Below are 72089 nucleotides of genomic sequence, written 5' to 3'. Positions count from 1 at the left end.
ATCAGCATTACTTTTCAAAAAAAAAAAAAAATCAACATCGAACAATTTTCAAATGAAAATTAAATAGCCACATTTAATTATTCAGATTCTCAATGATCAATATGCATGATAAGGATACATTGTTCTTAAATTGTGTTTATTCACTAGCAAGTATTAACTATAGAGTGGGTTCCAATTACCTCAATTCATGGAAGTAAGTTTCAGCATGATTTTGAACAAATTTTGAGTTGTTTTTATTTTGGTTCTCAAGAGAGGTTCTAGAGGGTTATTTAGGCTCTTTGAAAACGCTTAGCCTAGCCAATTTGATTACAACAATTACATGACTTGTAGATTGCAGTTCTTCATTATGAAATAAACGATAGTATTGGACGACCTATTATAGCTACTAAGCAAATTGCTAAATGATTATACGACTTGCCATATTGCATAGCTATATGACTACACGACTTGTCATATTGCTTATCTTTGCACTTATTCATTGCTTGCATCCTTCTTATCTTCATTTGCTGCATATCTTGATTAGCAATTACACCTCTCTCTCTCTCTCTCAAGATGAAGCATAGATGTTAGCAACATGAAACTGAGACCCTAAACCCTATTGGAAACCGAGAGCTTTGGTTAATATATTAGCAACATGATGGTGGGATAAGACATGGAAGGTACAAATGATGCCATCTTGAATCTGGTCTCAAATTAGATGACAATCAATTTTGATATGTTTGGTTTGCTCGTGAAAGCGATAATATGAGAACATGAGTGTAGTTTGAGAGTGATCAATATTAAAATCTTGAAGTAAGGAGAATAACAAAGTTATTTTGCACAATGTTGATACCATGGCCCTATATTAAAAACTAATCAAAGTTTATCAATACGGTTTGGGATAATTGTAATGCTTGAATTGGAATTAACTTTGATTGTTGAAGTGGTATGATAGGCGTTTGGGTGGGGTCGAGGTAAATCTACAAAATGACATATTCTTAAAGAGAAAGGGAAATTTCTTTTTCTCTGGTTTGGTTATTTGCTTACCCTTCTGGTTTGCATTTGGGAGTTGTTTGGATGTTGATTAATAAACCAATCCAAAAAAAAAAAAAAAAGGAGAAAAAGGGCTGAAGCATTTATATCCCTTTTGGTTAGTAGAGCGTAGAGGAGGCCCAACCTGTCGAGGATTTGCTGAATCATGCACCAACCTTGGGGAAAGAATTTATGAACCTGCTACATTATTAGATAAATATATTATTTCCAAATTACAAAGAGGAAAGTGTGTGAGAATGAGAAATTCGTTAATTGCATATCTGATGATATCACTCTCTAAAATATATAAATAGAAGTAAATCAATCTAAAAAACTAAAGAGATCAATTTATGGAAGTAATCGAATCCGAGGGCCAAGAAAGCGCCACCTGGGATAAGATTCCTCGTCTGTCTCTCACCAAATCCCAGCCTAATTCGAACCTTCGGACCAGGCTGGGCTTGTTCCGTTGTTCGTCAGCTCTGATTCTCTAAAATCCTCTTCGAGCACTTGTAATCCCCTACTCTCTACTCCATTTCCTACCATACACTTCCATCCTCTCAAACCACGCCACCTGTCAAATATAGATAAATGGGCATTTTGGTAATCCAACAACGTAAATCTCCCCTCAAAATACCCAAAATACCCCTAATTCACAAACACGTGTCGTCAGAAAGAAAGCCCAAAACGAGTCCACGTGTAGACGAGAGCTTACTGTATAACTACCCACACTTTTTCCTAAAACCCCTTTTTAATTAAAAAAATTACAATAACGGCAAGAAAAGTAGCAAAAGACAAAATAAAAAGAAGTTGTACACACTCACACAGAGAGATAGAAAAAGTGCAAAAGAGAGAGAGAGAGAGTCTACTATTGTAATCAGTAAAGTACCATAATTATAGGTCCTTTATTTGACCTTTATCCCAAATCAACGGCTATGATCTAATCATAACTTCATATATCCCTCGTGATTTTCAGCTTCCAATTCCGATCACAGTGAATCGGACGATCGCTAATTTTTCGTTTCTACTCGAAGAGTACCACAGTTTAAAATTTCCTCAACTCACTCTGTCACACTCTTAACAGACCTCTTGTCTCTCTTTTCTCTCTTTTTCTGTCTCTGTCTCTTTCTCTCTCTGACTCCAATTCTCTTTCATTCTTTTCCTTTATCGTTTTCTCGCTGTAGATCTCTCTCTTTCTGTGTATCTCCGGCGAGAATCAGATCCGCCCGATGTGTGGACTTTGACTTTTCGTTGTGATCTGATACGCAGCCTTTGTGAGAGAGAGGATGGGGCAGTGCTACGGCAAGACTAATTTAACGGTCGAGAATGATGCTTCAACAAATAATACTACTACAATTGTCGCCAGCTCTAACGATCAGCCACAAACGCCGTTAGCGTCGAGCAGCGCGAGTAACGGCGCCGTAAAGAGCACGCCGGGCCGGCCGTCGAACCTGAGCCAGAGTCCGTGGCCGAGTCCGTACCCGCACGGCGTGTCCGCGAGTCCGCTTCCCGGAGGAGTGTCTCCGTCGCCGGCGAGGGGATCGGCGACGCCGAGGAGGTTCTTCCGGAGGCCGTTTCCGCCTCCGTCTCCGGCGAAGCACATAAAGGCGTCGCTGGCGAAGAGGCTCGGGCACGGAGCGAAGCCGAAGGAGGGACCGATCCCGGAGGATCGAGGAGCGGAGCCGGAGCAAGCTCTGGATAAGAGCTTCGGGTACAGTAAGAATTTCGGGGCGAAGTTTGAGCTTGGGAGAGAGGTAGGGCGAGGGCATTTCGGTCATACTTGCTCCGCCAGAGGCAAAAAAGGCGACCTTAAAGATCGCCCCGTTGCTGTCAAAATCATATCCAAAGCCAAGGTACAATTCACATTCACTATACGGTGTCGTTTTGATTACATTACTATATCTATGTATGTATGTATTTGTGGACTCTGAATTACAATTACATTTCTATATCATAGAAATAAAAAAGCTGGTATTTACTGCTATTTTTAGAGGAAAAATATATCATTCTGTTAAAAATAACTATAATGGGAATATATATATATATATATATATATGCAAATAATGCGTTATATTGAAAGGAAGAGAGAGAGGGATATATATATATATATATATATATAAATTAAGCCCTAACCACTTTTGGGCATTGGAGCAGGTGGTAAAGGAATTGAATTGTACATGGGATTTGGCAGAAGATAAATGGGGGAGGAAAAAGACAAAAAGAATATGGGATTTCATTGGATGGCTTTTCATTGTTTATAAATTAACAACTCCCATTAATTCGATGAGAATTGGAAGTTTATAGCTTTGTCTTTTTGTTGTTTAAGAAGATAATATTAATTAGAGAACTTTAGAGTAATGAAAATGCATCGGTTGCGATTTATTTTTATCTGATCATGATGCTGTATATCTGAACGGGGAATATGAGGTATTCCCGCAAGAGCCTTGTAGGGCAGTGGCATTGCTTGGTTTCTTTTATAAGATTAATCAAAGTTTGAATCCTCCTCCCCCAATTGTAGAAATGTTGCCATATGTCTTACAATATGTGGCATTGTTTTTTATTTTTCAATAGTTGGGGGAGGGGGGATTTGAACCCTGGTTATCTCAGTTGGAATCATGAAGATGTGCCGGTTGAGCTACATGGCTCTTGGCCACTATGTGACGTTGTTATCCCTAGAGCAAATATGGTTAGAATATGTGCGTCCTTAATTAGCTGCTGCATTACTGTACTTTGCATTCCTTATTATTGCATAACTATCAGATTTCGAGAAGGGAGATGAGATCAGTCAACAATTTTACTTGCCTGATGCAGTTCTTTGAGATATGAACTTTGAAGTTAACTTGCTTTGGTTCAACATATAGATTTACAATACCCATAATTGTTTTGTAGTTTTCTTTTCTTGTCTTTCTCTTTCAGAGCTGGGGTCAAATGTCTTTCATGAACACTTTCTGAAACATTATTTAAGCCCAATGAGCTCTCAGGTGACTTAGTTGGTTCACATGATCTGATCATGTGTGCCCCCCCCCCCCCCCTCTTTTAATTTTTCAACCTCCCCACATTTTTCATGGGTAGAAGGTACTGTTTGAATTAGAACTCATAGGCCTGGCAGTGCAAATGCTAAATACATGTGATTTCTATGTAAGACAGGGAGTCTTAAACCTAACAACTGTCCCAGGCAATTCTTGCCTCTGACGAGTGACAAATATGGATGGTACTGTTATCATGGGAAATCTTCTTCTTGATTTAGAATAATGTGATATGTATACTCCCTGTTGAGTATGAAAAAGTAGCTTTAGTGGATGTCTTGTTGTCAATTGTGGTAAACATGGGTAATGATCCTTACGTTTTTATCTATCTAAAGAACTGCTTCTTTGGTCCCACTTGAAAAAATATCATAAATGATGATTATTACGAGTACCATTTATACGTTTATCTCACTAAATTATGTGGTCATACCCAATTTCTTCCAAACCATTAAATTTAAGAAATTAACCCTCTAAACTATTTGATTAGTTGCAATGTCCTCTCACTATTATTCATAGTTAAAATTCATCTAATTTCCATCATATTTAGCTGTAATATTCACATGCTTATCACATGATCATAAAAAAAAAAGCTCATGATCATATCGTAATATGATTACATGAATTTTAAGGTTTAGTGGAAATTGGAGAAATTTTAATGGTAGGGGAAAATTGCAACTGGCCTTTATTTTAGGGTGGTTAATTGTTCAAATTTAAAGTTTAGGAGGACATTGCAACTGACCTTTACCCTATGTTTGGGTGAAAGAATTGATACTCTCATAAAATTTCATAAATGATGAGATTTACTTTCCCATCATTTAAAATCATAATAATTAGTAATTCCTTGGTTTGGATATACAAGGAAATTTCATTCACACTAGTTACAGATTATTAATTAAATGCAATATAGTTTATCGTTGTCAACCATTAGAAGCTCAACTCAATATCGTTGCCTCATTTAAATCCCAAAATATGAAAATACTATCATTTTGCTAAGACCCTGAAACAAATGATGAGGATGGGACAAATACTCTAGTGGCTAAGGGTTGTAACCTTTTCTTAGTTTGCCTTGCTTCTTTGGATTGCGATGATCTTCGTCTGATGAATTGGCCTGGTGTGAACGGCCATGATTGAGCCAGGTCAATGATGAGAAATGGTGGTCTTGTGGCTTTCGCTCTCTCAAGAAACTCTGTGAGTGGTCCAAGATTGTAGCTGGCCCAAAATGGAAAACCATCTGCTGGTTCAATTGAAATCGGAGCAGTGGCGTTGGTGGTGGTAGTAGTTGTAGCAGATACAGGAAATTCTAATACAACCCCTTGAGCTATGTGTTGAACTTTGACAAGGGCTCAGGGCAGAAATGTATTTTGGATAGAGATGATGATTACACCATGTTTCATAATTTCTCATCCTGGTATGCTTTGGTACTGGGTCAATTGCCGATGTTGGGTTATGGAACAGAGTTTATGACTTATGTGTTTTAATTTAGTTGTTGCAGAAAATTTAGAAATAATGCCTTGAAATAGATGGAATTTTTATCAATATGTCTTGGAAATAAGGCATGTCACTGTAGTTAAAATGATTAGTCATAAGTAGGCAACAACACAGCTTATATTCTTGAGTTACTTTTCTCCAATATGTATGTAATTTATGAAAAGTCATACATACTTTGTGTTTCATTTCTTATGATCATGGCTTGTGCATTTTAATAGTTTCATGTTGTCATAATTGCCATGGATTAACATCTAAATTAACCAGAAATAATGTCTTCATTTTTCTTTTTGAAAATTTATAATTGCATATAACTAGTCTCAAGATCTCTCATTCTCCTTCACCTCTTCTTGTAATACCCTGCTAATAATGAAAAGGAATTATGCTCTCCACCTCTATCTCATTAATTCTTGCAATGAATCTCTGTCCATAAAATTTTATTTAACTTCTAAACACCTCCCCTGCCCAGTGTGGAATTCAAATCATATAATCTATGTTAGGTCTTCTTATCAATCAAATCCTAAAATCCTCAACTAGTCTCAAGTGCATTTTCACATTTATTATTGTCCATCCTTCTTTTCACTCTCACACATGCTTGTGTCTGCACAATTATTATTGCCATCTTTTAAAGTATACTCATATCCTAAAACATCTCATAAATTCTTGTAATGAATTTCTTTTTCCATACCTTAGTTTGTTGAATGGTTCAAGGTTCTTGCCTCTTCCTCACATAGTTAAGAAGTAATATATTATTATGTCTCTTATATGCTTTATGTAATTAAATCTAAGAACTGAGCCATATTTTCCTATCATTGTCTCTATAACCATCTTATACTTACCTGTGATTGTCGGTACTGCAATTTAATATGAAAAGGGCAATGTTGAAAATTCACCGTATTTGTATTATAATAAGATTTGTTCGGCAGATGACTACGGCAATATCAATTGAAGATGTTCGTAGAGAGGTGAAGATATTGAAAGCTTTATCGGGCCATCAGCATCTGGTCAAATTTCACGATGCATGTGAGGATGCAAATAACGTGTACATAGTCATGGAGTATGTCTTTTTCTTGTTTCTGTTCTACTTTTAATGCAGAATATGTTCAGAATTTCTTAAATTGTGTCTTCAATCTTATTCTCTGTCTTTCTATGTATATATAAATAGCCCACAATTTTTAATTAGACAGAAATTATATTCTCTCCTGTCTTTTAGTTTTAAACTATTTTAGCTTCTTACATCTGATATGATTTAACTTTTCATGCTTCCTACATGAAGGACATCTTGATTAGGTTAATCATATTTATCAAATGTATTTATAAATTTAGTTGTGTTATTATTTTCCCTTTTGAAAAAAAAAAAAAAAAGCTGAATTGATTGATTGTTATCAATTACTTGACTGCTAGTGATTGACAACATTGTCAAACTTTTCTTAATTTTTGGATCTGACACCTGTGAAATCTTGATTTCAGATTGTGTGAAGGTGGGGAACTTCTAGACAGAATTTTATCAAGGTAAAAATATTTTTCTTTCATAAAAGTCAGTTGTTTTGATAGATAAGTTAAGTTGCAGTTAATACGGTAATTAAGCATTTGATTGAAAAATTATAATTTGGATTCAAGACTATTCTCCTTTATTATAGGGGAGGAAGGTATGCAGAGGAAGATGCAAAATTCATAGTTGTGCAAATTCTAAGTGTAGTTGCATTTTGTCATCTTCAAGGCGTTGTGCACCGTGACTTAAAGCCAGAGGTTTTTCTTTTCAGATTCATACCTAATTATTTTCCTCATGACTCTTAGCATTTTTTCCTTTCAGATTATAATGGTAGTTTGTTTGCCTCTGCTCTTTTGTGTGTGTGTGTTTAGTTCATTCAATTCCTTGTTGATTATTACTGATATATCTTCATCTTGCTTGCTTAACAGAATTTCCTTTTCACTTCTAGAAGTGAAGATGCTGACATGAAGCTTATTGATTTTGGTCTTTCTGACTTTATAAGGACGGGTAATATTTTACTTAGATAACCCCCCCCCCCCAAAAGAAAAGAAAAAGAAAAAAAGAAAGCCACAAAATAATTACTGAAATCATTCATCTTTGGTGTTTTATAATAAGCAATTAATATGCTGTTTACTAAATACTAATAATTAAGGCTACCTACAGGCTTGTTTATAATTTTAATTTTCAGGGGATTCACATTCTTTTATCCCTAACTGTTTAATAAGATTTTTTTTTGGTTGAATAATTGTTTGATAAACTGGATAAATTGATTTGATTTCCAGTGGATGTCTACCCATGGAAAAAAGAGGGCACTTTTTGAAGAGAGACTGAAAGTGCTAATTTTTGCATAAGATTGTTGTTTGCAAATGCTATAATATTGTAAGAAACACCCTCACGATCACATGCACACACACAAGCGTAGGTCTGAAATAACCAAAGCAATAATATTTGAAATATAATTTTTTGAAGCATTGAATTTATATTTAAAGCGGTGCAATTTTTAAACAACTAAGGTAGAATAGTAAGCATCTCCTTGTTTTAATTTATTTTTCCCATGTATGGGTGTTATATGCAGATGAAAGACTTAATGATATTGTTGGAAGTGCCTACTATGTTGCACCCGAAGTCCTACATAGGTCTTATAGTCTGGAAGCAGATATATGGAGCATTGGGGTTATAACCTACATCTTATTATGTGGAAGCCGGCCTTTTTGGGCACGGACAGAATCTGGAATTTTCCGTGCAGTGCTAAGAGCAGACCCAAACTTTGAGGATTCACCCTGGCCCTCTGTGTCTGCAGAGGCTAAGGACTTTGTGAAAAGGCTCCTGAACAAGGATTACAGAAAAAGAATGACTGCAGTTCAAGCTCTCAGTAAGTTGTTAGTTTCTTGATGCTATTTATGAAAGTCCAGGATGTATTATCTAAGAAGCATGGACACCAGACACTGACATAGACACGATGCAACAGGGGACACAGCGACATCAATTCTTGAAAAATTAGGACATGGCACGGTGGGGATATGACAATTAATAATTAATATATATCTTTAGGTATATTTTATTTATTTATAGGCATATTTTTTGTTTATTTTTAGTTTCTAAATAAATAAAAAATATCAAAATCTTAAAGAACATTTCCAAAAAATCAAAGGATTATTATTTTTAAATAAATAAATAAAAAATAATAATTTTCCTCCCAATACATTGAGGACACACATGAAGAAATGTCTTTGGCGTGTCTAATACATGTCTGGCACAGACACTCCAGTGATTTTGGGGTGTCCATACTTAGCAGGATATTGATAAACTCTATCTTAAATGTTGTGTTTCATGTTCTATGAATAGGTATGGAATTATTTTATGTGAAAAGCAATTGATTTTAGATTGGCATGGATCAATAACATTTTTTTTGTATTAAAAATATTAAAATATGTTTTTTCTTTGTGGAAGACTGATTAAAATCCCTACCCATGTGTGTAATAAAAAAGAGTTGGGGGGGGGGGGGGGGGGGGGGGACCCGAAGAAAAAGGAGGAAGAACAACAAACTGTAGGACTTTGGGTGCTTCAATGGTATTTCTGCTTAGTGTGCAACAAGTTGTGCTAGATGGCAGTGGAAAAACAGCTGTTGCAATATTACTCCTACTTAAATTGCTGAATGCTTGACACCCTGTGATATGCAATTCATGTAAAAATATTAAAATATGTTTTTTCTTTTTGGAAGATTGATTAAAATCCCTCCCCGTGTGAGAAAAAAGGGGGGGTGGGGGGGAGGTGTGGGACCCAAAGAAAAAGAAAGAATAATTACAACAAATGGTAGGACTTGGGGGTGCTTCAGTGGTATTTCTGCTTAGTGTGCAATGAGGTGTGCTAGATGGCAGTGGAAAAACAGCTGTTGCAATATTACTCCCACATAAATTGCTGAATGTTTGACACCCTGTGATATATGTGGTTCCATGTATTGGCTATTACTATCTTATATTGTGTACTCCTTGCCATGTCAGATCTTGGCTTTGCTACACTGTATTATTTGATAATGATATTGGATGGGTTATTCAATCTTCTAACTGTTAAACCTACTTTTTCAATTGCAGCTCATCCTTGGTTGCGGAATGATAGTCGTCCAATACCATTAGATATATTGATCTATAAGTTAGTCAAGTCGTACCTTCACGCTACACCTTTCAAACGTGCAGCACTAAAGGTACTATTCTTAGCATTTCCATATACATGCATGTCAGATATTTTCTTTCCTAGTTTTTCTTTTATAAGTTTTTCATATCAGTATGTAAATCTGAGAGTTACCACATTCCCTTACCAATCCTATGTACGCTGCAAATTACATCATGTGTCCCAAATTGTGGAACTTATGCATACCAGTTCCCCAAAATTGGCCATCCCAATGTATTGCGTTAATTCATCATTGCTAAATAAAGAAATATTTGGCTAAAACTTTAATAAAGAAAATATAATATATGGGGAAGAGAGAGAGAGAGAGGACTTGTTATTGATTAATTTATGTGTTTATATGTGCATATAGATATAGGTAGACATACATACGTATAAGAACATGTGTACATGGATAACAGATGTGGACATATGTCTGTCTGTGTGTACAGTAATACAATATTTGTTGAATATTAATTGGCATGCTGATAGATGTCATATCAAAGAGATTCTCTTAGCTCATTGTGGAATTGTCATATTAGATAATTATCTTTGATAATAAGAAATGTAATTAGATTTTATTGCTTTTTCTTTTGGGTTGAGATTGAAAACTTTTATTAGATTTTGTCACTCCTTTTGTAAATGCAAAATGTGTGCTCCCTTAAAAAAATCAGAGAGAATTCTCAGGGATTAATCATGAGACGTATACATAAGTCAAAAAGCCTCAATTGTATCAGACTGTCACACAGGATTTTTGAGGAGCATGAAATGTTTGAAGACAGTTTTCCAATTCTGTAGTAGAATCCAACTAATGCTTGTGTTGGTTCCCTGATTATTGCAGGCTCTCTCAAAAGCTTTGACAGAGGATGAGCTGGTGTATCTCCGAATTCAATTCAAGCTCTTAGAACCAAATAAAGATGGGCGTGTCTCTCTTGAAAATTTCAAAACGGTTATTTACTCCTTCTATCTTTTTAATTTGACTTTCCAATCTAGAATTGGTTACCATTCCAAAGTGGGAATCATTTCTTCATTTTGTTGGCATGGCTTGGCCATTTACTTGAAGAATTTCTAATTTTTGTATTAATAGTTTTTACTTGTCTTCTATGTGCTTTATGTACAAAATCTTATTTATGGTTAAACAAAAATACTTGCAGGCTCTTGTGCGAAATGCAACAGATGCCATGAGAGAGTCTAGAGTTATTGATATTATAAATGCAGTAAGTCATATTTTTTGATTTTAATATAATACTTTTCAGTTGTTAAGTATCTATGCTATAGATATTGACATATCATACAGCTACTGGCATATCTATGGTTCCTAAATAAATAACCGCACTTTTGAGAGATCTTTTGATCTTTTGAAATCTTTGCTAGTTGGGACTTTGTTTGAGTGGTCTTGGATTTGGGGTTTATGTATTTCCATTTCTGATTTGCTACAATCTATTAATTCTTCTCTTTGATTTGTTTGTAATTGTTTCAAGTACAATTTGTTCACCATCGTGAATATGATGTACTTTTTTCAATAAAACTTTTATTACCTCACAAAACAATAATAATAATAATAAATAGTTCTAATTTTTTCAATAGGTCATACTCAATTTCACACACAACTAATGTGTCAAGTTGTGATTAGTACATAATAACTGAAGTGTCAATGGTGGATCCAAGTGAAAGTGATGTTGCTCCCATCATCAGTTGACAACTCAGTAGGGTGTGAAATTGAGCATGTCCATTGGATTGTTGATTGTTTTTTCTTTGCTTTCCATATGCGTGTGCAGATACATACTATCAAACCTCATGCATCAGTAATTTGGTAGAGGTGAACCTCAGACCAATGGTTCCTGAGCCACAGCCTTATGTTTTGTACCATGACAACTAAAAGCCTTAAGCTCCTTATGGAAATCTTTCTGCTAGGTTAAGAATTATATTCTCAAGAAACTTATCTTCGATTTTGAAATAAATCTGGGCGAGAAATTATCTGATCTCAACATGCATATATATAGCAAGTTGTTCCACTTAGAGACTTGAGATTTAAGCATAACATGTGAAGGTTGTGTAAAACTGGCCAGCCAATAGACAAAAAAGAATCAACTAATTCAGTTATGATGTGAGTAGACTTATAATACAGAACCCTAGGAACTGGGGCCAGGCCATCTTTTGTTTATGGTCAACATGTTGGCAAAATTTATCTATCAACAGTTAATTTTTTTGATCTGGTTCAATTCTGGAAACTTTTTTTGTTTGTTTGTTTGTTGCATCTGTTTTTCTTCCCCCTTTTTCTTTTATTTTTTTCCCTTTTAAGAATTGACAATGACCACATTCATATTTTTCTGCTTAATTCTTTTCTCAGATGGAATCACTTGGTTATAGAAAGATGGACTTCGAAGAGTTTTGCGCTGCTGCAATCAGTACACATCAATTGGAGGCCCTTGATGGGTGGGAACAGATTGCCTCCACTGCTTTTGAGCATTTTGAACAGGAGGGTAATCGCGTCATATCGGTGGAAGAATTGGCAAGGGTATGAACTATTATGGCTCTTGGAGCATCTTCCTAGTCATTGGTTCTTTCTTTCTTATGTGTGTAAAAATGTGATTTGGCTCATATCTGGTACGTTTTACTGCAGGAATTGAATCTTGGCCCGACAGCTTATTCTATACTCAAAGATTGGATTCGAAACTCAGATGGAAAACTAAGTTTACTTGGATATACAAAATTTTTGCATGGTGTAACACTGCGTAGTTCAAACACAAGACACCATTAATTTTTTAGCTTTTGAGATATAGTTTAAATTCATGGGATTTAGAGGGTTTGCAGGATTTTTTTTTTTTTCTTCCTTTGGGAATGGGGTAAAGAAAATGTGTATAAGTGAATATTAGTTGAGCCAGCTCTGGGATTGCAGTCGTATTTATATTGAAGTATTTCTGCTTGCTCATACCCCCCCTTTTTTTTTTTCTTTTTTTTTCTTTTTTCGTGGGTTCGAGCTCAGATTGTGACTATTCATTAATTTTTGAAATCAAAAAGGTTTATACTCATGAAAATGAACTGTTTATAGATTTTGTAAGTTTGAATATATGTTGGTTGTAAAATGAAACTAATAATACGATTTTGTTACCAATTAACCTGTGGAAAGGATTTGCTAATGATGTTTCCAGTTGGATTAGATCTTCTATAAATTGTCTCCAAAAGGGAAGCAAACCACATTCTTAACCAGTAATGCCCCCCTTTAATGTTTGCGACTTGAAGCTTCTTGATGCTCGCTGAACTCAACAATGGCCATAATTTAAATACATGCAGCTGTTCCTGCTTGCTAAAGCCTTGCTCCACATGCAGTGGGCTTGTGTTGGGCTGCTGATTTTTTAGTTCAGGTCTAACCCTAGGTATACACAAGTAGGTAATTAGACATGCTTATTGCTAATTATCCCTGCTCTCTGGTAATCTGATAATGTAATGATACCCAAAGCTGAAAGGAAGAGAAATACATAATGAAATTTTAATGGGCAACTGAGGCAAAGGACTAGTCCACTATGCTCTGTAAGTCCAGTTAATTAGCAATTACCCTACAGGTGTTGATGTGAAAATGTATACTAACTACTAAGCAGTCTAACAAGGTAATGATACTTGGTATAATTATTGGGTAGGCACAGATTCTTGTGAAGTAAAATGGCATTGACGTACGTTGACTTCTTTTGAGTTCTCTGTTCTATAGTCATGCTCATCATCTTTCGGTTCTTCAAGGACTTGTAGTGTAGGCCCTCCCTTGTTCGTTATACCAGTTTCAACAACTTGTCTTTTATTTATTTTTCAATGCATTTGTTATAAGTCAAACAAATTTGGCTGCCTAGTCAGTGTTTTGTTTTGTTTTTTTTTTTTTTTTTTTCTAATTGCAGTATGTCCTTTGTCCTGCCGTGCTAAAAGGAAGGAGCTAACACTTGAGGACAAGTGGGGCCAAACACAACATAATGAATGTTTCCGCAATCACTGCGACATTGTGGCATGGATTCAATTTTGATGTCTGATATATTGAAATCTCTCTCCAATGATCGAGCCAGATTTGGTCAATGCTAATGTGCTAATTGCTCACAAGTGGTGAAGGAAGGAAAACTTGCACATATAAGGTGTATGAATCTTGGCTTCTTTGCTTTTCCCAGAATTAGTTCGATCGGGCTGTCATAATTGTGAGTTGAAATTAAAATATTCAACCACGTTCACTAGTAGAGAACACTAGACGAAAAGAATTGGCAATTTGCTTCAATTATTGATCAAAGTCAACTTGCCCCCCATATTTTTATTAAAGCATGTCAACTAATTGACCTTAGCGTAGGCTGGCTCTGCTTGACCTTAATGCTAACTGCAAATTTGGATTGTCAAATTATTCAAACAAAAGCTGGAGCTGGACTGCGATATATTCGAATCTTTTTTAATCATTATAAGAAAATGGGGTTTCTTGCCAAATGAGAAGCTGTTTGATCCACAATTTAAAAGGAAAAAGGACAGAAGAGAAGAGGAAAGGAGAAACTATTAGGGGGAACTATCAACATAAAAAAATGGCACACTTGTAATGTAAACAAAATTTAATGAAATTCAACGAGATAACATAAGCCAAAAAAAAAAAAATCAACGGTAAGTGAGACTGAGACAGCGCAACTCAAATCTTGTTCTTTCTTTGATTTATATGTAATATGTTTCACCCAAAAAAAAAAAAATTCTCAAGTCACAGAACTTTGGATTTTACTACTTATTATTTAAGAGGTTTTTTAAATTGTTTAACCACCGAGATCTGTCCCCATCATGGTTAGTAACTTAGATTTTGATCATTATTAAAATAATTGTTAAATTATTAAAATATTCGATATTGAATAATGTACTAAGTAACAAAACTTTTTACTTGTTATTTACTTATTTTATTTTACTTTTACCTTCCACAAATGTGTAATGGTTTCATGTTAAACTGAAGTTGGAAAAATCGTGTGAAGAAAAACCTAGCGATAAGAATCATAAACTTGCAGAAAAAGAAATCAACCATAAAAGTTCATTTCTGATATGTACAACACCGTGTAACAGTAAGTTATATTATATGGTACTATTACATGTTTTGTTCACACTAAAAATATAAAAAATACTACTAATCATACTTTGCCATTCCCCCCCACTTTGGACCAGCTCGTGCTTGCTAGTTTTACCCAAGGTCTTTCCGAATTGGTCCATATTCTGATTTTCTTAAAAAAAAAAAAAAAAAAAAAAAAAAAAAGTCCATACTCCATATTCTGAAAGTAACAAGGGTCAAATCTTAGTGTCTTTAATGGATATATATATTGTTGGATATTCTTATAAAAAATATTATATTTATTTTAATACTCATTTATGTGAAGTGAGGAAATCAATTAATTGCTAAATTTTGAAATTTAAATATAATTTAAAATTTGAATAGTTATTGTCAATGGTTTTAATCAGGAAACTTATGAACATTAATGTGATATTAATACCATAATTACCAACATATTTGATTTTATTACAAATATATACTTTCCATTCTAAATGTTTTGTATTCAAACGTTCTTATCTGAATATAACATAATAACATCATATATGGAAAATATTTCAGTACTTAAATGTACAGCTATTGATGAATTATTTTACTATTTGGTTTAAGAAAAGTCAAAACAAATAGCAATATTTATGCATATTTTGAAATTGTATTAAACGGATTGGCATTTAATCTTTAGCCACCTTTATGGGACATTTAATTTCATAGCATCATGCTCCTTTCTTTTTGTTCTCAACGTACAAAGTCTGGCAAAGACAACCTCTTGAGTCTTGATATCTAGTCTATATTATATTATATTATATTATATATATAAAGCCATTGATTATATATATATATATATATATATTAATTTCAATAACTTTATGACCATTTAATTGTAGGTTCCAGTTAGCTCAACTGATAAAGTCTCTGATGGTTGAATAAGAGATCTGAGATTCAATCCCCGTTTACACCAAAAACCGATTGGTGTCTTGGTTTGATGATAAAGAGCATCATCAAAAGCAGACGCCATAGGTTGAAACTCTCTTAAAAAAAAAAAAAAATTGATATCAAACCCTTTTGATTCTTTGGCTAAGGACAAGTTATAGGTCTGGCTCTATATATATATATATGGAAAGAAATAAAAATTGATAGACACATTATTTTTGAACTACAAGGCTACAAACTTTCAAAAAACAATTTTTATTCTAAACATTTACCATCTATTGCTTCTTATCATTCACAAAAATATTTTACCTTTACTAAATTTTTTGGGAAAAAGAAAGTACCATAGAGAGCTTATATCCTACGAGCAGTGTAGGCTCGCAAGGATAATCAGCAAAGATGACTGGGCTGTTGTATCCTGGGGACAACGTGTAGAAACTATTTGTCTAACTACATCAGATATACTGTAGACGGTACGATTTGTCTCAAGACAATGACTTGGTTCACACCTTATCTCTGCCACCTCTTTTGGTAAAATCAAATTGTGTAATTTTCAAGGAAAATTCAGGTATTATCTCTCCTTTATTTCCAATATATATATATATAGAGAGAGAGAGAGAGAGAGAGAGAGAGAGAGAGAGAGAGAGAGACTAAAACCATGAAATTAATAATAAAAAAACGATGTAGAATTAGCTTGGACTGCGGATTGCGGAAGCTTTGAAAGATTATAAGGAAAATGGAAATTCTTGTTTTGGATTTTATTCTACCTTGCTTAGCTAAAGCTCTGTTTAGTAGTGTTTACATAATGCAGAAATATGATTAACTGCCTATTTATGTGGACCTGTATTAAACCATAGTATCACAATACGCCTAAAGACATGTTGGTTCCTTTTTGGATAGATGTTTTCATTAAGTTAAGAACATGCTGCATCTCATTAGCAAAACAGAAAAAAGAAAAAAAGAACATCCTACATCAACATCTCTTTGATTTTGATTTTAATTTTAATTTTTAAAATTACATGGATTTTTTTTATATGTTTTATGTTGAAAAAAGAAAAAGAAAAGAAGTGATGTTTGTTATCCGAGATCACAACCAATTTCATGTCCAATAAATCAATCTATTGAATTTACGTGAAAAGTTTCCCCCCCTTTTTTTTGGAAATTTACCAACGATTCATCTGTAGATATGTGTTTCTCACTTTATCCCAATTGTTTGGATGGTAATCTAAAATTTTATGGTACATCATTTGTGGAAAGATTTTCTAAATCAACTTGGTTTTGCTTTGAACAGTTTTGTATAGGATTGTGACTACTAATTTCTTTTGCAAAATAGTATTGTGGGGCCCGAGATCTGAGGTCCCAGCCCACTTTGTATTAAGGGCCCAAATCCCAAGCCGAGGAGCCCTACTGTCAAGGACGCGGAATGGAAACTCCTCGAAGGCCCAAGAATGTGGCCGAGGACGACTTTACGTCCAATATCCCACAGAAACGCTGGAAGAAAAGGACAGATTCAGCACAGGAACAGCATAAGGGAGAAGGCTGCCAGCACCTTAATGTGGAGCCCAACGCCTGACAAACCCATACTCATATCCTGCTATCCAGCTATCCCCAACCACTCTGACATGAGGATTGACAAGACAAGTAACCACCCAGAACAAGGAGAAACGGACACGTAGGTGAAGAACGGGAAGTAAATACTAGTATAAAAGGGAAGCTTGCTGCATTAATAGGGGGAGGCCCAGAAGGGAGAGAAAAAGGGAGAAGAACGAACTCATAAAAAAGAAGGGTGGCTAGGACGAGACTCTCCTCGGACTAATTCCGAGGAGATAGATCTTCACGCCACACCCGTGTAAGGCTCAGTCATTCAGGCCAAACTCACCTTCTTATGGGCTCCCATGAAAAACCATGACTAAATCGCTGCCCGACGACCAAGGTCAAGCCTTTCTAAGCCCACTCTCTACAAATCGTATTGTTTGGACCCCTTTATATACGAGTCCATCCTTGGGTCGTTAGAAATTGTGTCCCTACAATTGGCGCCGTCTGTGGGAAAGGCTTGCGAGTTGGCGCGGGTGGCGGTGGAGTCGACTCTCCAGCAAGCAGAGGTTCGTGAGGTTTCCTACGTCTCCGGCAACACACAGCTGTTGCTCCGACATAAACTTCCGCTAGGGGCTATGCCTTGCAGTACCAACGGCGCGGGAAGCTCTAGGGGCTTTTGGCCACAAACCAGCTCTCCCCACCCTGGTCTAGGGGCTTACATTCGAAACATAAAAAAAAAAAAAAAAAAAAAAAAAAAAAAAAAAGAAAATCTCACAAGTTTTGGACAGAACCAAGGTCTTGCATGGTCCTCGGACTCAAGCCTATGGGGAAACCAAGTACAAAAAAGAAATCTCACAAGTTTTGGACAGAACCAAGGCCTTGCATGGTCCTCGGACTCAAGCCTATGGGGAAACCAAGTACAAAAAAGAAATCTCACAAGTTTTGGACAGAACCAAGGCCTTGCATGGTCCTCGGACTCAAGCCTATGGGGAAACCAAGTACAAAAAAGAAATCTCACAAGTTTTGGACAGAACCAAGGCCTTGCATGGTCCTCGGACTCAAGCCTATGGGGAAACCAAGTACAAAAAAGAAATCTCACAAGTTTGGACAGAACCAAGGCCTTGCATGGTCCTCGGACTCAAGCCTATGGGGAAACCAAGTACAAAAAAGAAATCTCACAAGTTTTGGACAGAACCAAGGCCTTGCATGGTCCTCGGACTCAAGCCTATGGGGAAACCAAGTACAAAAAAGAAATCTCACAAGTTTTGGACAGAACCAAGGCCTTGCATGGTCCTCGGACTCAAGCCTATGGGGAAACCAAGTACAGAAAGGAAATCTTACAAGTTTTGGACAGAACCAAGGCCTTGCATGGTCCTCGGACTCAAGCCTATGGGGAAACCAAGTACAGAAAGAAATCTTACAAGTTTTGGATAGAACCAAGGCCTTGCATGGTCCTCGGACTCAAGCCTATGGGGAAACCAAGTACAGAAAGGAAATCTTACAAGTTTTGGAAGAACCAGGCCTTGCATGGTCCTCGGACTCAAGCCTATGGGGAAACCAAGTACAGAAAGGAAATCTTACAAGTTTTGGACAAACCCAAGGCCTTGCATGGTCCTCGAACTCAGGCCTATGGGGGGAAACCAAGTACAGAAAGAAATCTTTACAAGTTTTGGACAGAACCAAGGGCCTTGCATTGGTCCTCGGGACTCAAAGCCTATGGGGAAAACCAAGTACAAAAAAGAAAATCAACAAGTTGGACAGACCAAGGCCTTGCCATGGTTTCTCGGACTCAAGCCTATGGGGAACCAAGTACAGAAAGGAAATCTTACAAGTTTTGGACAGAACCAAGGCCTTGCATGGTCCTCGGACTCAAGCCTATGGGGAAACCAAGTACAGAAAGGAAATCTTACAAGTTTTGGACAGAACCAAGGCCTTGCATGGTCCTCGGACTCAAGCCTATGGGGAAACCAAGTACAGAAAGGAAATCTTACAAGTTTGGGACAGAACCAAGGCCTTGCATGGTCCTCGGACTCAAGCCTATGGGGAAACCAAGTACAGAAAGGAAATCTTACAAGTTTTGGACAGAACCAAGGCCTTGCATGGTCCTCGGACTCAAGCCTATGGGGAAACCAAGTACAGAAAGGAAATCTTACAAGTTTTGGACAGAACCAAGGCCTTGCATGGTCCTCGGACTCAAGCCTATGGGGAAACCAAGTACAGAAAGGAAATCTTACAAGTTTTGGACAGAACCAAGGCCTTGCATGGTCCTCGGACTCTAGCCTATGGGGAAACCAAGTACAGAAAGGAAATCTTACAAGTTTTGGATATGAACCAAGTTACAAGCCAAGTTGCCAAGGCCTTGCATGGTCCTCGGACTCAAGCCTATGGGGAAACCAAGTACAGAAAGGAAATCTTACAAGTTTTGGACAGAACCAAGGCCTTGCATGGTCCTTGGACTCAAGCTATGGGGAAACCAAGTACAGAAAGGAAATCTTACAAGTTTGGACAGAACCAAGGCCTTGCATGGTCCTCGACTCAAGCCATGGGGAAACCAAGTACAGAAAGGAAATCTTACAAGTTTTGGACAGAACCAAGGCCTTGCATGGTCCTCGGACTCAAGCCTATGGGGAAACCAAGTACAAAAAAGAAAAATCACAAGTTTTGGACAGAACCAAGGCCTTGCATGGTCTCGGACTCAAGCCTATGGGGAAACCAAGTACAGAAAGGAAATCTTACAAGTTTTGGACAGAACCAAGGCCTTGCATGGTCCTCGGACTCAAGCCTATGGGGAAACCAAGTACAGAAAGGAAATCTTACAAATTTGGGACAGAACCAAGGCCTTGCATGGTCCTCGGACTCAAGCCTATGGGGAAACCAAGTACAGAAAGGAAATCTTACAAGTTTGGGACAGAACCAAGGCCTTGCATGGTCCTCGGACTCAAGCCTATGGGGAAACCAAGTACAGAAAGGAAATCTTACAAGTTTTGGACAGAACCAAGGCCTTGCATGGTCCTCGGACTCAAGCCTATGGGGAAACCAAGTACAGAAAGGAAATCTTACAAGTTTTGGACAAAACCAAGGCCTTGCATGGTCCTCGGACTCAAGCCTATGGGGAAACCAAGTACAAAAAAGAAAAATCACAAGTTTTGGACAGAACCAAGGCCTTGCATGGTCCTCGGACTCAAGCCTATGGGGAAACCAAGTACAGAAAGGAAATCTCACAAGTTTCGGACAGAACCAAGGCCTTGCATGGTCCTCGGACTCAGGCTCATGTGGAAATCAATTACTTAAAAGCAAAATTACGTTACATGAACCTTAGAATCTATCCGGGAACTACCCATTAACAGTTGGGTAAATCCCCATACTGAATGGATTCCCCAGTCTACCCTCGGATCCTCAGTACCAAAGGGATTGATGCAACATAGAGCAATATGCTACCAAAAACACGATTGAGGTCCCTCACTGCTCGACTATACTCTCGGATGAATTATTCGGAAGTTTATCGTTTTCGGACATTCGTCTAGCATGCATCGCACAGCGATCGGCCATTATCCCGGCATTTTTTCTGCTCCAAGTATCATTAAAGGCAAACGTGTATTCAACATTCAGTCACAAAGTTATTGCTGCCAAAAGGAAAAATATTTAGAAGGAAATAAACTCATCTTTTATTAAGACAAAGAAGTAGTACAGTGTACAAAGAAAAGCTGGAATAAGCTTATACTAAGGCTAACTACGTAAGCAGAAAGAAAAGATACAAGAGAATAAAGAGAAAGCCGAGGAAGAAGCACAGAGGAGAGATTGGCTGTTGTTCCAAGATGTTGTCTAAGGAAACTATTCATCGACACTTCTACATGCCCATAACTCAGGCAGCCAAAGAACCCAACTTGGGGCATGCACCGGTGAAGAAAAGGTGCAGGGAACCTGACCTCAGGCTAACACCATCTACAGAAACGGTGCTGAGAGCCGGAGGTGGAGGAGCCCCCATAGAACCGCGTCTGCGACAAAGCAGACGGCGCTGATGGCGGAAAACCCTACTTCTGACGCGTCGAGAATCTGACACAGCTAGTACCTGCTTCGGATTTTGGCTAAAAGAGAGGGGGATATCATTCCCACCTTACCAAAACGGAAGATCACCTTGAATCTGTGCCATCCTTGTCCGTACCATACCACGTTGAGGATTCGGTGCCTCTGAAGCGTGCGGAGACCTTTCACCTCCATCCACGCCTCAGACATCTTGCTTTGAGGCAGAGTGGCACTAGAAATGAAGATCACGAATATGAAAGAAGAAGTATGATTCTGAAGAAAACAGGAGAGTTCATGTGCAGATGGAGTGACCCCTGCCCTATTTATACACAGAAGTAAACCGGTGGCATTTAATGCATGCAAATTTCCAAGGGATGCTACGAACAAAGCAGACTCAGCTCAATTTCCAACCTCATCCTCAGCCGTAGGATCGGAAGATCCTCGTGAAGGCACGCCTCGAGTACCGAAATGTTAGAGGATCCCGCGTGAGCGAAAAATAAAGGAGTGGCCCCTATCTTGACACGCCTCCCATGTAAATGAAAAAATACAAATAATGGTGGAGTACTGGATTTGAGCGAGCCATAATGTGGGCCTAACGTCACCAAAACCCTCCTCCCCAACTAAAAAGTCGGGCAGCAGGATTTTGAGGGGCTATTGTGGGGCCCGAGATCTGAGGTCCCAGCCCACTTTGTATTAAGGGCCCAAAGCCCAAGCCGAGGAGCCCTACTGTCAAGGACGCGGAATGGAAATTCCTCGAAGGCCCAAGAATGTGGCCGAGGACGACTTTACGTCCAATATCCCACAGAAACGCTGGAAGAAAAGGACAGATTTAGCACAGGAACAGCATAAGGGAGAAGGCTGCCAGCACCTTAATGTGGAGCCCAACGCCTGACAAACCCATACTCATATTCTGCTATCCAGCTATCCCCAACCACTCTGACGTGAGGATTGACAAGACAAGTAACCACCCAGAACAAGGAGAAACGGACACGTAGGTGAAGAACGGGAAGGAAATACTAGTATAAAAGGGAAGCTTGCTGCATTAACAGGGGGAGGCCCAGAAGGGAGAGAAAAAGGGAGAAGAACGAACTCATAAAAAAGAAGGGTGGCTAGGACGAGACTCTCCTCGGACTAATTCCGAGGAGATAGATCTTCACGCCACACCCGTGTAAGGCTCAGTCATTCAGGCCAAACTCACCTTCGTATGGGCTCCCATGAAAAACCATGACTAAATCGCTGTCCGACGACCAAGGTCAAGCCTTTCTAAGCCCACTCTCTACAAATCGTATTGTTTGGACCCCTTTATATACGAGCCCATCCTTGGGTCGTTAGAAATTGTGTCCCTACAAGTATTTTCTCTGATATTTATTCATAACTGATTCAAAATAATAATTTAATAAATTTCAACACTTTCAAGTTTCAACCTAACAAGACTTTTTATTAACTAAAAAATAATTTCCTTACACTTATAGTACTTAAACCAAAATGATATTAAGTTAAGAAATTAATTAATTATTCAAAAATAAAATATTAGATGCCCTAATATAATCCATCTTAATTAAAACAATAAAATAATTATAATTCAATTTAAAAATCTACGGTTTTTAGCAATTACATTCTTCTTCTGCTTTAATAACTTATTAAAAAAATTTAATCTTTTTTAAAAAACAACCTTTTATTTCATTAAACAGTAAAGGACCATAATTAACAAGCAATGTGTCTCTCTCCCAAGCTTTCCGCACAATAACAAGGAGGGAGGACTTATTACACGTGAAAGAAGGGAAATGGAGAGAAAAAAACCTTAGCTAGAGCATGAATTATTGATAGAGATATTGTTACTAGGACCCAGGCACATCATACAAGGGAAACCGACGGCACCTTCAGGTCCGTCGGTCCCTCAAGAGAAGACGGAAGGACTAGAGCAACAACATGGAAAGCGACGATGTGACACTGAATCCCAACAGGGCAAAATGTCCGATGGCAACAGAAGGCCGACAAGGAGAATCGAGAGTCGACGGGTCCTGCATGGCCTTACTTGATTCTCATGAAAATTTACACAAGGAAACATCTTGTTGATCACACAGGGTAAACCTGCTACAGATTCATATCTCCCTTATATGGAAAGACACCTTATAATCTCAGAAACAAATCTTCTCCATAAGGAAAAATCCCCACTCTCAAGGGATCTTGGTTCCCCCACTAGCTGCTATATAAGCATCAAACCCCCACTTTTCTCAGGTACGCAGAAACTCTCTAACTCTCTCACTATAGAGTTCATAGAGACTTCTCATTCACTAACTTGACCTTCGAAGGGTTTTTAGTCGGTATCACACCGGTGCTTTCTATTTTGTCCATTTGTTCTTATTCATAGGCACCCATTGGAGTAACTTGGAGCCTACAACTCACTGACGATTTTAGTACATCATCAGTTGGCGTTGTCTGTGAGGATCGAGTGATAAGCCATATCATTGTTTCAAAGACAAAGAGTTGTATGGTTCTGACATGATCAATGGCCATTACCAACCAAGAGACCGGGAACCCGCCAAGCACATTGGAGAGGCAAGTACAAACACTTGCCGTAGTGGTTGAACAACTGGGAATTAACACGAAATTCTCAACCTGTGAGAAACAAAAAATTAGAGAAAACACACGCCAAAGAAAAACAATCACGCACATAAGACAATATTTACGTGGTTCAGCGATTTGCCTACGTCTACGAAATTGTAGGGATTTTACTATTATCAGGGAAAAAAATACAAAGTGCGGTCATACAGTTTTTCTCTTTATCAAAAACTACAACAACAAATCCTAATCACCAAAACTGTATTTTCTACATCTTCCGCACAGGATTCACAATGGGCTACAAAACAAGCCAAAAAATTTTCTTAGGTGCAACCGCTTGGGCTTGTTGGCCCAAGCCTCTGCTCCATGGATTAAGCCTAAAAAATCCTTCCATTAAAAACCACGTAACATTATTTCGGGTCGAGTCGGGTCGTCAACCGGATCAAACACAACTAGGCTCCACAAAACCCAACAAATCTCCCACTTGAAGACTAGTTCAATCACCAACATCAACCGCAATCCTCCAAAACACAATCCATCACCCCTGTAACTCATCCTCCTGTCCTTAAGTTAGAAGACCAACTGAAGCTACACACAGCTTCAGCTTCTTAATAGTGACACCCTTAGTCAACACGTATGTCGGGTTCTTAGATCCACAAATCTTCTTAAGTATTACTAGCTTATCTTCAACAAGGTAACAGATAAAGTGGTATTTTGTCTGTATATGCTTTGACTTTGAATGAAAAGCCGAATTTTTGGCAAGAAAAATTGCATTTTGATTGTCACTGTGTAGAATGGTCATCTCCTGCTTCTTACCCAATTCATCTAAGAAGCCATGTAGCCAAATCATCTCCTTTCCAGCTTCAGTTGCTGCAACATACTCAACTTCTATAGTAGATAAAGTAACAATATTTTGTAGATTTAAGGCCCATGATATAGCTGTACCACCCAAAGTAAATACAAACCCAGTAGTACTCTTTCTACCATCAATATTACTAGCAAAATTAGCATCTATATAATCTTGTAGTTTCAAACTTGCACTTGTGAAGCAAAGACATGTATTTGATGAACCCTTCAGATATCTCAAAATCCACTTGATTGCCTCCCAATTCTGCTTTCCTGGCCTACTCATGAATCTGCTCACAACTCCCACTACATGTGCAATGTCTGGCCTTGTACATACCATAGCATACATCAAGCTGCCAATAGCTGAGGCATAGGGCACCTTGCTCATATGGTCCCTTTCTTCTTCTATCTTCAGTGACTGTTTTTTACTTAGTTTGAAATGAATACCCAAGAGTGTGCTCACTAGTTTAGCTTCATTCATGTTGAGCCTGTTGAGAACTTTCTTCACATACTCTTATTGTGAAAGCTTCAATGTACCATTAGCCTTGTCTCTAATGATTCTCATACCAAGGATTTGCTTTGTAGCTCCCAAATCCTTCATTGTAAACTGTTTTGACAATTACTTCTTTAGATCATTAATCTCCTCAATGCTAGACCTTGCAATGAGCATATCATCCACATACAATAGTAAAATGATATAAGAATTGTCAAAGAACTTAACATAGCAATAGTGATTAGTTTCACATCTCTTGAACCCAATTCTATGCATAAAACTGTCAAATTTATTGTACCACTGTCTTGGAGCTTGTTTTAGGCCATACAAGCTCTTTCTCAGTTTGCAAACTAGATTCTCTTGTCCTTGAACAATGAACTCTTCTGACTGAATCATGTAAATGTCTTACTCCAAGTCACCATGAAGGAATGCCGTCTTCACATCTAACTGCTCAAGATGTAAATTTTCTGCAGCCATCATTCCCAGTACCAGTTTGATTGTTGACATCTTCACAACTGGAGAAAATATTTCTGAGTAAACAATGCCCTTCTTCTCCTGGAACCATTTGACAACTAATCTGGCCTTGTAGCACTTGCTGCCATCATGCTCATTCTTTATTTAGTATACCCGCTTGTTGTGCAAAACCTTTTTTCCTATTGGCAATTCAGTCAATTCCCGTGTCTGATTCCCTAACAAGGAATCCATCTTATCCTTCATGACTAACTCCCACTTGCTTGAATTTTCATCCTGCAAGGCTTCTTCATTATACTCTGGCTCACCACCATCAGTTAATAGGAGATAGTTTAGAGGGGGTGAATAACGCTGTGGAGGTCTAATGGTCTTGGAAGATCTATAGACTTCAGCTACAGGTGTACTCTGATCTACTTGTGAATCTACATTCTCCTTATCTTCTTCACCCCTTTTCTGGACGGTACTTTCAGTAAATTCATCTAAGTTGACAAACTCAAATTTCTTTTAATCTATCTCTATAACATCTGATGCTACAGTTGACCTGTCCTTGTACATAACCTGTTCATTAAATATCACATTTTTGCTTTTGAAGATTTTCCTATTTTGTTCATCCCAAAACCTATAGCCAAATTTCTCATCACCATAGCCAATAAAAATAAACATATTTTAGACTTTGCATCAAGTTTACTACGTGCATCAGAATCAATATGAACAAAAGAAATACAACCAAAAGCTTTTAAATGTGAAAACTTTATCCTTTTACCACTCCAAACCTCCTCAGGAAGTCTGAACTCCATGGGAACTGATGGTCCTCAATTTATCAGGTAAGCTGTAGTGCTAATTATATTAGTCTAGAAAGTTTTTGGTAGTTCAGCATGCAACCTCACACTCCTAGCACAATCATTGAGAGTTCTGTTCATGTGCTCAATCACACCATTCTGCTGTGGTGTCTCAGGAATGGTCTTCTTCATCCTAATTTCCTTTGCACACAATACTCACTAAACCCTTTCTCTATGTACTCTCCTTTATTATCTAACCTCAAACATTTTACTTTCAAACTTGTTTCTGTCTCAACCATAGCCTTCCACTTCTTAAAATTTTCAAATACATTAGATTTATTTTTCAAAAAATAAACCCATACCTTTCTGCTTGAGTCATCAATGAAAGTGATGTAATACCTTGAACCTCCAAGGGATGTAATCGAAGAAGGCCCCCACAAATCAGTGTGTACTAACTCCAATTTTTCAGTCTTCGGTGTCCTACCTGTTTTCAAAAAGCTCACCATTTTCTACTTTCCTAAGATGCAGTTTTCACACATGTTAAAATCAACGGACTTCAATTCTGGTAGTTTCCCTTTTAACAGCAGCATATTCATCCCTTTCTCACTCATGTGACCAAGTTTACGGTGCCATAGGCTTGTATCAATACTTGCTTCAGCAACTGCAATTATGTCTCTTGGACTTAAGGTCATATATAGAGTACCAGTCATCTTTCCACGAGCCAATACTTTGGCTTTCTTTGTAACCTTCCAAGTACCACTAACAAATAGTATTACATGTCCTTCATCATCAAGTTGTCCAATAGAAATCAGATTCCTCCTCAGGTCAGGAATATGTTGAACCTTCTCTAGTAACCAAACAAACCCATTGGGTAACAATATCCGGACGTCTCCCATACCCACAACATCCAAGGCTGCACCATCAGCCAAATACACCTTATCAAAATCACTTGCAACATAATTCTGTATGATTTCTCAATGTGAAGTGGCATGAAACGAAGCTCTTGAGTCTAAAACCCAATTATCAAGTGGACTGTCTACTGCATGAAATAATGCATCCTGTACCTCTTCTATTATAGCATTAGCAGAATCATTTTCATTCTTCTTCTTAGGACTTTTGCATTGCCTCCTAAAGTGACCCGTTTTCCCACAGTTCCAGCATTGTACTTGTTGGCCTGAGCTAGATTTACTTCTATTCCGATTAGAATTTCTAGATTTTGATCTGCATCGATTTGAATTTCTGTCATTACCTCTACCTCTTGTCTCAAGGTTTAGGGCAGAACCAAATCCTAAGGTTTCACCTGCATCTCTTCTGCGAATCTCCTCAGCCAGAATTAAATCTCATATTTCATTGTACTTCAGCTTTTCTTTTCCTATAGAATTGCTTATTGCCTTCCAACTGTTGGGCAAAGAAGCCAAAACGATCAGTACACGAATCTCATCATCAAAATCAATTTCTACAGACAACAATTGATTTGTGATAGTGTTAAATTCATTCAGATGTTGTGCTACTGATGTGTTCTCTGCCATCTTTAGATTGAACAGTTTCTTCATCAAACACGCCTTGTTGTTTGTTGACGGCTTTTCATACATACCAGACAAAGCCTTCATAATATCTGCTGTGGTCTTCTTCTTTACAACATTGTTTGCAACAGACCTAGACAGAGTTAACCTGATAACTCCCAGTACCTGTTTGTCAAGAAAAGCTCATTCTTCAGCCTTCATAGTCTCAGGTTTTTCCCTTAGAAGTGGCAGATGCAACTTCTTCCTATAAAGATAATCTTTAATATGCATCCTCCAGAATCCAAAATCTGTGCCATCGAACTTTTCTATTCCAGACGCCTTTCCTACTTCCTTTGCCATTACTCTCACTCAAACCTAACCCTAGGCTATAATACCAGTTATAAGGAATTAACACGAAATTCTCAACCTGTAAGAAACAAAAATTAGAGAAAACACACGCCAAAGAAAAATAATTACACGCACAAGACAATATTTACGTGGTCCAGCAATTTGCCTACGTCCATGGAGTTGCAGAGATTTCACTATTATCAAGGAAAAAAAATACATAGTGCGGTCGTAAAGTTTTTCTCTCTATCAAAAACTACAACAACAAACCCTAATCACCAAAACTGCATTTTTTACATTATGTGCACAAGATTCACCATTAAAAACCACACAACATAATTTCAAGTCGGGTCAGGTCGTCAACTGAATCAAACACAACTAGGCTCCACAAAGCCCAACACGGCTCACTCAGCGGAACCACGAGTTGGAACGACAGCTGGAGCAACGGAACAATCAGGAGCCAAATGATCAAAATGATAAACAAGATAGGGACGAACGTGACAACAATCGTCCCTCGACGAATGATCACTAAGAAAGGGATGACCAAGAGGAAAGCAATGTCGTCAGCAGATGAGATCAGCTAGATACCAATCGTCCCTCTGAGCTAGAAGTCAGTGCGTTGCACATGGCACATGAGATGTAGACGATGAAAGAAAAAATGGACATGATGATGAATGTCTTGAGAGAACGGGTACCCACCAATTTGGATGAATTAGTTTAGTGGACTGACTCACCCTTCACCGCACAGGTGACTTCTTTCCCCATTTCGGCCAAGTGCCAAATGCCACAGGTGGAGGCATATGACAGTTCGTGGGACCCACTGGATTATTTAGAGTCATTCAAAACCCTCATACACTTGCAAGGAGTTCTAGATGAAATTATGTGCAAGGCCTTCCCTATCACTTTAAAAGGGCTAGCAAGGGTATGGTTCAGCAAGCTTACCCCAAACTCTGTCTCCACCTTCAAGGAGTTGAGTGGACACTTTGTCACGCACTTCATCAGGGGACAAAGACACAGAAGATCCTCAGCGGCCATACCAAGCATTACGCAGCGGGAAGATGAAAGCCTAAGGTCATACGTAACTTGTTTCAACAAAGAGACTCTCTTGATTGACAAAGCTGACAACAAAGTCCTTGTTACTGTCTTCACCCATGGGTTATGATCGGGGGAGTTTCTCTTCTCTCTCTATAAAAATGACCCAAAGACAATGGCTGAGATGCTGTACAAAGCCACGAAATACATGAATGCCGAATACGCGATGACAGCTCGGGGGGACAAGCCAAGGAAGACTCAGAGGTAAGATGACCTTCATTCAAACAAAAGAAGGAAGGTAGCTCAGACGAATGAGCGAAGGGAAGACAGGAGATTAAAACCCCTGTCGAGGAGGACAGTAAACTTCACCTCTTTGAATACCCCGTTGGATCAAGTCCTCGTACAGATAAGGGATGACGTGGCACTGACATGGCCAGACAAGCTGAAGGGCAATCCAAGCAAAAGGCCCTGGAACAAGTATTATCGCTTCCTCCTGGACTATGGGCATAACACCTCTGAGTGCTACGACCTCAAGCAGCAGATCGAAAATCTCATCAAGCAGGGGAAGTTATAGTGGTTCGTCAGGGGTGGTATGAGGATTGACAGAGAACGCCTCCTACCATCAGATGCACCATTAGTAGGTTTCGGTGGCACCAAGGTCTTCCTCGTAGGGACCATCACCTTGTCGGTAACCATTGGGACATACCCTCAGCAACTCACTAGGGAGGTTAGTTTCCTAGTAGTTGATTGCTCCTTTGCCTACAATGCCATCATTGGTCGACCCACGCTTAACGCATGGAGGGCATCTATGTCCATATACCACCTGCTGGTAAAGTTCCCAACGAAGTACAGGATAGGGGAGGCACAAAGGGACCAGATGGGCACCCATGAATGTTATGTCTCTATGTTGGAAATGGATGATTACCTACAGGCGCTGATCATCAAAGAAAGAAGGATAACAGTAGAACCCACGGAAGACTAGGAGGAAGTCTCCTTGGACGACAACATCTCGGGCCGAACCACGCTTATCGAAACACAAGCTGACCCTTCGGTTCGCAAAGAGTTCGCCTTCTTCCTAAAGATCAATCGAGACATATTTGCTTAGAGTCATATGGACATGCCAAGGATCAGCCCCAGTACCATGGTACATAAGCTCAACGTATGCCTATCTGTTCCCTTAGTCCGGCAAAAGAAGAGGGTCTTCGTCCAAGAAAGGGACAAAGCCATAGCCGAAGAAGTACGCAAACTACTGGAGACAGATTTTATTAGGGAAGTCTACTATCCTGAATGGTTGGCCAACGAGGTCATGGTAAAAAAAGAAAATGGCAAGTGGAGAATGTGCGTGAACTTCACTGATTTAAACAAAGCATGCCTAAAGGACAGCTATCCACTCCCACGCATCGATCTCCTCGTGGACTCAACGGTTGGCCACCAGTTGCTAAGTTTCATGGATGCCTTCTTCAGATACAATTAGATCAGGTTGGATGAAGTAGACCAAGAGAAAACCTTATTTGTCACGAGCCAAGGACTTTTCTGCTTCAAAGTCATGCCATTTGGATTAATGAACGCAGGGGTGATGTACCAAAGACTTGTGAACAAGATGTTCGTATAGCAGATTAGGCGAAATGTAGAGTATACGTAGACGACATGCTCGTAAAGAGCACATGAGAAGTCATCCATTTAGACGACCTTTGGGAAACATTCAATACCCCTCGCCTTTATGATATGAAACTCAACCCTAGTAAGTGTGTGTTCGACGTGGCATCAGGGAAGTTCTTGAGCTTTATAGTGTCATAGCGTGGGGTGGAAGCTAATCTTGACAAGGTTCGGGCTATAATGGAGATGGCTCCTCTAAAGAACATCAAGGAGGTGCAAAGCCTGAATGGCAGGGTTGCAGCCCTTAACCGTTTTGTCTTTAGGGCAACGGATAAGTGTCTACCCTTCTTTAAGGTCCTAAGGAAGGCTTTCGAGTGGACCGATGAGTGCTAGGGGGCATTTGAAGAACTGAAGGCGTACCTCACGTCCCCACCATTGCTCAGTCCATCCAAACCTAGTGAAAAGCTCTCCCTCTACTTAGCTGTATCCCCAACAATTATCAGTTCCGCTCTTATACAGGAGGAAGACTAAGTGCAGTTACCTGTATACTACACCAACTGAGCACTCCGGGGAGCTAAAGGGAGATATCCCCCGATGGAGAAGCTGGCCTTTGTATTGATCACAGCTGCCTAGAAACTTAGGCCGTACTTCTAAGTGCACACCATAGTAGTCCAAACAGACAAGTCGCTGCGAAAGACGATGAATAACCCGAAGGCAGCAGGATGACTAGTACCATGAGCGATTGAGCTCGGCAAGTTCGATGCCCAATACCGACCTAGGACGGCAATCAAAGTGTAGGCTTTAGCTGATTTCATTACCGAATTCACGACAGGAAAAGACGAAAAGGAGAAACCAATGGCATGGATGATATGGACAGACGGTTCATTTAATCAATGGGCTAGAGGAGTTGGGGTCCTATTATGGTCGTCGGAGGGAGATACAATAAAATGTGCAATTTGCCTCTAGTTCTCAAAGACCAACAATGAGGCCAAATACGAAATAGTCCTTTCAGGCCTCAACTTAGCTAAAGTAGCAGGAGCTGGGGCAGCTATCATACACTGCAATTCACAAGTTGTGGTTGGACACATCAATGACGACTATAAGGTGAAAGGGGAACAGATGAAAAAATACTTGACCATGATCAAGAGCAAGATGAGCGAAAAATTCTCAATTAAGTTCGTACAAATCCCAAGAGAAGAGAACGAACAGGCAGATCGTTTGGCCAAAGCAGCATCCGTTAAGTATACGGACGCCACCAGTCAGGTACTATCCTTCATCCAATATTCCCTTGCCATTGACAAAGTGGAAGTACAGGTTATCCCCTTAGGAATTGACTGGACGACACTGATCATATTCTACCTCAGGAAGGGGACATTGCCAAAAGATCACAATGCTTCCCATAGGCTGAAGGTACAATCTTCATGTTTCGTCATGATGGGGGATGTCCTTTACAAAAGGGGTTTCTCCTGTCCGTGTTTAAGGTGCTTGATCCCCAACAAAGTAGACTATGTCATGAAAGAAGTACATGAAGGAATATGCGGGAACCATTCGGGGGCACGCTCATTGGTTCACAAGCTGATACGAGCTGGATACTACTGGCCCATTATGCAGAAAGATGCCCAGTCCTATGTAAAGGCGTGTGACAAATGCCAACACTTTAGCAACATTATAGGGCAACCAACCGAGGAGCTTACACTGATAAGCGCCCCCTGGCCTTTCGCCTAGTGGGGATTGGACATAGTTAGACCCTTCCCCATTTCTGTACGGTAGCTCAAATTCCTCGTCGTAGGGATTGACTACTTCACCAAATGGGTCAAGGTAGAACCATTGGCTACTATCACAAAGAAAAATGTCTGAAACTTCGTCTGGAAGAGCATCATTTGCTGCTTTGGAATCCCCAAGGTCATCATCTTTAATAATGGAAAGCAATTCGACAATGACGCATTCAGAGATTTTTGCCAACAGTTGAGGATCAAGAATCATTACTCCTCTCCTGCTCACCCCCAAGCCAACAGACAGGTTGAAATCACAAACCGATCCCTACTCAAGATGATCAAAACTCGACTTAAGGGTGCAAAAGGAATATAGCCAGATGAGTTACCCGGTGTCCTGTGGGCTTATAGGACAACAATTCGTACACCTACAAGAGAGATACCTTTCTGCCTCGCATTAGACTCAAGGTCGTAATCTCGACTGGGACTAACCGGCCATCAAGTATCCCACCATGATGAAGGAAGGAACGAAGAAGGGATGTGCCTACAGTTAAGTCTTCTTGATGAAGTTAGAGGAACGGCAGAATAAAGGATGGTTCGTTATCAGGACCTTATGGCAAAGCACTACAACACCAAGGTCAGTCCTTGTCATTTTTCAGATTGGGGACCTGGTCCTAAGGAAGGTAACAACGGCCACCAAAGATCCCTTACAGGGTAAGCTGGGCCCCAATTGGGAGGGACCCTACAAGATCGCCGACTGCCACAAGAAGGGGACTTGCTACTTGGAAACCCTCAACCAGTAGAGGCTCCATCACCCATGAAACATCCAGCACTTAATGAAATACTACCAGTAGTAGTCGGATACAGCTTATTTTATCGCTTTATTTTCGTTTTTCCATTTTTATATCAAAATTTGAATGTCAAAAGATTTTAAGACTCTAAAGATGTTGAGTTTCTTTTTAGCTCTTTTTATTATTAATAAGATTTGGATGCATTATCAGAAACATTGCTCTACTCTCTACCCTTCAATGGATCATCCAAAACCATACTAAGTCCTACCTACGGGGTGGACAGATGACCAAGGATACCGATGGATACCTTGTCTTAGAAATTTTACTAAGTCTAACCCATGAGGTGGATGGATGACCAAGGATATTAACGAGTACCTGGTCTTAGAAATTTTACTAAGTCCAATCCACATGGTGAACAGATGACCAAGGATACCGATGGGTACTTGGTCATAGAAATTTTACCAAGTCCTACCTACGGAGTGGACAGATGACCAAGGATACCAATGGGTACTTGGTCTTAGAAATTTTTACTAAGTCCTACCTTCCGAATGGACAGAGGATCAAGGATACCGACAGGTACCTGGTCCCAAAATTACGTTAAGCCTTACCTATGGGGTGGACGGATAGAATGAAATGTCAACGGTACCAATACAACGAAGGCATACATGATTGAAATAAAGACAAAATATAACAAGTATAGGCAACAGATAAAAATAGTAAATGTAGCCCAAGCGGGTAAATGTTTTTATATAAAAACTCCAAAAGAAGGGGGCATTAATTAGTGTCTTACAAATAATTCTATAAAAAAAAAAAAATACAAAGGAAAAGAAGAAAAATCAAGACGGAGGGGCTTTAAGAGCAGCTAGGTTCACGGCAAGCAGACCTTCAGTAGTAGTCAGGTTCTCAACAGACGGGACCACAACAGCGTCAGGACCGTCAAGGGTAGGTTGGGTGATGACCACACCATTGGTGTCCTTCACCTTTTTCTCAACCTTGTGAACGAAGTCAACGGTCTCATCGCTGACGGTGTCGTCTCCTCCAGGCATCAGCAGGACTGTGTTGTCTATTATGATTTGGGAAAAGTTGAGGTTGGGATAAGTGGTTTTCACCTACTTCAAGAAATCCTCGAACCCATCACCATAGTAGACGCCACATGCATCAAAGAAGGGTTGAGAAATACGAAACTCCGCCACGGCGTCAACTCTGGCTTTCTCCATTTACTCACGAAGAGCAGCCAACTCCATTGCCAAGTTGGTCTTCGCTTTCTCCGCCTCCACGAGCCTATGGGTCTCCTCCACAAATGCCTTAGTCTTGGTCGTCAGCTCCTGATTGAGGGTACGGATGACCTCCGAGTACTGAGCTCGCTTCTTGTTCTCGAACTCCTAGCACTTACGGAACCATCGGATCACCCCCTCATTGGCCACGCACCTATCCTAAAGGGCCTTCATGTACACCAATGCCTGAGACAAAGCATGACAACTAAAATCGGGAGGAAATTTTTTGAAGTATAATGTAAATGACAGGGACATACCCTTGATAGGTCATAGAGGCCAAAAGCCCCCAAGTCCTTTGAAGAGTGTTCACCACAGGGATCCATGTCCGTCTCCTTGATGATTGAGGAGACCATCTCAACTATGTAGTCCTTATGAGGGACCAGCCTTTGGATGGAGCCAGGAGTGACGAGTCCTCTCCCAATCATTAAAACTTTCTTGGCTCTATGACAAAGAAGAGGAGGGGACGATGGAGCCTTTTGTTGTTTCTCCCCAATCAGTTGACCTGGCCCCTTCTTAGACGGATGGTCATCCTTAGCATTATTTTTTCTCTTAAATGTGGCTTTAGGGGCCACATTGGGAGCCGACCTCGACGCCTACTCCTGCTGCTTGTGCGCAGCAGTAACTTTCCTTACTAATGCCCTCTACCTTCTTGCGTCCATCTCTAAAAAAAAAAACAAAGAAAGACGATGGTAGGAGTTAAGAACAAGAATAGATATGCTAGACGGGTAGGCAAGCAAAAGGAACTTACGACGGTGGGTATAAGCTTGCAACCAACGGGCTTTTGGCGTCGACACTGGACCACCACAGAAGGCGTGGATAGTGTTAAGTGTAACTAAATCTTTCCACTTCCTTTGTTAGAAGAGAATCTCCAAGACGTGCCTAATAAAGCTTTCCTACTCATCGGTAATCTTCGGATGGACCTGAGCTGGAAACAACAAAAAGTATGTATAAGTATTAACAGAAGCATACGAAGTATAGATAAAAAAGATGGACGGCACACCTGACTCTCTAACAATGCCCCAAGTATTATTGAAATCGTTGGGCATACTATCCCACTCCTCGGGCCTACACACCCAATCCATACCCTGAACGATAAAGTATATGTTCTTCTAGTTTCTATTTGAATCAGGCATATCTGACACCAACCTAAGTGACGTCTTCCTCACTAAGAAATGATAGATGCCTGTTGTAACAGGTATCGGGTTTGGGATGTGACACCTTTTGACGAGGTGATCTGTTAGGGCTTGTAATAATAGAAAAACTTGTTAAGGGTAAGACGACGGTTGCCACTGCTCAGTTGACCCCATATCACCTCGGCCCTTAGGAATATCCTCCATGAATTTGGGGCTATCTGGCTAATGGATAACCCAAGATAGTTGGCCAGCTGACAGTGTAACTCTGTTAGTGGCAACCTCAAATCAACAGCAAACATGGCGTCGTACATGCCAACGTCTGCTGTTTTCCCAGAGTAATACCTCTCGTGCTTCCTCGGTAGACGGATGGGAATGCTATCTGGGATTTGTAAATGGTTGCGAAATTTGTTAAAAATGTTTGGGGACATGGTTGGGTAGAAGTCATTCACCGTCCATATAAGGGGAAGGATGAAAGGCCTAGAACCGTCGCTGACCTCTTGACGCTCCACCTCCTCGATGTCACCCTTATCACTCCCCTCATTTCTCCCTCTCCTTCCTCATCCTCTTCACCCATAGCCTCCTCCTCATCTTCTTCATACTCCTCTTCCTCCTTGGCAAGGGAGTGAGCAGAAGGTTCCTTTTCTAGGGACAAGGATAAATATTCCTTAGGCTCATGACCTGATGGGTAGAGTTCGTCGTAGCCCGCACCCTCACAGACTGACAACTGTTCACACATCGCTTCTCTATCACTTGACATCTATTCATCTACAAGTGACAGAGGTATTCTAAGAACCTAATCGATGGGTCTTTATAGAGGTGATGACTAGCTAGAAAAGATAGAATTAAAAAGAAAAAAACGGAAGGGGAGAAGAAGACTTACAGGATAAATAGACGGCTCTGTAAAAGTGACGGAATTCACGAGACTAACGGAGGCAGAGGCGACGGGTGCTAGTGAAAGACGGGTTGGCGTGTATACTCTGGTCCTAAATCTCTCAAAGGATGAAGAATAAAGTAAAGTAAAAAAAATGACTAGAGAGGGAAGAACTATTTATAGAGAGAAGAGGCGCAGTATACGAAGTGACGCTCATGATTGGAAACGAGGCCAACCAGCAAGTGCCACGTGTCACCTAACATTTAAAACCCAGAGCTGCTTATGCCATTTAATGACACTCTCTTCGAAAAAAATTGCAATTAATGATCATAAATACTCACAGTACTCCACGACCTATCAACTGAAACCGATGGAGCCATGGAGTAGGGGGCAGTTAATAGGGATGTTGTTACTTGGACCAGACACGTCATACAAGGAAAACTGAAGACACCTTCAGGTCCGTCGGTCCCTCAGGAGAAAACGGAAGGACTAGAGCGACGACATGGAAAGCGACAATGTGACACTGAATCTCGACGGGGCAAAATGTCCAACGGCGAAACGAAAGGCCGACAGGGAGAATCAAGAGTCGACAGGTTCAACATGGCCTTACTTGATCCTCACGAAAATTTACACAAGGAAACATCTTGTTGATCACGCAAGATAAAACCTGTTACAGATTCATATCTCCCTCATATGGAAAGACACCCTATAATCTCGAAAACCCTAGTATCAGATCTGCTCCATAAGGAAAAATTCTCACTCTCAAGGGATCTTGATTTCCACCAGCTGCTATATAAGCATCAAATCTCTACTTTTCTCAGGTACGCAGAAATTCTCTAGCTCTCTCACTATAGAGTTCATAAAGACTTCTCATTAACTAACTTGACCTTCGGAGGGTTTTTGGTCGGTACCACACCGGTGCCTTCTGTTTGGTCCCTTTGTTCTTATTCACAGGTACCCATTAGAGCTACTTGGAGCCTACAACTCATTGACGATTTCAGTACATCATTAGTTACTATATTACCATCTCTGTAACTCAACAAAAAGAACAATTATCAAAAAATTTAATCAACCTCACTCTCTCACTCTTTAGTCATATTGGCAGATTATGGTGTTTGATTAATGGCTAGGAACAGTATGGCTTGGGAAAGGGAAAATTTGGGTAATAGGTTTGATCTTTTAGGATGACTTTATTTATAAATAAATAAATAAACTATTTTTTTTAGAATGTAAATATTTTATAAATATTGTCTATTGCAAAAAGAATGCATTAGCAAATTGTTGAGTGCCACATGGCGTGGAGAGGAAGCTACGTGTGCCTAGTAAAATGTGATGCAAATTTGACATTTTTTTTTAGAAGGAAAACTATGAATATTATATGTTGATCACATATACAAATTATATGTCATTGCCGAGTATAGTAATTACTAAAAGATTGGAATTTAAATGAAGGGAGTTAGAACTCGGTTGGATAATAACCCAAAAATCAAGAAACTCATGACAATTCATTGAGACATGTGTCATAGAGGGTCAAGGAATAATGACATGTAACAATTGTGTCAAATCTCGTGTACAAATAGGATTGACATTAAGCAGAAGACACATTGAGCCTGTTTGGTAGATGTGTTTGAGTATTATTGTTCAAAATAATTTGAAAATTACAATTTAAAAAGTGTTGTGAAAACATGTATTTAAAGTATTCATAATGCAAAAAATGTGTTTGGTATGTTAATTCTAATAACGTCTTTTCAAAAGCAAAAAAAAATAATTGTACATTTGGTATGTGTGTGTTTTTTTAAAAGAAATGATGACACGTAGTTTAATCAGTGGGATCTACAGTTTTTTATTTATTTACAAAAGTGTCATTGAACAACGTTATTTGAAAACTGAAAACTGGGAAGATGAGTTTTCTAAATTAAGTGTTTAAACACCCTAAAATGAGAAACGTAACTCAAACACTCCTAAAAAAAATCTCTTACCAAATGCGTTGTTTTCTTTTGAGCCCACAGTTTTCAATGTTTAAATATTGAAAATTGTTATTTGAGATACCTTCCAAATAGGCCCCGAACAAGAAAGTGCTATCTCTTACCCATTTCATGGAACGAGCCTCTCATAATGATGAGTCCCATGTTTGTGAGGGTTTGCTTGTTTGTGAAAGGCGAGCATATGAGATAATTTTCAACATTGAACACCCATACTACATGCACCTAGTAAATTGTTATGCAAATTTGGCATATCTCTCTCTCTCACACACATATATATAAGTTACGAGGAAATGGGGTATTACTGAGTATAACAATTACAAGAAAATTGGAGTTTAAATGAAGGGAGTTAGAACTCGGTTGGATAACAACCAAAAACAAAAAAATCAAGGAATTAATGACCGTACATTGAGATGAGTCATAAAGGGGTAAAGAGAAAGCGACACATGACCTAAGACAACTACGTCAGAGCTCGCGTTCAAATAGGGCTGGCATTTCAATAGAAGGTCATTGAATATTATTATGGGTCATGATAACGAGTGCTCTTAGGGTAATGATTAACAATGTATTTTAAGAAAATTTTGACTACATTTTTATAGGAAATGAAAAAAGCTGTCAAAATATTATTTTTTTTTTTCCCATAAAAACTTTCTTTAAATGGATTGTTAATCATTGTCCCAAGGGCATCCATTAGCATTTCCCTATTATTATTATTATTATTATTATTATTATTATTATTATTATTATTATTATTATTATTACAATGAGATTTAAATCTATACACAAAATGTAATTAAATTAGACATTATTGTCCACAAACTCTCTAATTATAATTTTTTTTTTTGATTTGGTATTTTATAATTAAACATCTATTTTATATATATATATATATATATATATATATATATAGGTTCAGGACTAATTAGTATAATTTTAGAAATTATGTACACTAACCATTTTCCCATGTCCACGAGTGGTGGATGGGCGAACGCATATACCCTCTCATGTCTTCAATATGATATAAACAGTTCTTAGCTTCAAATCAATACTTAACTAATTATTTTAACTTGGAAGTAAGGCATCACTCATGTGATTTGACTTGGCATGCTTCATGCTTCATACTTTTTTTTGATAATTCATGCTTCATACATGATACATGCTTAAGCAATGAACGAAAATACATTAATCTTGCAGTCTATGGTAAGCAATTAAACTTTTCTCAAAAAATTCTTATGGTAAGTAATTAAAATATAATGCGAAGCAAAGGAAAAAATTCCTATATAATGCAGAACTAGAATTGGCAAGTTATTTATTTTAAAGAGAGTAAAAAAAATATTTTAGAATTTTAACTTATAGCGTTTATTTTATAGTAATTAGATCTTTATCATTATAAAGCTAAGACACCAATTGATTTTTTGTGTAGGTAATGTTCGATTTCCAAATCTCTTATTCGAAGAATTTATTAGTTGAGTTAATTAGAACCCACAATTACCACTGTGAGGACTCAATTTGTAACGACCCTAAACTGGTATTGGGTTCGTACGTTAAAGGCCCAAACAATAAAATTTGTAGAGCGTGGGTGTCCAAGAACTAAGTTAACTCTAAAAGAAGAACAATTAAACCACATGTTTATAGATGGATTAGCACTGATATAACAATTAATTTCTTCTTTTGAAACAAGTTTAGCTCTTTTGTTCTTAAGGCTTTCTTCCGAGTACTCTTTGTTTTCTAATCTTCCCATCTCCCTTCCTCAATGCTTTCTTTCATGTTATATACTGCCCTCTTCATATCATCTTCACCACACACGTGTAAGTTGGGTTTAGGGGATCTCTTTCTGTCCCATCTAACACATTCTGGAACCTCCTACTAGCAGCTATAAGGCTGCTTCATCACTGTTCAGGCATCATCTCCACATTAATGCGGCCAGAGAGTTGGTTGAGAGGCAATTAATGCGGAGGCAGCTGTTGTTATAGATATTTGTTTGCCTTCTCTTTCTTACCCTTGGTCCCTTATCCCACTTTTAGTGGTGATGTAGTTCCGAAGTACGTTTGTAATAAGGTGGCGTTCTGGTCGTCTTCGGACTCATATTGCCGAGAAGGATTTTTTCCTCGGACGAATACTGAACTCAACTTACGTGATATTTATTCTTCCTTTCGTTTGGTTACCCCTACAACTTGATATGGGCCTCCTCGGATAGCTTTACGTCCTCGAATGGGCCACAGGCCCAATTAACTTGACTTTAATAATTTTAGTGACTAACCAGCCCCCACAACCACTGTGGTTCTTTTTTTTTTATAATTGAAATATGCAAATGGTTAGATTCCGTCATCTTTCTAATTTAAGTTGTTATTCATCATAAAAAAAGAAAAAATCAAATGACATCAACTAATAAAATAAGAAAAATAAAAAGAAAGTAATGTACATCATATTGAGATGCCCTTCTAATGACACCCCTTCCAACATTAACATTAGTTAATAAATAAAATAAAGTCATACCTCAATATGAAAATTTAAGTTGAAATTATTTAATTAGCAGAACTACTTTTCTCTGTTTGTTATCTACCCTTGAATTTTAAATAATAAGACCAAATTGAATGGTTCCAAATGATATTTAATTGCCCAACAGTCATTATCACAGAAATAACTAAGAATATCTTATAAAATAGCACTAAAAAACAAAGGTACCTCAATGCCAACTCATAAATTAATGAGAAAAATTTTCAAGCTTTTTAATTAAAATGAAATTTACATCAGCATAGCCTCACTATCACAACGGCCACATTGACTTTGCCTCTTAACAACATAAATTTATCTTATAAGAGTCATCGTATGAATGGGACTCTATGATGTACCTCATCCTCTCTTTCCTAATCACATATATATGGAAACGAAAATGCTAGAGAAACCTTGTAATTCCTGAACCATCTATAATAGTCTTAATAAAATCAACTACAATCTGGAAAAAGGTCCAAAAAGTTACTTGTTTTTGTGTTCTCTATCAAGGGCAACCCGGTGTGACCTACAAACCTTGTTTTCAACGGGAAACTTACCAAACGTGGAGGTCATGCACCCACCTACTGACAATCCCTCTGGGGGTCTCTACTACATCACCAACCCAATTCAATGAGGCCCAAACAACAATAACCGTTCCAAAATTCCAAAAGAGAGAGAGCATTTCGGTTCAGTCTCATCCATAGCCTAGTAGTAATACAAGCTCTCACTTGTTCCAAAGAACTCTCAGTGATTCAGTTCAGTTACATGCAGGATATACAGGGATTGGTCGAAAGTCTTGAATTCAATTATGATTCATACCAGTACAACTTCACTCTAGCAAGTTCTTCTTACAAGAAGTGGGAAAGCGCTTGAGGTTTTCAATTGACTGTTGATTTGGATTATTATTAATTATTGTATAGTGTGCTGATTTGGATAAATATTGTATTAGCTTATTTTCTATTAATAATAAACAAATATACACTATTTAAAAAAAAGTTAATCCAAACATAGAACTGGTTTATGAGATAATTATCGGTTATAGTCATCAATCCTTTAAAAAAAAAAAAATTGAGAGCGAGAGCGAGAGAGAGAGAGAGAGAGAGATAGAGAGAAAAGTAGCTCATCCGTACTTGACTACTTGAGAGTTCTTAAAAAGTCACTACAGTTTGGGTTTTTTTTTTTTTTTTTTAATTAAAAAAAAAAAAGTTGCATCAGTGATAATTAGGGGGAGTATAAGAAATTACCATTATCTAAAATAATGATTCTTCCCCCCAACTAATGAAATTAAGGGTTAAAGAAGATCTATGATGCATAGCATTGCAATAGTAAATAAGTAATTGTTGGGGGGAAAGATGTCATGCATAGTTGTACTATCTATATTGATAATTGCAATTTTAAGAGCTAAAGCAACTGCTTTGGCCCTACCATGGTTTGGACTTGTTTGAAATCTTCCTAATCCTCTCGATTCGTACGGATGGTGCCATTAGCCCATTTTAACATTGAAATTTTCAGAAATCCGTCTTCAAGAATCAAGAAACAAAGAAAAAGAAAAGAAAAGCAATAGAAGTTCTCTTTTATCATTACGGTTCCTAACCAAAAAAAAATAAAAAATAAAAAAAGTGATTACAATTGCTAGCAACTCCTTTTGTCGTCATCATCATCTCATCTATAACATCATCACTGCCCAACTACCGAGAAAAATGGGAACACAAACCCTACAAGACTCCAAATTTACATGACCCAAAGAGATTTTGAGGGGTCAAAGGTTGCAGTCTTTGATCATCATCAAACCCTAAAACACCCAATTACATGATGATGGTGATGGAGGGACTTCTCCCTATCAATCATGCCTTGGACGTACCTAAACTCCTCCACATGGCAAGGGATGGTGATGGTTCCTTTCTGATCAAACCCGTACTCTTCTTCAGCCTCCTTCAAGAGCTGCATGAACAGTGGGTGGTTGAAATATATCACAGGCACCACAAATCTCTGTTGCTCTTCACCTTGGCCCACCTTGATTGCCAAACACCCTTTTGGCACATCTCTTATCTCTTGCTGTTGATGCTGCTTCTTCTGATGATGATGAGGCAAGAGCAGATGGAAGTTTCGCAGACTTTTCTCTCCACTTCCCATATCTGCAGCAAAAGCGAAAACAAAGACAGAAAAACAAAGAAAGAAAGACTAGCCCTTGTTAGATAGCTAGTTTTTTTCTTCTTTCTTTTTGAGTGTTTTTTTCCGATCTCCCAAGAAAATCTTACAAGAAAACAAGAGGAAAAGGCCAAGGGTTCTTGAAGAGGGTTAAGGAAGAGTATCTGAGAGACCTTGGTACGTTGGTCATAGTTGATAAACTCAAAGAATAAAACGCTTATTTAGCCAGAAAAAAGAATGGGTATCATATATAGCAGCTTAGTGAGAGAGAAGGGCTGTTGGTAGCTCAAGAAAGTGAGGCTTTGTAAGGCGTAGAATAGGGTTTTGTTGTTTTCAACACTGAGTAGAATTCTAGACCCTTTGATCTTAGAAACCAAGATGATGTTGATCTCTGTGAACCTAGCAGATAAGTATTATTAGTAGATGAGGGCCCAGAAAAGGAGGCTTTTGTAACGTACGTATAGGAGTTGGGTTTCTTGAATTTTGTAAACTAACAAGATGGTTTTCGAGACGTTTGATTTAAATATGATATGAGAATGATCATTATCTGAGATGACTACTAGTGGTAGTTGTTGTTTTGTATTACACCTACTCTCTTGTTTGGGAGAACTAGGACGTTTGCTATGTCATTTTAAATAACATTTTTTAGTTTTTAAATAATATTATATGTTTTTCTTATACATTTTTCACTTATATATATTTTTAAAAAATATAAACAACGTTATTAAAATAATGTTATCAAACGGCCCCCTAGTTTTTTGAATCCAATAAACTAATAAAACTAAGCTCTTCCAAATAATTATTAATGTGCCGTTCTAGACCCTTGTTCTTATTCTTAGGAGCTAAAATGATCATAGTTATCATTATCATCCTCTGTATAGAAAACTATCTTTTAAGTTATAAGTTCCTTTTATGAGAACTTTTTTATAAATTGTGTAGGTTCTACATATTGTGAGATAAATGTCTCATGAGATATATTCTTCTTCCCTCTCCCTTGTGTGTGTGTTTGTTTCTCAAAAAAAAAAAAAAAAAAAAAAAAAAAAAAAAAGCTTGGAGTATAACTTCTAACATATTTTCATAGTTAGTTTATGTATAATATTTTAAAGCATTAATTTTCTATAAGTACAATCATACTTTTACACAAATTATTTTGAAACAAAATAAGCCCATCCAAATTTTATAAACCAACCGATAATATTCTAGACTTCTCATCAAAGAGGACATGATAATCATCATGCATGACGGAGTCTTATGAGCACTCTCAAAAAAAAAAAAAAATTCTCTTTCAAAATTTAATTTAATTTTAATTAGAAATGTACTTTTTCTATTTTAGTTAGTCACTTTTGGATATACATGTTTATTATAGCTAAAAAAGAGAGGAAGAATTTTGGACACATTAGTCTTTGCAACGTACTTTATAAGATCTTCTCAAAAGTACTTGCCAATAGATTGAAATGAGTGCTTCCACATCTTATATCCGAACACCAAAGTTCCTTCATTAAAGGTCACCTCGTTACCGACAACATCATGGTAGCTTTTGAAACTTTAAATTACATGAAGAATCACAATTTGGGGAAGAAGGGTTTTATGGCTTTCAAATTAGACATGAGCAAGGCATATGATCGGGTTGAATGGTCTTTCTTGAGGGAAGTCATGAAAAGAATGGGTTTCAATGATAAATGGGTGGAGTTAGTTATGGAGTGTGTATCTACAGTGACCTATTCTCTCTTGATAAATGGTGAACCTATGGGAAACATCAAACCAAGTTGAGGTATCCGCCAAGGGGACCCATTGTCACCCTATCTCTTTTTGTTATGCTCGGAGGGCCTTCATAAAATGATTAAAAAAGCAGCGGATAATGGTGACATCCAAGGTGTTTCTATTTGTCGAAATGAGCCTAAACTAACACACTTATTCTTTGCGGATGATAGCCTTTTGTTTTGCAGGGCCACTACTCAAGAGTGTCAAAAGGTGTTAGAAATACTTTCTTTGTATGAACGAGCTTCAGGGCAAAAGTTGAATAGAGATAAGACATCTCTATTTTTCAGCAAATCCACCTCAATTGAAATGCAAAATCAAATCATGAGTGCACTTGGAGTTTCAACCTTGAGGCAATATGAGGAGTACCTTGGACTACCAGCCATGGTGGGTAGAAATAAAAGAGCTAGCTTTGATGACTTGAAGCAAAGAGTGTGGAAGAAATTACAAGGGTGGGAGGGGAAGTTATTTTCTCAAGCTGGAAGAGAAGTTCTTATCAAAGCAGTAATACAAGCAATTCCTACTTGCATCATGAGTTGCTTCAAACTCCCAACCATGTTGTGCCATGACATTGAGTCTCTTGTTCACAAGTTTTGGCGGGGACAAAGGGGAGATAGGAGGAAAGTGCATTGGGTAAAATGGGATGACTTGTGCCAACATAAAACTCAAGGAGGATTGGGGTTCAAAGATCTTGTGATGTTTAATGAGGCTATGTTAGCCAAATTAGCTTGGCGGTTGCTGCATGATGATAACTCACTCTTTTATAGAGTCTTCAAGACTAGACTTTTTCCAAATGGGACTATTCTTGAGGCTAAAGAAGCCCCATCTGCTTCGTATGCTTGGAAAAGTATCTTGAAAGGTCAAGATGTCATAAACAGGGGAGCTTTATGGAGGGTGGGAGATGGGAAGCAAATCAGAATTTGGGCGAATAACTAGTTGCCGTCTAGGAATGCAGCAAAGAATTACCACTCCAGTTATTTGTGGCCAAGAAAATTCTAACGTTGAAGTGCTCATAAATCCAGCCACAAGGAGTTGGAGAGGTGAAGTTGTAGATCATGCATTTAATACAGTTGAAGCTGAGGTGATTAAGAGCATCCCCCTAAGCTCATCAAGCCATGCTGACACACTAATATGGCCTTTCACCCCATCAGGTCAATATTAAGTGAAATCGGGCTATAGATTTCTGCAAGAGAATGCAGAAAATTCACATGCACCAGCCCAAGATTCTGCCTTCTGGAAAAAAGTTTGGAGCCTTGAAGTCCCTAGCAAAGTTAAAAACTTTGTTTGGCATGCTTGTAAGGAGGCCTTGCCCACCAGGAAAAACTTGCAACTGAGAAAAATAATCCCTGATGGCCTATGCAATCTCTGCAAGGTTGGGGATGAAGATTGCTTACATGCTTTATTTTTCTGTTCTGATGTGCAGGTAATTTGGAGCTCAGAATAGCCATGTATATCGGGTATGCAAGGGAGTAGTGTGAAGGAAATTTTCAATCAAGCTTTCTTGGAAAAAAAAGGATGTAGCACTACTGGCCTTCACGGGTTGGGCTGTGTGGAATCGAATAAATCAAATACGTTTCAAGGAGAGTGCATGCCCATTAGATCAGATTCTACCATTGGCAAAGGAAAGGAAAAGGGAGTTCAAAGTCTTCATCTAGCAACTCTGAAAATGCAGCACCGAAAACACACCAAATGGAAGCCACCAAATAGGGAGTTTTACAAGGTTAATTATGATGGAGCGGTCTTTGCAGAGCAAGGAAGAGTAGGCTTAGGTGTCATCATCTGGAATTTAGATGGGGAAGTCATGGCTTCAATGTTCCAGCAAGTTCAGCTCCCCACAATAGTTACGTAGGTTGAAGCATTGGCAACGAGGAAAGCAGCAAAATTCACCCTTGAGATTGGTGTTAATAAAGTTGGTCTTGGCAGGTGACTCGAAGATCGTTTACAAGGATCTCAAGAATAATGGTCCTTCACTGGCTCTACATAGTCACTTGATACAGGATGTTAAAGCTTTGTTTCCTTAGTTTTCTAGCATTTGTTTTAGTCATGTAGGTCGGGCAAAAAATAAAGCCACCCATTCACTAGCTAGAAGGGCAATTCTTTCACGAAATTTAAATGTCTGGATGGAAGATGTACCACCAGACATCCTTGATGTAGTTCAAGCTGATTTCAGCCCCCATTGATTTTTAATACAAGTAGGAATGGCAACGGGTCGGGTTCGGGCCGGGTTTTTCTATACTTGGACCCGACCCGCGGGCCAAGACCTATGGCTCAGACCCGACCCATTAACTAAGCGGGTTTTTTTCCCAGGCCTCGGACCCGCGAGCCCCGTTAAAGGATTGGGTTCAATTCGTGGCCCAACCAAAAAAAAAAAAAAAAATTCAGATCCAAACACAAACACAAACACAAATCCAAACACAATCACAATCACAGATTTCAGATCTACATTTTCCCTTTCAAAATCACAATCCAAACACAAATTTTAGATCTATGATTTTCATTTTTCCCTTTCAGAAATCATAAACAAAAACACAAACACAAACACAAATTCACATGATTGAGGCGAACTGAACCCAGAAAAAAAAATAGAAAAAAGACAAAAAAATGGAGACAATGCGAGAGCGACAGCGAGGATCAAACGGAGTTGAGACTTGAGAGAAACGAGAACGGCAAGGACGAAACTGCCTCCTTCCCTTCTTAAATCTGTCGGAACGGCGAGGATGGTTAGCTCTTCTGGTATCAATACTTCCATTTGTCGGAAACGGGAGTCCCGCTAGCTCTTGTCTGATGAGTTCATGATGTTCATCACGCTATACATACGGCTTGTGGCCGTGCGTGTGAGATCGTTGAGAGATGAGAGGCGATAACTAAGAGAGCTGAAGAGATGAGAGGCGTTAGAGGCTGAAATGAGGAGCAGAATTGAGAGTTTAGGGTTTTAACTATATATATGAGGGTAATTTAGTAATTTTATATATAATATAACCGAGTCTTAACCGGGTTGGGTTTCGGGTTTTTTTGATAAAACCCGAACTCGACCCGGACCCGCTTCGGGTTTTTTTTTTAAAACCCATACCCGATTCTATTATTTATCGGGCTACGTAAAATCCAGCCCATTAGGGTCGGACCGGACCGGGTATCCACGGGTCGGATCTAAATTGCCATCCCTAAATACAAGTGCAATTTTCATTCTAAAAAAAAAAAAAAAAAAAATCTCACCCGAATTCAAAGGAAAATATTGGTATCTATAGTAGTTTTTTTTTTTTTTTTTTTTTTTTTTTGGGGCAAATAAAAGTTGAGTTGGGTTGACCCACAATTCAAGCAAGTCAACCCATTTTTAACACATAAATTTTTAGTTTTGAGAGCACTTTTCAAAGCAACTTGATTCTTTACACTTAACATATGATTTTTCTTTTCCTCTTTTCTTTCATTTCTTCTCTTAATTAGTATTGGAGGTAAAATTCTTACCAAGTATCGATCTTGTCTTTTTAAATAATGTAGAAGTTTTAATTTGCACTCGAAGCTAGTTCCATGGATTTGAAGATAATATTTAATCCATTTATTAGAAAGTCATAGTTATTAAAAAAAATAAAAAAAAGTAGTTCTTTATTGACCTATGTTCATTGTATACTAAAGTTATATTAAATTATGGTATTGTAGATGAAATACTTACAAAATTACTTGCCATCTATGGTGCAATTTGCAAATATGAATATTTTCACTATCAGATCTACAACTATCATTGAGTAGATTGTGCAATTCATATTAATTTTTTTTATCCAACATGTTATATATATATATATATATATATAGTTATCTTTATAGTTAATCAAACTTTATTTATATATTTTTTTCATAAACAAGTGCATATAACGAGATTGATAATGTGATATGGTCCACATATATAATTTATTTATTTATTTTTTTTTTTTTTTATCTTTTTATTCTCTTATTCATAATAAACAAAAAAACAATATGATTAAGTTTCTTTCTTTTTTTAAAAAAAAAATTGTTTTTATTTTATATTTTTTTATGTGAAAAAAGTACATGTCTTTGTAACATTTAAAAGATTGGATTATGACCATAGGTTGGTAACTCGTTAGTATTCGAATTAGACCAAATCAATGCAACCCGTTTGACACGTCTAGTTTGCAAATGCCCGGAGCTGGGAGGGCTAATGATGGAAGAAGAGGGCAGTAGTGTAATTTGATGTTTTAACAATGAGCAAAAGACACGTGTAGGGTGAGTGGAATAAGGGAAGACACGTGGGTGGAGGTGGGGTTTTGATTCATAGCTATAGCTGACAACGCGATGTCGTTTAGGGGAGGGGAATAATTCCAGAGATAGCCAATAGCAAGTCTTGAACATGTCCAAGTACCCATCAAGATGTCTTCTCAACTTATGGTCTCTCAAATTGAATTTTGGCATTTTTATTCAAATAATTCATATGCTCCTATGAGAAGTTCCAATCTTGTACCCAAAAAGATCCATCACATATGTGGCTTTAATTTTATTACGAGGAATAAAAGTATTACACATTTTTGGTACATGTTACTTTTGCCAACCCAATAAAGAGACTCTATTTCAATGTTCTAGCTTTTTGTTTTTGTTTTTTTTCTCTATCTACCTTGATTAACTTAGTTAAAAAGTTTTTTTTTTTTTGTTTCTTTGTTTCTTTTCTTTTTTTATGATGTAATCGTGCTACTCTAGCAAATGCTAGTGTTGCAAAAGAGAAAAAGGGGTCATATATCCTTCTTTTTCTTCCTTAGTGTATATCATATTTCTCAATTAATAAAGTCTAATATCGTTTCCTCTCAAAAAAAAAAAAAAAAAAAGTTATATGCATGTTGCCTTGTAGTTCCTTATTGGAATTGAATATTATTCATCTTTACTATTGAGTTTGTCCATAATACTTATTTTTCTTTTCATCTGGATAAGGTTCATCCTCAATAATATATATATATATATATATATATATATATATTCACCATTGCTGTTAATTATAAGTATTATTTTTTGATGCAGTTTGTATCCTAGGATATTTGATGGTTAGATGATTTTTAATTCATTGCGGGTGAATCTCAAAACTTATCTTGGCTAAGTATATCTCAAGTATATTCAACTATAATTAGTATTCCAAATCATGATGATATGGATATCTTAAATTCATGAGTCTAATTTAAGTAGAATATATTTTTTTATCCTCAATCAATGCAACTATTTTGCTTAAACAAATTTATATTTCCATGCTTTACACAATGTCTAACAAGAGAATAAGTTCATCCACACTACCAAACTATTTGACCAACAAATTCATTTATTTAGTAAAGCAATATGTCACTATCATATTGCTTTTCTGAAAACAACTCAATATTAAGAAATTAAACAAAATTAGATAAAAAGGCTAAAGAGATAACCATTCATTTCTCAAATAATCAAACTGGTAATCAATACAAAATAGGGCATGTGTGCTCACATGAGTACAAGACACAAGTCGGAATCAGTTCCAAGCGAATCCAATATTATGTATATGTCCGCTAAGAACTAAGAAGCACGTGATCATAAGTTTGTGACCGTTGGATACATCTGGGAATCAATAACTAAAATCACCATTCACCAGAATATTTTAGCCAAAAAAAAAAAAAACCCAAAAGGAAAGGTATAGGCATAGAAATGGAGAATAAAATCAGGAACAGAATGACAAAACTGTCATCTTCTTTCCCTTCAAATATACAGGTCCCTTGGGGCCCAAACTTTGGCAGTGCAAGATTATATGATATATATATATATATATATATATGTTGCTAGATTTTATTGCCTACAGAGAAAAGGCATGGACTAGGAAGTTTGGCAGGGTTTGAGTGTTGCATTATGCAGTGTAATTTAAGTTATAAATAGGTGGAAATCTCCAATGCTTAAAGGGTCAAGGGTGTGCAGCATAATAGTTTCTGAGTCTTTCAGCAAAAGAATAATAGTCTGTTTTGATGAGTCTCTCATCTGACCATTTCAAAGATGGAACAAAAGTTGATTTTCCTGATGATATGATTAGTAGTGTCCACTTTTTTGTTGTTGCTAAATGCATGTTGTGGGGCCCGTTGAACCTCAAGGGATAAAATTCCTGGCATTTTCGAGGAAATAATCCTGTTTTAAAAATCTCCTCAACCCCACCTAAAATTCAGATATGGTTTGATAGGAAGTTTGGAACATTTTGTTTTTGGAAATTATATCTATATGCTAAGCTTAATTATTAGGTTGTTTTGGAGTATAGTAATGTGGAGAGAGAATATGTTGGTGGACAATGCAAATAAATTCATGTGTTCTCAATAATTGCAAAATAAATAAATAAATAAATAATTTAAATATTTTATAAATGAGATTATTACTAGTATTTACTATTTAGGGGTGGCAAACAAGTTCAGATCATGAGTTGTGGCCAAATAAGTTCGTGTCATATTCAGGTCAACACGATTGTTTATAAAAAGAATAGTAATACATGTCAAACCTATTTGAAAATAAGATGATATATAAAATTTGGCTACTAGATCCTCAAATAGTCATCCACAAAATACTAAGGATCTAAAGAATTCAAGGTTTATTTATTTATTTTTATTTTGTGAAATAAGGTGATGATTATTATATATTAATGAGAACTAGTTCACTAGGCCATGAGCAATCTTGATACATAAAAGGAGGACATTGGGTTTATTCTTTCACTCTAACACTATGTTCTTTTTCGTCCTGGCCAAAAGATTAGCACATCTATTAGCTTCATAGAAAATATGGTGTGTCTGTGTGAGTGCATTGTCCACTACCAACAAAGCAGGTTCTTGTAATCTCCTCTTTGGCTATAATATATATGTGGCACTAATATACTATTACAATTTTTGTAATTAGAAAAAGAAAGGATAAAATTGAAATGTTAATGGAGAAAGTATCTCTTGTTACAAACATACCAAGTCAATCATGTATCAAGTTAATGAGTGCATATCATATAGGAGATTGGTGGGACTAACTTTGATAAAGGAAAATGTGAATTATATGGTACCTACCAATACCATAAGCTTAACTTTTTACGAAAACAAAAAAGATTGCACTTTCCTCTCTTAACTATGGTGTAGTTGCAATGTTCCTTTAAACTTTAAAATAGAGAAATCTTCCCCCCACACCCCCCCCCCCCCCCTCTCCCCACCCTTATGGTTGTTAAATAGCATTTTGCCCTCTACCAATAAGATTTTTGTTAAATTTAACCCAAAAAAATCAAATTTTGTCATATTTTCCTAGATAAATGGGATAAAAGTGCTTATTATTAATAGTTAAAGAGAGACATTGCTCAATTCTAAAGGACAGTAGACATTAGAACTACACCATAATTAAAGGGGAAAAATGCAATTAACACCTTTTGTTTTCATACTATATTATACACACACGACAGATTTGAACCTATGATATTCTCTCCACGATGATTGTTCTTTATTATTAGGTTAAGACATCAATTCATTTTTAATGCAAATGGGATTCGAACCTAAATTCGAAAATAATGTACTTTATCAGTTAATGAGCTAACTTGAATCCATATTGTGCTTATAAACTCTATGAATCAACCTAGGTGTTACATGTTCTATGGCATACTTACTTTCTCCAAGTGACATTATAAATACATCAAAACTATTAGGGTAGTGCCTTCAAAAAAAAAGAAATAAAACATGTTGTGTGGCATACTTACTTTCTCCGATTGACATTATAAATACATCAAAACTATTAGTGTAGTGCCTTCAAAAAAAAAAAAACTATAAGTGTAGTTTGCTCTAAGTGAAACTCTATTATCAAAATTTTCAAGAATTTAAAATATTGTTTGACAAATTCGATTAATAACTATTTTTTTTTTACATTTTTTTGGCTTGACAAAAGTTCGGTTTTACAAGATGTGTTTTCACCAAGTAATTTTATATCTTTTTATTCTTTTATTATTAGAATACAATTTCAATTAAAGTATTAAATTGTTTTTCTTACTATATATAGATTTCTATTTATTGATACGTGTGTGGTACGGATATAGTGCCAATAAGTTGTGAATGATTCTATATATATATATATATATATATATATATATATGAAGGCCCTTTGGCGTTGAGCTAGGGTAACAAGTCATGAACAATCGAAGGCCATGCCACTGACAGCACTTTTCACTTTATTATGATTATATAATTTATATCTAATTATATCTTGTGACTGAGAGAGACAGATTCATGGTTGAAACTTGAAACTTAAAAGAAAGATGCAAAGTCTTAAGTAAGTGCGGAGTGGAAAAACCGTCCAAAGTGGGGGAGTGAATGTTTGCTTTGTGAAGAAAGTTGAGGTTTTTGAAATGATGTTTTTTGACGACTTATTCTCTCTCTCTCTCTCTCTCTCTCTCTCTCTCTATATATATATATATTATTGTTGGAGTTTCCTTTTTCCCTTTGAATATTGATTTTTCATAATTTGACTTCACTATATATCATACATACAATATATATAAGGTCAATGGATATATGAAACACGCATAAATAGACAAAAACATTGACCACTACTGGTTAAGAGTTGAGACCTGGTCGTCATTAGAAAACACAATAACTAGCCACATTGGTGCAGCCTGTTTCCTCTCTTTTTCTCCTTCATCATGCGTGGGAGACCAATTCTTTGATAGATTGTAAGTAAAGTTTGCTTGTTTGCAAAGTGGGTTGGTGACTTGGTGTATTTTTTTTATTTATTTTTTTATTAACATATTCCAGTTTTAGAGACTTTTCTAACATATATAATGTTGTTTACAACTAAAGACATAAAACATTTCTACTTAGGTTCCTCCTGCAATGAAAGGTGTGGTTTGTGGGTTCTTGTTCTACATCTCATTTGGGATGTTTTGGAACAGCTAGCCTTGTCTTTCAAAATAGCTTTTGAATTATTGCAAATTTTATGATTGAGTCCGTCCCACTTTGAATTTGGGCCATTATGAGTTTATGACCTCAATTTTATGTTTGAGAATTTAGAAGGAAATTGATAGGAGGGGGCTGCTGGGGGAGATAAGAGAAATAGTTATCCCCTTTCTTTTTGAAGATAATTTTATAAATAATAAGCAGTAAAAGAGAGAAGATTATATCTGCCCTTGATTATTTATTAAATGGAAAGGAAAGAAAATAGTAAGATATTATGGACATCGACAAATATACATAGTTTTCAACGAATACATCGACAATTATATAAAGATAAATGGTAACCACAATTTAATATTTTTTTAGAAAAAAACATAGATAGGAAAGGGGAGAGGATTCTAATATAAAAGCACACCACAATCTCTACTAAAACATTATGGAAAATTTTAAGGGAGATAAATGTTAACTATTAAAGATTACTAGCCTACCACTATGCACCCTTGGTGTAGTGGGTCACTCTATAAGTATAAGTATTTGTGGGATATGGGGGACAATGACTAAGGTTCAAGTCTCCAGGATGGAGTTTCACACATATATACACTTAAATTAAGTTAGAGTAGAATTTTTGAATCACATAAAAGTCCAGTCCAAAGAGGGGAATCCTTTTATAAATAGTATAGATGATAAATTGATAAAAGCAAAGGGAAAGTACCACCAAAAAAAAAATTTGATATAATCTGTCTTCAAATTTCCCTAATTTGAGAAAATTGAAAGATAGAGAGAGAATTTTGAAGGAGTATGGTATCCTTTAGGGCTTGTTTGGATTGAGAGAGAGTAGAAAAGAAGTTTGCTGAAAATTAACTAAATTTTAGACAACTCTACTCTACTCTACTCCCCCACAATCCAAACAAACCATTACAAATCCCTCAAATATATATATATTTATATATATATACATATATATATATATATATATCCAACCTGGCCAAGGATGACCTTTTGATGCTATTCTCCTCTTCCCACCCGGCCCAATCATACCTTAGCTTTACGAAAGATGCAAGGACTGACTTGATCTGTCCTAAGTCATTCAAAATTCATTCTGGCCCAATGAGCCTAATTGGAAATTTCATAGGGTTTATATGGGAGGTTTTTAATCAGGCTGGGCCAAAGGAGAACTCATAAAAGATGATATTATCAAAATGTAAAAAAGCTAGCTGTTCGGTCAGTGGGATGTTTGATTAAAGTTGAAAAGTTATATTCTGGTAATAAAAAAAAATTTTAAAAAAATTAAAAGGAGAACCACTCTTGTTAGGCTCATTTATGCGTATGGCATAGGCCTTAATTACAAAGGGATAGGCCACAGATTAGAATCTAGAAATTGGCAAAGTCCAATAACCATTATAAGGACTCGATTAGGCTTATTTCAGTCTGCGTATATGGGAAATTGGGCATTAAAGAAGCCTAGCCCAAAGATCTGGACATGAAGAATAGGCAAATTAACCCAGAGCACGAAAATTTTGCATAATAATATTAGAAGGTTCATACTGTAATCAATACTCTAAAAATATACAGTCAATTCAATAATAATAATAATGAATTAAAATGGAAAAAAAAAAAATGTGCTGTCAAATTTACTAATATCATCGAGGCAAAATTTCTCAAAGTGCGATGAATAAGATAATAAGCATCGTTTGGATAGAATGCCCGCCAAGTAAATGCAACTCATACCAATTCACACTTCAGATGCATGGTAGAATATCCATGCAATGCATTATGTATAGGTCATAGTTATTAAATTCATATCAATCCAACTATTCAAACCGGTAAATCGGTGACTGAATAGTCAATACTAAACTGATTCAAATATTTAATTAGACTGTTTCAACATATGACTTGGTTAAACCCAATTAAATTTGATAAGTTCTTTGTAACCCATTTAACCGGACATGTTCTTAAAAATGTCGGGGTTTTTTCATGTAGCTCAAATCACTTATTTGTCTAATTTTTATAAATAGTTTAACATGTTGGAAAAATGAAATGATATATTAAGGAAAGAAATCAATGAATACAATATCTTTCATGATTTATTTACTCTTATTTTTATAAATGTATATCCTAATTTATTTACCGTTTTTAAAGTAATTATAAGCTTTCTAAAGGTTTAAATTATTCTTCCTATCAAAAAAAAAAAAAAAAGGTTTAAATTATTTTATTTCATTTTTTTTTTAAATTTCTTTCAAAATACTTTTATCTAAATGAATTATTTCTACTTATATTTGTGTTGATATTCTTAGGAAAAGTCTACAATTCCCACACAATTTTTTGTGGGTATGTTACATCTAGTAGTTAACTTTTTTTGAGAAAAATCTAGTAGTTAACTTAGTATAACATGTCACCAAAACATTATATTAGATGATACTAATGTCACATTGGGTAGTAGAGATGTCATATATAATGGTAAACATATCATGTTTGATGGTGACTTTAGAATTTAGTCATATTAGATGGTATCAATGTCACATCCAATAGTACTAATATCACATATGACGATAAACATATCACATTTTATGATAACTTTATTCTTTAGTCACATTGAATAGTTCACCCACTAGGGGAACCTCAAGAGGGGGACATGCCCTATGTCCACTGACTCTTTTGTTAGTACAGCATAGGAAGTCCTTGTTTTAGTGAGAGCTTAGTACCAAATGATAAGTACGTTACATTTGATGAAAACCTTATTTGGACAAAAAAGTAAAATAATTGGTGCCTAGAATTGGATTTGATGATGCAAAGGACCAATGGTTGCACTTTCAAAGGAGATTTGAAAGACTTGCAAGAATAAAATTAGATAGAACTCTAAATAGCACTGGTGCAGTGCCAGCAAAATATTCTTTGATACTTAAATTAGCTCAGAACCACCAAAATGTCTAGTGTAGAAAAGTATTTTATGGGATTTCTCTCATAGCTTGATATGGTGACATTTGAGGTTAATTTATATTGGATGTTTGGCCATTACTTCTATGATTCTCGTCATTTCCCTTCGTTTGGGCATGGAAGGCATCATAGTTGTGATTATGGGCAGATATTTGAGGATTTGTGTCCACGTTTAGGAGTGGTGTGTTATTTATTTGTGAATAGAATGCACTGGTCTAGGAGTCCAAAGAGGCAAGAGGTTGAGGTTACCAATCAAAATGGATTTCAAAATTTGAAATTCCAATCACAAGGCTTAGGAAAAAAGTGAGATCAATGCTACCATGGATTCCACTATAAGTGGCCAGGCTTCATTAATTGTACTTATACTATTGGAATAATCAATTCAACAGATATGTATAACCTATGTCGAAGCTAATAATATGAGGTCTTTAGCTTCCCATCCAATCCAATTGTTCGATCGAAGTCTTCAAAACTTTTTGAAGTCTTGGTCAAGTGTAGTAGACACTAGACACTCACACATAATTCATAAAAAGTAGTGGCAGTAAGGGCTTTTATAGTAATTCACAAAACTTGAATAGATGTTCTCTCTTTCTCTCTCCTTGGAAATCATTGTAAAGCGACTCTCAAAAAGATTATGACTATTGAGTAAAAAAGTAAGCAGCAATGGCTTTCGACTTTATGTTTGCAAATGTCAAAAAGATGCAATTTCCCAAAAGGAAGTTCTTTAAGAGACAGCATTCAAAGTTTCATACAATCCCTTTTCAAGGACCATGAAACGTGACAATAAAGGATTTACCATTACCCATCCCATATCAAGTAATAAATACTTGAGATATTGATTTATTCACTTAAGAGTCATGACAATGTACATATTAAAAATAGCATCAAAATTAATGAAAAATTTACACATTCACTTCAGTTAAATTTTGATATATGAACCGTATTGTTTAGAAAATCAAAATGCACAAGATTGAAAATAATAATAAAGTCATTGAAGGCCGCAGCTAGCAGCCTAGCACAGTAGTTTTGAGAGACAGAAAGAGATGTGTAGGTTATGTCAAAGGTAGAAGATAAGTGCGTGTGAGAAAGAGAAGTGGTCATACGTGTTCCCTATGGCCCTAGAGACCTAGGACCTACCTCATTCGCCATTCTTTTCTAATCAACTATTTTGTCTTTGTATTTATCTGAGAGCTTCTCTTCCCCATCTGTGCTCCTGTGAGACAAGCAAGATTAAAGGGAAAGTAACTAATAAGAAAGAAGGTACAATTACAAACACTAAATCCAGAACTGATTTCACAACTGAATGTGATAATTGATGTTCGCATTATTGTACGACACAAGCTCAAATATAGGGGAAAAAGTTTACACTATTCTTCAACTGGCATGTGTCTATTAACCTGCACAATGCTCCAGGTTCATTTCAAGCCAAACCCAATTGAATGGCTTTTCATACTTACCCTTTTACTTCCAGAATCCAGTGAAGAAGGGAGTCAGCTTATCATTTGGAATGCTTCTGTTCTCAAAATCTGAGTGTTCCTTTCTGAAACCAAATATCAAAGGGGAAAAATCCCATGAAGAGAGGGAGGGGTTTTGAAACAATAAAAAAATGACCAAGTTCTTAACATTACCGCTAAGAAACTTGTAGCTCCAATAACTTTTTTTACACATGATGACTTTGCAGAAGTATTTGTATTTTAGCCTTGTGCTAATATGAGTAGTGTATGAAATGGTAAGCTTAAAAAGAAAGGGAATATGCAAAAGGAAGCTAACAGTTATTGTGACAACAAAAGGAGGAATATGCAAAGTTACTATTTTGATCCTAATTTCGAACCCAAAAGCCTTTGATATAGCTGAATTTGCTCTGTACAATATCCAATTAGAATTCGTCAAGACAAAACCTCATTAAGCATCAAAAGCAGAACTACAAAATCAAAGTGGCAGAGAATGCAAAGCTTTTCATAATCATTCAGCACCATAAACTTAAAGATCTAAAGGGGTGTCAAGGTTAGAATGGAAGACCAAGCTTTGACCATTATGTTTTCAAATAAGTAAAAATTATGGACATTTTGACAGAGAGGGCTATCATTAGCTTGCTTGTTTACCTTAGCATAATAGCCTGTACTTCATTTTTTTTTTAATGATAGATTTATATTGAGATTAGTGCCAGAATCTAAACCATGAAACCCTAGGGGAGGAGGGGGCCGGTGAGGAAGAAGAAAAAGGAAGAAGGTGGAAAAAGAGAGGGGAATGTTTAGCAAAGTTCAAAGCCAGATCTGAAAAATGGCAGAAACAGACAGATCAGATTCTGAAAGCCATCATGACTAAAAATCTATCTGATGATGAACCAGAAAAAAAAAGGGGGGGGCTTAGATAGATAGAGCTTTAGACTGACAAAAACACAATCATAACTTGATAAGAAAAAAAAAAAAAAAAAAAAAAAAAAAAAGAAGGAATAGTGATGATGAAACTTTTTCAGTTCTCCCCACACAACAATGTAATAAAAATAGTCAAAATACTCATCATTACACCAATCTGCACATAACTAACATCCTTAATTGTTCAGGAAACAAAAAACCATATGATTAAAAATACTCTCAACAATTCCCCAAAACAATTACTTAAAAAAAAAAAACAATTAAAAAGACAAACCTTTGAAAGTAGCCCATGATTAATTAAAGGCTTGGTAGGTAAATGGAAGCATAAAAATTGGGGGGAATGAAGCCTGGTCCGACGACACTAAAACATGATGATGGGATTTGATTTTTTTTTTCTTAGGATCAAATAAAAGTGTCCTCGAGCCAGACAACATTCCCCTCAAAAGAAAAGGCTTCCCCATCTATCTTCATCATCATCATCATCTGAGAAAGAGAGAGAGAGAGCGTGTGTAAACGCGTCTCTTTTGTGTTTCTCTGTAGTTTTATCCCCCAAGAGTGTCGCCTATCTTTAAGGGGGGATGAGAGAGAGAGAGAGAGAGAGAGAGAGAGGGAGAGATAAGAGAGGGGGGGGGGGGGGGAGAGAATTCTAATTCTGATGGTGGTGTTGATGGATGAGAATGATATGTTGTGGTGTGTGTGTGGGAGTGCTATAAGAAGAGTGAAAAAGAACACAAAGCCAACGTTAAAAAAGACAAAAGATTGGTGCAGTCTCTACCCTACCAACTGGCTTCTCACTTCCAGAAAAGACCACGACCCCATGCACACACATACTCTCTCTCTCTCATTAATATTCAAATTTAGCAATATATGTATATATATAGTTTATACTTTATACTTAACACAATGCACATACTTTTACACACAATTGGAAAAGCCATTGAAATTACAATTTTGATTACCTTCTTAATTATGCATAAAATGTGTGCATTGAGGTGTCTATAATAAATACTACTCAAAACAATTTTTTTAGCGAAAGATTTGGTGGAAGTACAAGTTCCAACTGTAAAAATTTGTGCTACAAAAGTGAAAGTTGTGAAATCAACCATTAGATTTGAATGTATGATGGGTTGATGATGATCTGATGATGGTGTCATATATCAAACATAACTGATGGGAATGTATTTATATGTAGGCTGGGAAATATTATAAGATCCCTTTTGGACCGTAGGGTTTTTGATAAATGCAGAGAGTCACAGTAATAGTAAAAAAATTTGTAGGTATAAATTATTGAATGGAAAAGGAATCAAAGTAAAGGAGGCTAACAAGTGAGTCAGAGGAGTGGTTGGGTTATTGAGCTGCCCGATAATAGAAAGCTCATTTAATATTTTGCACCTTTTCGTTGTTTATTATACTAATAATAAATTTGGATTATTAAAAGTGAAACAAATATATATATATATATATATATATGATTGTATTTATTTTATGTATTAATTTTTTTTTGGTGAAAATAAGGGGGATCCTCGTCTGGCGTGTCGCTTTAGAGCAGGGCGATGAAATCGAGGCGATGACCGACAGATGGGCCTCAGGGGTCCACTCCATGCTTTTCACTTCTCGCCTTTTTTTACTTATCCCGCCATCCCAATTCCTCGGCGACTTTTCTGCGTTACATCCCAGCGGAAAAACTAGAGCCCGTTTGGTATATGTGTTTAAAAATTGAAAATTGTTGTTTGAAAACATTTATGGAAATACGTGTGGGTGAAAAAGTACATTGAAATACGTGAAATGTTGTTTAAAAACTGAAAATGGTTGTTTAAAAACACAAACCAAACACCCCCTAAAGTTTCATATATTCTTTTTTACTTTTTACTGCTTTAGCATAAAAGAAAAAGTAAACTTTTTACTGTCCCTTGTTTGACTAGTGCTGTCCTGGATGTTTTCTAAATTGATGTGCTGTGGATCATAAGTTAGCAATACACTTTTCACTGCATGAACTTATGAATTCATACCTTATTAATTATAAATTGGCAATTCAAACATCCATTTATGAGATTCATATTTATTGGCATATTAATTTTTAAGTTTTATTTTGTAAAATTTGTAATAGATTTAGTATTTTTCTTAATGTTTATCAATATAATTCATGAAATATAGAGTTATATATATATTTCATATGATTTTGAGATTTTATCATTTTATAGCAAAAAGTAAAACTTTTTAAAGCAAATCTCAAACTCACACTTGGTATATAGCCCCATAACAATGGGTTTGGATGGAAATAGAGTAGATGAGAGTAGAGGAAATGGAATAGAGATGTTTAATTAACCTTTTGATCTTTTTAAAGGGAATGGAAAAGGGGTTTAAGGGGATTTGGAATGGTCTTGCCCTCCATCTCCCATTTCCTTTTTATAATTCGATACTTGAGGATGAAGGGATTTGAACCATCGATGACACCATTTGAAACACTAGGAAATGCCAAATATCCAAATCAACTCATTTATAATTCACTTAAATTGGGAGAATTTGGAGTGAGCAGTTTCCTACATTAATAAATTTTAAGTTATCAAATTTGTCATCATAATGCCAATTTATATGTATTTATTGCAATTTTAAGTTATCAATTGCAATTTATATGTATTTATTGCAATTGAACAAAGGATGTTTATAATTGTCAATTTATATGATATCTTATCATCTTCATCCTTTTTTTTTTCTTTTTTTTTTCTTTTTTTATAATTCAATAGTATGGGGACAAGGGATTTGAACCCTAGATGTTTACATTAAAAATATCATAACGTATCAGTTGAGCTATAAGGTTCTTGACCATTTCATTTTAATTTTTAAAACATCAAAATAAAGTGATAGATATCTATTCCTCCTCCATGCTTAATTTTTGGAATATCCAAATAAAGGGAAAGGATAAAGTCATAAAACATTCACCTCCACTCTTCTCTCTTTTCCCCTTATACCCTCTACTCTCCTTTTTCTCCAAACTTCCAAACACAATGTGCCTTTTGTATCTTTTTTTCTTTTCTTTTTTTTTGATGGGACTTTGTATTTTAATTAATACAACATAACCATGTGACTAATTAATCTTTCTTTTTGGAGAAAGATGTGACTAAATGTTGACCAATGCCCTAAGGGTATTGGTTTAGGAGCTATTTTTAAAAATATTTTTATTAGGAGAATAATAAAATAATAAATGTTGTTGATAGTTTTTTATATTTCTCATAAAAGTGATATTAAAACTTTCTTATTATGATTTATTAATAATTACTCTAAAAACACCTGTTAACATGACCCTTAACTTATTAGCTAATACACTTTCTTTTGTATAATTAGGGAACATAAGATGCCTAGGTTTTACATTTTTTTTAAAAAAAATTGAGAACATGAAGAGGCTAATATACTTTTTTATTTTATTTTATATATAAGATAGAAGTTTTACTCAAGCCTAATCTAAATGTAAATGTGTGTGAAACTTTTTCCTGGAAACTTAAACTCCGGCCAAAGATGACCATCAGCAAATGTGCACAGTGGTAAGAGGCTAATATACTTTAATTTTAGTATAGTCTTATTGACATTTATTAGATTTTATTTATTTATTTATTTTTATATAAGATAGAATTTCTACTATAGCCTAATCTAAGCGTATATGTGTGTGAAGCTCCCTTTTGGAGACTTGAATCTCAGCCCTTACCCCCCACTCCCTACAAGTATTTATACTTGTGGAGTGACCACCGTACCAAAAATACGCAGTGGTACATTTATTAGATTTTTAACTTTACTAACACGCCTCACGTGGTATTTAATTGTTTTAATCATATTTTCATATGCTCCCTGTCAAGATCATTAAGGGAAATTAATCACAAAAGCTATCCATTATTCCACATGCACTCACATCAATCTTTCTCTTTCACCCTTTATAATCATAGCCTTAGTGGTATCCAATTATTTTCATCTGACTAATATCATTACTAATCTCAAGGGATGATTACAAAATTTATTACACTGTAACTATTCTATTTTCAAATATTAAAATTTTATTACTTTCAAAATTATCACATAAATGATAACAAAACTGTACTTCCAAAGTTGAAGTTCTACTGTCCGTCACATTCTCCCATCTAATAGAGACTTTAGACAATTTAAACATTAAATTTTGTTGAAATTTACATAAATAATAGATTAATCGCGAGTTTCTTTTTGTTACCGTGGCCATCAACAGTTCACAAACTGGGAGATTTCTGCGGGCCACAGGGCATCTTCTCTTCTTTGTTGAAATTTTCATTATCCTTTTATAGCATGTTTAGTTAGGTTTTTACTTTTTTGTGATTATAATATAAAAAAGAAATACAAAAATGTGTCATATGATAGTTTTTTTTTTTTTCATGATCATGCATTCACATATTTGCATAATTTCATGATCAAACCGACTTAGCTTCGGTTACTTAATGAAATTATCGGCTTTTTTCTATTAAAAAAAAAAATAATTCCATCATGTAAACATGTAGATTAATATGTTTAGGCCAATCACATAATATATTAGTCATATTTAGGGTTCCATGCATCAAACAATATATCTTTACATGAATCATAGATTTAATTTTCAACATGTATAATCATCTTTTACATCTCAAAAAAATCATAAACAAATCAAATAAAAATCTAGTTCATGTTAGGTACGTTTGTTCATGTGTCAACCTAGATTAAGTCTGCATTTTTCTCATGTAACATCAAATTAATTCATTAAATTTTAAGATTTGATAACGAATCTAAATTTTTTTGTAAATGTGTAAATTATTCGTGTTCATCCATTGTTAATTAAAATTTCAGCATGTTTTATTATCTTTGTATCATATAAAATATGAAAAACCAAAAATATATTCTGTTTTGTTTAATTAAAATCATTCACATATCTAGGTTAGATTTATATCTTCATTGTGCATACTTACATGCCATATGGACATTGCATCTAGGATTTCTTACTACATAATATTTTCCTATTTTATGTATCACACATGTTTATTACTAACCCCATCTTGGTTTGTAGGGATATTTCAACAGAGAAAACAATAATTTATGTAATTTTTTCCTCATTAATTATATTGTCAAATTGGGGACTATGATTTTTTTTTTTTGGTATCATTTTTCTTGGGTTTTGATTGAGATTTATAACCATATTAACCCATATTTTAATTGTTATTATTTCATATTTGATTGGTATATTTTTTCTTTTTGTAACTCACCAATTCACGAAGTCTATAATTAGCTGCTCCTCCACCTAAAATAGAAATCCAATATTAGTCTATAGAGAAAAGTGTATTCTCTTTCTTTGTGTACTTCACTCTTATTCTTTACATAAATATTCTAGTCTGTTACTTTTAATAACTACATTAATTGGGTATGAAGGAGGCTATTATTTTAGAGTTTCTTATGTTAATTAGTAGAGCAAACGAGTAAGATACCGAAAATGTTAGATGAGCTGTTGTATTCCGGGGATGCCATGCCTAAAACATTTGTTGCAGTGGTTATTGAAATTTCTTGCAAACGATATGTATCATATCAAGAGAATGATATTGTGTGTGCCTCAACTCGATCACCTTAAATCTCATGGCATTGACAGTAACAATTTATTTTTCATGTTATAAGATATGCTGAAGTACCAACGGGGTAACCTTATTTTATTTTATTTTATTAAATAGATAGAATTTTAACCCTTGGCATATCAAACTTAAAGGGAAAAAAAGACTAATTAATTATAATGAAATAGAGTGAGAAAAATTTAAGAAGACTAACCTAAAAGTAAATGATGATAAACAAACTTAAAGGGAAAAAAAGACTAATTAATTAGAGAATTGGAGCATAGTTGTGAGCTTCATTTCACATTCCAAATTCTCTTTGTTTTTATCCGAAGGCTACCCCCGGAACATGAGCTGCCATGCAACAGCCCTTATTTTTATTTTTAGACAAGTTGCTACAGCCTACAAACTCTATCTCTCTAACACTATGCTGTACATGAGAGTGACAAACGGAGAGGACGATACTGGCTCCAGATTTCAACGCTTTTACAGTCTTGAAAATTGTGACACACGGAGAGAGAGAGTGTAGGAAAGAAACAACACGTAAATGTCAAATCCCTGCATCTCCAACCCAGGTATTGTCGACAATTCCATTATTAATTAATGCATTGCATCTTATTATTATTATTATTATTAAAAAATCAAACAAATTTAAAATTCAACTACAAGGACAGTCTCTCTCTCTCTCTAGAGGGTTTAAATTTTGGTCCCCTCCAACCACCTGGGTATACGTAGACACTTCTGCTTGCTCACGTGGTTGTGCAATATGTTTTGTTGTGTGAGTAAGAGAGATAAAGAGAGAGAGAGAGAGATAGATAGATAGAGATGTGTGAATTTCTAATTCAATTAAGAAAAGGTGTGTAGGTAGAATAGTACTATTGTATAGTCGAATTACTGTATTAGTAGTTGAAAAAGGAGGAAAAGGTTGAACAAACTTTTGAGGAAGCTTTATGGCACTCAAGTCAATTTGGTGTCTGGGATCGAGAAAGAAAGAAAAAGAAAAGCAAAGAAAAGGAAGAGATGTCACACGCAGTACTTCTGTGAAGGAAAACACGATTAATGATTTTTGGCAACTCCGTAGATTGTAGTTCTACACTTCTTTTTTTGCTATTTTGAGACACCATAAAATGAAGTCTAAGAACAAATACACTTCAAACCAGTGATTTTCTTTCTTGAAATTTTAAATTAATCCAATCAATTATTTGAATTACACTTGTTACTTGCAAGATCTCTCTCTCTCTCCATTGATAACATTTTTTTTTTTTTTATGCATGAATAATTGGTTTTAATATTCAATTATTAAAATTTGAATAAACTTCCACAGGACGGTAATCCAAAACCCCATCTTTTTCTTTTTGGTTGCCGAATATCCAAAACCCCATCTCCTAGTCTATAGAATCTATACTACTCATGGATATACTATTTGACCTTTTTTGTTGTTGAGAAGATATACTATTTGACCTGAAAAGAATTTACAAGTACTAGTCACATTAAAGTACTAAAAAATAAAATTCTATATAAAGTCCTCAAACATATGAGCAGTTCGTAGGGAGGAAATAAAGAGGATTGAAAAGTAAAAGAAAAATAACAATTTCAACTTTTCTATGGTAAAAAAGCAAAAGAGAGAAAGGGGAGGGACCCCTTCCCCCCTTGTTTTTTTCTCACCAGGCCCCACCAAACTTTCATTCATCGACATTTGGGGGCCGGTAAGGAAAGAGTTACAATAAGTTTACATGCACATTTTTTTTTAATAACTAAAATAATTTGTAAGAATAAATAATAAAAGTTATTATTATTATTATTATATTTTGGATAATTAAAAACTGTGGTTTGTGGTGATTTAATCACGAACTGTTCAACAAAAATTGAAAGCCTAAGATGACAACTTTAAGTGTAGTGTTTTTGATACTAAAGATAGATTATGGGTTCTAGACTTTTAATTAACTTAACTGAAAAAACTCATTAGTATCGAACAAGGGACTTTGGTTCAAATTCTGCTTACACCAAAAATAAATAGGTATCTCATCTTGACAATAAAGAGTAATTGTTATGGAACAAACGTCATAAGTTCAACTCAAACTTTGGAAACTCTGATTACTCAATAAAATTCAAGCCGTCCTATGGAAGGCATTTAAAGACCTACTACCCACAAAAATGAACTTTTTAAGGCACAAGGAAATTTCCAATTTGACTTGTGTTGGAGTATTTTAATATTAAATAATTAAAATGAATTAATGTTATAACATAAATGTAAAGATGTGGGAGTGAATATGGAAGATGAAGAGTTGTGAAAATGTTTAATCCCACATTGAAAAGGAGAGAGACTATTTTATTCTTTTTAATTGTGGTGATTAATGGGTTAACATGAATTGTCTCAGATATTGGGATAGATATGTACGCAAGGGGGAGGTGAAGAGTGGAGGTATCAAAAATGGAAATGAATCAACCCCTTGGATCCTCCTACTTGGCAGCCCATCAAATTAATATCCAACAATTAATCTTGTAACACCCAACACTTTGTGCAGAAAGGAAAGGTCCTCTTCTACATGAGTCTTCTCAAAGTCTTCTACATCCTCACTGACAAGAATCCATCAAAAGTTCCTACCGATGAGATGAGTGAGGAAGAATATAGTCTCCATCAAGAAAAAATAGATAAGTATACAAAAGATGAATATAATTGTCGCTCTTATCTATTGAATTGTCTTGCTGATCATTTCTATGATTATTATGATGCAACTTACAATTCTGCTAAGAAAATTTGGAAAGCTTTACAAAGTAAGTATGATACCGAGGAGGCAGATGCAAAGAAATATGCTGCTAGTAGATTTTTCCGTTACCAAATGGTGGATGAAAAATTGGTGGTGGATCAAGCATAAGACTTCCAAATGATTGTGGCAGAATTGAGATCCGGGCATAAAGATTGGAAAATTTGCAGCTGGCATAATTGATAAACTACCACAATCTTGGAGGGAGTAAAAGAATTCCACCACAAAGGTAAACCTTATTTCATTCAATAATAATATGCCCAAAAATCATTTTCCTAGAAATGCTCAATTGAAGCCTAAAAAAATAGCCTTTAAAAATAATAATAGACCTCAAGGAAGGGGAAACCCAAATAAAAATTACAATAAAAACCAAGGACCCCCTTCACAAGATCAATTTAATAGATCCTGTTTTGTTTGTGGCAAGAGTGGGCATATTGCTCGATTTTGCAAGTTTCGGAAACGTGAATCTATCCCACAGGCTAACATAACCGAAGAGCCTTTAGTGGCTGTGATTATAGATATCAATATGGTGCAATATGTTGAAGGGTGGTGGGCAGATTCTGGTGCTAATAGGCACGTTTGCTATGACAAAAATTGGTTCAAATTGTACACTCCTTTTGAAGAAGAAAAAACTGTTATGCTTAGTGACTCTAGCAAAACCAAGGTTCTTGGGAGTGGTGAGGTTGAATTGAAATTCAGGACGTGTGCTAACATTGAAAGATGTACTTTACACTCCGTCCATGAGGAAGAATTTGATGTCAAGTTTTTTGCTTAACAAGGCTGGCTTCAAGCAAACTATGAAAAGGGATTATTTGTGGGCAAGGGTTATGCTTATGATGGAATGTTTAAATTAAATGTTGAGAATAATAAAGCATCTACTAGTTCAGTTTATATGCTTTCTTTTATTAATTTTTGGCATGCTCGTTTGTGTCATATAAATAGTAGATATGTGGGAATCATGAGTAGTTTAGGATTAATTCCAAGACTGTCAAAAGATTTTGAAAAATGTGAAACTTGTAGTCAAGCTAAGATTACAAAAAGGCCTCATAAAAATGTTGTAAGAAATACCGAATTGCTTGAGTTAATTCATTCCGATTTATGTGAATTTGAGGGAATTTTAACTCGTGGAGGAAATAGATATATTATCACTTTTATTGATGATTTCTCAAAATATACAACTATTTATTTGTTGAAAAATAAAAGTGATGCTTTTGAAAAATTTCAAGATTTTTTAAAAGAAGTTGAAAATCAATTCGGTAGAAAAATAAAAAGAATAAGAAGTGATAGAGGCCGTGAGTATGAATCAAGTGCATTCAACTCATTTGTTCAGTCTTTGGGAATTATCCATGAAACTACTGCACCATATTCACCTGCTTCTAATGGTGTGGCTGAAAGAAAAAATAGAATTTTAATTGAGTTAACAAATGCCATGTTAATTGAATCTGGTGCACCTTTACATTTTTGGGGTGAAGCTATTTTAACTGCATGTCATGTTTTGAATAGGGTGCCACATAAAAAGTCACACACCACACCTTTTGAGATGTGGAAAGGACATAAGCCAAATTTGGGATATTTGAGAGTATGGGGTTGTCTTGCTTATGTAAGGCTTACTGACCCTAAAATGCCTAAATTAGGTATAAGAGCTACTACCTGTGCTTTTCTTGGTTATGCGATTAATAGTGCAGCCTATAGATTTTTTGATCTTGAAAACAAAATAATTTTTGAATCTGGTGATGCAATTTTTCATGAAGAAAAATTTCCTTTTAAATTGAAAAATAGTGGGGGTGAAGAAAATATTTTGTCACAACCTAATTCTTCTACTTCACATTTACAAAATCAAGAAAATTTTGAAATGGAACCTAGAAGGAGTAAAAGAGCTAGAGTTGAAAAGGATTTTGGTCCTGATTATTATGTTTTTAACATTGAGGAAAATCCCCAAAATTTAAAAGAGGCTTTAACATCACCTGATGCTATATTTTGGAAAGAGGCTGTAAATGATGAGATGGAATCTCTAATTTCTAATAGAACTTGGAAATTAGTAGATCTTCCACCGGGTTGTAAGACCATAGGTTGTAAATGGGTCCTTAGAAAAAAGTTGAAACCGGATGGGTCAATAGATAAGTTTAAAGCTAGACTTGTTGCAAAAGGCTTTAAACAAAAAGCTGATCTTGATTTCTTTGATACATTTTCTCCGGTAACAAGAATTACATCTATTAGATTGTTAATTGCCATTGCTGCAATTTTTGATTTGAAAATTCATCAAATGGATGTAAAAACTGCTTTTCTTAAATGGGGACCTAGAGGAAGAGATTTATATGGACCAACCCGAAGGCTTTGTAGAGCCTGGCCAAGAAAGCAAGGTATGTAAGCTAACTAAATCCCTATATGGCTTAAAACAAGCACCTAAGCAGTGGCATGAAAAGTTTGATTCCTGCATGATTGAGAATGGTTATAAATCAAATGAATGTGATAAATGTATTTATTCTAAATCATGGAATAATTTACATGTTATTATTAGCCTCTATGTGGATGATATGTTAATTTTTGGCTCAAATATGCATGTTATAAATGAAACAAAAAATATGCTTAAAAACCATTTTGATATGAAAGATCTTGGTGAGGCTAATTTTATTTTGGGCATGAAAATTACAAAAACATGTGATGGAATATATCTTGATCAATCACATTACGTTGAGAAAATATTGAGAAAATATAATTTTCATGATCACAAAAGTGTAGCTACTCCTTTTGATTCTAGTGTTCATTTATTTCCTGTGAATAATGATGATGAGATTTTTAATCAAAAGGATTATGCTAGTATCATTGGTAGTTTGTGTTATGCTACTGATTGTACTAGACCTGACATTGCATATGCAGTAGGAGTGCTTAGCAGATTTACTAGCAAGCCTAGTAAAGATCATTGGCTAGCTATTGAGCGAGTTATGAAATATTTAATTGGTACCAAAAACTATGGCTTATTTTATAAAAAGTACCCTGCTGTGATTGAAGCTTTTAGTGATGCCGATTGGAATACTTTGTCAGGTGATTCTCTCTCTACCACTGGTTATATTTTTACCTTAGGTAGTGGTGCTATTTGTTGGAAATCTAAAAAGCAAACAATAATTGCTAATTCAACAATGGAAGCTGAATTAATAGCATTAGCTTCATCTAGTGAAGAGGCAAATTGGCTTAGAGATTTGTTATATGAAATTCCACTTTGGGAAAAGCCAATTCCACCTATATTAATTCATTGTGATAGCATTGCCGCAATTGGTAGAGTTAAAAACCGTTACTACAACGGTAAATCCATACCTATAAGAAGAAAGCACAGTACTATGCGATCTTATTTAAGTAGTGACATCATAACTGTGGATTATATTAAATCTAATGATAATCTTGCAGATCCATTTACCAAGGTCTTGGCAAAAGATAGAGTCTAGAATACATCGAGGGGGATGGGACTAAAGTCCATAGAATCATGAGCCATGTATGAGGATACCCAACCCAAGGACCAGAGATCTTGAGAATTGGGTTCAATGGGAAAAACGAATCATACAATAGTCGTAAGAAATGCACTATTTATTTTTTAATTATTTATTCTGTAAATAATTTTTAATTGTTCGTCCCTATGATGTAAGTGCATTTATCCTGTAATGTGGAGAGGTTGAGTAAAAAAATTTTAATGAAATTTGTAGCTCGTATGAGTGGGGTGTCAGAATTACAGGAGCACCCTTGACAAAATTTCACCTATGTGAGAGTGGGGGTGGGGCCGCTCCCTATGAGATTTGGACTTAATCTCAAATACACTCATGAAACCAGGATCAGCACATGGCGGTAAAGTGCTAGCTATAAAAGCTCATGTCAACACCTGGGTTGTTATGTGTAAGCAGTGACGCTTAATTTTCCTAAAGCAGTCCTAGTTCAAGTTGGAGACCACTACGACTCTAGAGTTGAGATCGTTGTTTTAATAAGTGAAGGTTCAATGCAGAGCACACCTTCATGATACATAGTGACCCATCTTTGCCTGGTAATCTCTCTTTAACTAAAATTTAATATTAAATGAGTGGGGGATTGTTGGAGCATTTTAATATTAAATAATTAAAATGAATTAATGTTATAATATAAATGTAAAGATGTGGGAGTGAATATGGAAGATGAAGAGTTGTAAAAATGTTTAATCCCACATTGAAAAGGAGAGAGACTATTTTTTTTTTTTTTAAGTGGTGATTAATGGACTAACATGAATTGTCTCAGATATTGGGCTAGATACGTGAGCAAGGGGGAGGTATCAAAACTGGAAATGAATCAGCCCCTTGGATCCTCCTACTTGACAGCCCATTTAGAATAATTATCATATCCGTTGGTGAATAAATGACCCAAATTAATACTCCATTTTTATTATGGACAATGAAGAGCCATTAATTCACTTAATGGACTATCCGTTTGGGCCTATTCATTCTTCATAAACTCCTTATCTAACCATTAATTGAGTAACTCCAGCCCATCAGATTAATATCCAACAATTAATCTTGTAACACCC

At 36.3% G+C, this 72089-nt stretch overlaps 3 protein-coding genes and 1 long non-coding RNA gene across 5 annotated transcripts; 2 read left to right on the top strand and 2 right to left on the bottom strand.

Annotated features, from left to right (window-relative positions):
• The first annotated feature begins 1880 nt into the window (after positions 1-1880).
• Positions 1881-12609, top strand: LOC115955944 (CDPK-related kinase 3-like). 2 transcript variants are annotated; one of them, XM_031074361.1, is made up of 11 exons: positions 1881-2861; positions 6446-6576; positions 6990-7031; positions 7160-7268; positions 7440-7518; positions 8087-8383; positions 9603-9712; positions 10517-10624; positions 10830-10892; positions 12026-12193; positions 12299-12609. In XM_031074361.1, the coding sequence occupies exons 1-11, from the start codon at positions 2295-2297 to the stop codon at positions 12434-12436; spliced, it is 1812 nt and encodes a 603-aa protein (XP_030930221.1). In that variant the 5' UTR covers positions 1881-2294; the 3' UTR covers positions 12437-12609. The 2 variants fall into 2 exon arrangements, with proteins under 2 accessions (XP_030930221.1, XP_030930223.1); XM_031074363.1 differs by lacking the exon at positions 10830-10892 and having other exon boundaries at positions 1883-2861.
• A 30023-nt stretch (positions 12610-42632) lies between these two features.
• LOC115957433 (auxin-responsive protein SAUR32-like) lies at positions 42633-43314 on the bottom strand. The gene has a single exon (XM_031075672.1). It carries the CDS (start codon positions 43215-43217, stop codon positions 42870-42872), a length of 348 nt encoding a protein of 115 aa, XP_030931532.1. The 5' UTR covers positions 43218-43314; the 3' UTR covers positions 42633-42869.
• Positions 43315-45314: 2000 nt separating this feature from the next.
• LOC115956968 (uncharacterized mitochondrial protein AtMg00310-like) lies at positions 45315-46463 on the top strand. Its single transcript, XM_031075224.1, has 2 exons — positions 45315-45837; positions 46414-46463. Exons 1-2 carry the CDS (start codon positions 45315-45317, stop codon positions 46461-46463), a joined length of 573 nt encoding a protein of 190 aa, XP_030931084.1.
• Positions 46464-57409: 10946 nt separating this feature from the next.
• On the bottom strand, positions 57410-59828 carry LOC115954445. The gene is made up of 2 exons (XR_004083908.1): positions 59477-59828; positions 57410-58367 (listed from the first exon to the last, which is right to left on the bottom strand). It is a non-coding gene; the product is annotated as an uncharacterized LOC115954445 (long non-coding RNA).
• Between the last annotated feature and the right edge of the window lie 12261 nt (positions 59829-72089).

This window comes from Quercus lobata, chromosome 8 (genome assembly GCF_001633185.2).
Source record: "Quercus lobata isolate SW786 chromosome 8, ValleyOak3.0 Primary Assembly, whole genome shotgun sequence".
In the NCBI taxonomy this organism is placed as follows: Eukaryota; Viridiplantae; Streptophyta; class Magnoliopsida; order Fagales; family Fagaceae; genus Quercus; species Quercus lobata.
This window is presented reverse-complemented; position numbering and strand designations above follow the sequence as displayed.

Coding starts and splice junctions, on each gene's coding strand:
- LOC115955944 (XM_031074361.1), top strand. CDS start 2,295: ATGGGGCAGTGCTACGGCAAGACTAATTTAACGGTCGAGAATGATGCT. Junction 7,032..7,159: donor CTAGACAGAATTTTATCAAG/GTAAAAATATTT, acceptor CCTTTATTATAG/GGGAGGAAGGTATGCAGAGG. Junction 7,269..7,439: donor ACCGTGACTTAAAGCCAGAG/GTTTTTCTTTTC, acceptor CTTGCTTAACAG/AATTTCCTTTTCACTTCTAG.
- LOC115957433 (XM_031075672.1), bottom strand. CDS start 43,217: ATGGGAAGTGGAGAGAAAAGTCTGCGAAACTTCCATCTGCTCTTGCCT.
- LOC115956968 (XM_031075224.1), top strand. CDS start 45,315: ATGAGTGCACTTGGAGTTTCAACCTTGAGGCAATATGAGGAGTACCTT. Junction 45,838..46,413: donor TGCTTCGTATGCTTGGAAAA/GTATCTTGAAAG, acceptor TCTGATGTGCAG/GTAATTTGGAGCTCAGAATA.